General features: G+C 33.7%; 2 protein-coding genes across 2 annotated transcripts in view; one reads left to right on the top strand and one right to left on the bottom strand.

Moving 5' to 3' along the window:
- Positions 1 to 12,123, top strand: part of LOC142236765 (uncharacterized) — a 25,263-nt gene extending 13,140 nt beyond the window's left edge. The window contains exon 7 of the mRNA XM_075308050.1: positions 12,016 to 12,123. Within this exon, the coding sequence (XP_075164165.1) occupies positions 12,016 to 12,123 (108 nt within the window). The remainder of the gene's footprint in view (positions 1 to 12,015) is intronic.
- Positions 12,124 to 22,590: 10,467 nt separating this feature from the next.
- Positions 22,591 to 69,287, bottom strand: C15 (homeobox protein C15). Its single transcript, XM_075297510.1, has 4 exons — positions 68,606 to 69,287; positions 58,040 to 58,434; positions 43,523 to 43,751; positions 22,591 to 23,778 (listed from the first exon to the last, which is right to left on the bottom strand). Exons 1-4 carry the CDS (start codon positions 68,755 to 68,757, stop codon positions 23,577 to 23,579), a joined length of 978 nt encoding a protein of 325 aa, XP_075153625.1. The 5' UTR covers positions 68,758 to 69,287; the 3' UTR covers positions 22,591 to 23,576.
- Positions 69,288 to 72,089: the final 2,802 nt, after the last annotated feature.

Here is a 72,089-nt window from a genome sequence, read left to right as displayed (position 1 = left end):
GTTGCTCGTGTACCAGTGTTGCAAGGTTAGGGGTTTTCCCCCCAAATGTAGGGGGATTTTTAGGGGTAACATTTATTTGGGGGGATTTTTGGGGGTTAAAAAATATCTTAGGCCTCATAAAGTGAAGCAATTTTCAACCAAATTTGGAACAATTCTGACATGAAATTGGAGGAGAAAGATGCAGGAAATAAACCAAAGTTCCCAAATATAAGCAAGTAAGCAATGGTAATGGTAATACAATGGTAAAATGGTAATTTTCATTATCCTTTTCAATTGCTTCTTTTGAAAGGGCATTTTTAATATTTGACACAGTTAAAAACCAAAATTAGTAAACATTTTTAGAGTTACATTTTCATTTAGTTATAGATTGCCCGCCTTGCATACACAAGGTGGCGAGCTCGATTCCTGCTTCGACCGAACACCAAAAAGTTTTTCAGCACTGGATTATCCCACCTCAGTAATGCTGGCGACATTTATGAGTGTTTCAAAACTTCTCTAAGTGGTTTCACTACAATGTGGAATGCCGTTCGGACTCGGCTATAAAAAGGAGGTCCCTTGTCATTGAGCTTAACATGGATTCGGACAACACTCAGTGATAAGAGAGGTATCACAATGGACTGAATAGTCTAAGTGAGCCTCATACATCCGACTGCCACCTAACCTAACCTATGGTTAGGTTACAATTTGTAGACTACAACGGCAGACGATTTAACATTTTAATAATGTATATATTTACTGAATTTCGTTTATTTTGTAAACCGATTTTTTAAATTAATTTGATTTAAAAGATTTATACATTAAATTATTTTGTTTTGCCTGCTCTTTAAATTCAAAATGTATCACTACAGTTTTTTTCCCGAAATTTGGGAACCCATTTTGTACATTTTGCATCCTTAAATTTTTGGGGGGTTTTTTTAAAAAAACTCTAGGTTTTTTTAAGATTTGGGAGGAAGATTCAAAAATCACCAGGCAACACTGCGTACAAAGCACTTATAAGCAAATGATCCCTATTTTTTCGGAAAAAGTGGACATGTTGCAATCTTACCACTAGAATAAAACGCGTTCCCACACATCGGCTCAAACCTCAAATTTATTCACTTCCCGATATCACTTCTTGGAGGATAGAATACGCATTGGTCATCCTTATTGCTTTAAATTAAAAGTAAAACACCAGTGTTTACTTCTCGATCTTATTAGCATAATAGTGGTAAGAAGCAAACATATTGCTCTTAAAATAGGTTTGGGGTGATCATATTCCTTCTTTTCGTGTGGTGGTGGGTATTTAAGGCTCGGCCCGGTCGAAATTTTAATGGTGTATATGTATATTTGTTTATTTATGCCTTTGTCTAAAGCTCTTTTTTTGCGCAGTTTAAAACTTTTAACACTCCCATAAAATCATTAGAAATTTTATTTTCATGTCTCTTTATAATAATTTTATGGCCATAATGACTCAATAATTTCTGGGTGGCCATTCGGTCGTCATCTGCCTGCTGAACGAATTTCTATGTAATTGAGTAAACCAAGATGAGTTAACGAGGTCATAGCCACCTGAAGCAACCACCATTACCACCTTCATCAGATGCCATAACTCTAATGGAATATCCTATAAATTATTACAGGTATTCAATAATTTATAGAAATGGAACAATCCAATCCAATGGAAAACGACAATAGCAGTAAGAACGGCAGTATTTGGTCACATTAAATTTTGAAAACAGAACCGTAAAATCCAATCGTAAATGAAACATGGATGAAACCGTGGTGGTGGAAGACAATTGATGGGGTCCCATTCCCAGCCTATGGGCTGTGAAGAGTGCTAAGTAAGTGTGAATTGTGTGAATGGATGGATCAATGAATGAATGGATGTATGAATGAAGAAGGGCAGTGAGAATGAATGAATTTTTTAAAATCAATTTTCAACATTTATTGTCATGTGTTAAATTTATATTGGCAATAAATTGAAAGTCCAAACTTACCGACAGTCATTCCATTGGCATTCGGATGTACATGTGTCCACACATGCTATTGGCATAGAAGAAAGGAAAGGAAAGGCAAAGTTAAGCCACTGGCGATAGGACGGACGTGGGGCTAAATTGAAATGCTTTTAAGTGTGGATGTCCATTCAGGCATTTTGTATGACCGACCACTTAGGAGTATGAATGGGATTCTTGTCTATCGAAGAATGACGTGATTGAGGGATGGCCAACCATTAAATTGTTATGGAGTGTAAAATCTCAGCTCTATGACGATGTGTTTTCATTGGCAATTTTATGGGAGCCATTTATATTTGTGTGTATTGATGATGGGCTTTGATTTCAAGCTGATTTGTCGAGTCCCTTGATGTGATTAAAATTTAAAGGAGAAATTTTTACGACAGTGTTCAATAGATTTAGGACTCTCTATCGAATATATTGGCGAAATCAAAAATGTCTTTAGTTAGGTTAATTTTTCATTCACAATTACTATGTATAGGAAAATAGTTTTTTCTGCTTACTTCATTTTATAATTAAAGTTGGTGCTAAGGTCTTTGGCAGCAAACAAAAAGTACATGTATATTATTATTGCAGCAAAAAGTAGAGTGAACCGATTTGTTTGATTTAGCATTAATGTGGTGGCCAAATAGTCCTCCATTGATTGTACAGAGGTGTTCTGATAAGTACTTAGCTTTACGGTTCTGTTTAATTTTTTGTTTTTCTTCTCAGAGAAAATGGAAGTGACCACGAGTTTTGGAGAAATGGAAAAAGAGTGACTTCGGTCGGTGATTCCATGTTTGTAGGTAAACCGTGCCGCTAACTCAAAGAGTGCTGCGAATGATGACTCTTCATCTTCGACGTCTACCTCGACAAATTCGTTTAGGTTCAATGTAGCTGATTGCCAACCAACTTTTTTTTTACTTTTAAATAAATTTAAAAGCAAATGCTTTGATTCCGAGCTAAACTGATTTCAAGAAATGGGAGCATAAATATTACTTAATTCATTCACAGTTTTCGATTTCGAATATATTTATTTACCGATTGTGGTTTCTAAGAGCAATGTTTCAGTGGCTTATAAATAGTAAAGAGTGATTTTATAGCTATTATGGCAATACTAGTTTAACCCTTCTGTACGGGATGAGGTCCCGGTGTACCTTTTTGATTTTTAATTTTTATGTGATTGAGCCATTAAATCGCATGCAGAGAAGAAACATGATTGTCACAATCATATTCGAAGAGCAAAATAATATGATAGGAGCCATTTTTGCGTTTTTCTTTCAGTTAAAAGAACATGGTCACAACTTAAAATGTTTTGATCTTTATGAAAAAAAAATTTTCTTGGTCGAAAAAAGGACGCCACTTGAGAAAAGAAAACACAAAATTAACTTTATTTATTTGTTTTTATTTATTTATAAATTAGTTCATTGTTTATTTGTATTTAAAATGTCGTGCAAGCAAACTTCACATAATTTTACACACTCTATTTTGGTTCAATTTAGGCTGTCCATTACATCTCTTTTAAAGAGAACATGTTCTCTTTTTGTGTTCGTATCTTTTTGTTCACTCTTTTTTTGGTGCCGTAGTTTTATGTCCAACAGTGCTCTTTATGTACTCTATTTCAAAAAAAAAAATCCTAGATTGATGGAATTTTATTTATTTAGTAGGAATTCGCCACAATTGTTCTCCACTAATTGTTTACTGGGTTAAATCTGTTGACAAATTAAAGGCCGGAACACAATTGCGACGTTTCGAAGTACCGCGTAAAAATTAGAAATAGATGTAATTGAATGTACGACGTAAATACGCCAATACGTTGTCGTCGTCAATTTATTTTGTTTATTTTTTAAGAAAATGTGATTCTTTTTGTTTCTTATTGTTTTATTATATATTTATTTCGTTGTTTCTATCATTAGTACTATTATTATTTTAATTTTAATATCAATAAAATTATTAATTATTTAATAAAAATTTTTATTATTGTAAACTCTTTTTTAGTTAAAATGTTCTCTTTTTTAAAGCGAAAGTTCTCTTTTGAAAATTATCCATATGGAAACCCTAGTTCAATTTCAGCAATATGTAATCATTCCATATTTACGTCGTGCCCATCAAATGTACAAACGCAGGCATCATGTAACTGCAAATAAAAATAAATTATACCACAAAGGCCGGTATGCACCTCTAGCGAAAAATTTCATTCCCATAAGAAATACATTGCTATTTATGCTAACGAAATTTTCGGTAGCGTTCAATTTCGTAAGCTGGTACGCACCTCTAATGAAAATAACAGGGTTGTCAAAAGCACATTTTGGCAGCAAACATTTAATTTTTTACAATCATTGTGTGCGTAAAAGTTTTAAAAGGTCTGTAAATAATAAACAATTTATTTGAGGAATATTTGGAACATATATTAACAATTTTTAAAAGCGGTTAGCTGGTTTAAAATTTGTGTACACAGCCCTGTTTTTTTTGTTGTAGACTTAAATAAATTTTTGCTACCGAAAATTTCGCTAGAGGTGCATACCGGCCTTAAGCAAAATGCATAACAAAAATCAGGTAAATTTTTTTTCAATTACACTTTCCTTTTTTGTGTTCACATAAAACCACGTGCCACTTCTGAATAAATAAATTAACACATAACACAATAATTCCGTATTCTCCGTCCATTCCAAGAAACAATCAACACACGACTGACGCGTAAAGGTGAGTACTATGTTCGGTTTTTTCACCAAAATACTAAATTAAAAGTACTAATATATTTAGGAAGACGATTCAATTTTTATCAATTCTTACCAAATAATGGATGGAAAAGATCCAAAGAATTGATTGCATATAATTTTATATATCTAAATTAATTAATTAAAAAAAGTCACCGTGAAAGCAAGCTGGTTTTCAGCTTGAAAACTGAAGATATAAAATGAAAATCGTGTGTACCTGCTCAATGTTTTTATAAAATTATTTTCGCTGCAAACAAGTTAAAAAATCCAATTGGTCACGAAAACAATGTACATGGTCTTTATGGTCATGTAATGGTTCTAAACATGTCTATATGTAACCTATAAAAAAGTAAAAAAATTGAATGGTCAGGTACATGATTTTCCCGACCATGTAATGGTCTCAAATTCTATCATTTAAATAATAGAACATGTTTGCGGCATTTGAGAACCATTTAAATGCTTATTGCCAACATATAATTTTCTCCGCTCGAAAATTATTTTTACAAAGACCAAATACATGGTTTTCGCGACAATTACATACTCTAGATAAGCATTAAATGGATGCGGCAGCCATGCCCAAACATGTTTTTTCTGTGCGTGCGGTTTTTATAGGTGTTTGAAGTTTATTTATTTGTTTTAATTTATTTTAATGCAATTATGTGTGATGAGGTCCAACAGTTTCAAAAGCACCTATCGTACGTTTAAACAGCTAACGCACGTTTCACTGTCAAACATTTTCCATTTGGCCTACAATGTAACCGTGAATCGTCTAAGAAACAAACAACGCTTGAAATCTTTCAATTTTGTTATCAAAATGTGCCCAGTTAAACAAAATCGCGCGAAAAATTGTGTTCAGTGACGAAGCTTATTTTTGGCACAATTCAGCTTGAATTGTCGATATGGGCTGGTGGTATCATTGAACTATACTTTTTCAAAGATAATGGGAATCGTATCGCAACTGTGAATGGTAAGCGATACCGAGAGATGATATCCAACCGTGTTCGCCCCAAATGCAAGAATTTAACTTTCATGGCATGTGTTTTCAGCAAAACGGTGCCACGCGTAGCGTAACATTCGAGTTATTGAGAGGCCACTTTGGTGAACATTTTATTCCACGTTCGGGACCGGTCAATTGCCCGCCTAGATTGTGCTGTTTAACACCTTTAGTCTTTTTTGTGGGACTATGTTAAAGCTCTTGTCTCTACAGACAAATCCGTTTCAATTGACACATTTATTCAATGCGTCATATTCTTACTAATATGGTCAAAATATTGCAAAGAGTAGACCAAAATTTGATTAAAATTGGATGGCCCATTTAAGGCACAGTCTCGATCAACATTTGAATGAAATCATCAAAAATTCGGGAATTTTTTATCTTTATATCCCAGCAGAAAAAAGTCGCCAAAAAAGTAGCGAAAATGTTCTTTTTGGACCCGGAAGTGGTGCAAAATTGGTGCAGAGGCGATGAATTTGACAAGGGCTTGTCATAGGACGGATGTTCATCATTTCAATTGAATTTGCATCAGTTGAAAATTGTCGTGACTCACGAAAATTTTCGTCACGTCATGAGTCACGCTCACGGCAACGGCGTGAGTGTGCGTGATTACCAATCCAAAATGTCGTGCATGATCGTGAGTCACGAAAATAATAAATAATATCTTGCGTGAGTAACGAACTACGCTCACGAAAATAATCCCGCTCATCAACATAAAACGCTTAAGAGTTCAATTCATTTACAATTTTAGTGACTCCTACGATGTTAACAGGTTGGCTGATAAGTCAGTGATCTGACACATAGATGGCGTCGCTGGTATTTGTGATGATTTGTGTCAAAATTTGACGTCTATAAGTCAATTAGTTTGTGAGATAGAGCGTGAAGCAACTTTTGTTATTGTGAAAAAAATGGAAAAAAAGGAATTTCGTGTTTTGATAAAATACTGTTTTCTGAAGGGAAAAGATACGGTGGAAGCAAAAACTTGGCTTGATAATGAGTTTGCGGGCTCTGCCCCATGGAAATCAACAATAATTGATTGGTATGCAAAATTCAAGCGTGGTGAAATGAGCACGGAGGACGGTGAACGCAGTGGACGGCCGAAAGAGGTGGTTACCGAGGAAATCATCAAAAAATCCACAAAGTGATTTTGAATGACCGTAAAATGAAGTTGATCGAGATAGCAGAGGCCTTAAAGATATCAAAGGAACATGTTGGTCAGATCATTCATTAATATTTGCATATGCGGGAGCTCTGTGCAAAATGGGTGCCGCGCGAGCTCACATTCGACCAAAAACAACAACGTGTTGATGATTCTGAGCGGTGTTTGCAGCTGTTAACTCGTAATACACCCGAGTTTCCGTCGATATGTGACAATGGATGACTCCATCACTACACTCCTGAGTCCAATCGACAGTCGGCTGAGTGGACAGCGACCGGTGAACCGTCTCCGAAGCGTGGAAAGTCTCAAAAGTCCGCTGGCAAAGTAATGGCCTCTGTTTTTTGAGATGCGCATGGAATAATGTTTATCGTTTATCTTCAGAAGGGAAAAACCATTAACAGTGACTATTATATGGCGTTATTGCAGCGTTTGAAGGTCGAAATCGCGGCAAAACGGCCACATATGAAGAAGAAAAAAGTGTTGTTCCACCAAGACAACGCACCGTGCCACAAGTCATTGAGAACGATGGCAAAAATTCATGAATTGGGCTTCGAATTGCTTCCCCACCAACCGTATTCTCCGGATCTGGCCCCCAGCGACTTTTTCTTGTTGTCAGACCTCAAAAGGATGCTCGCAGGGAAAAATTTGGCTGCAATGAAGAGGTGATCGCCGAAACTGAGACCTATTTTGAGGCAAAACCGAAGGAGTCTACCAAAATGGTATCAAAAAATTGGAAGGTCGTTATAATCGTTGTATCGCTCTTGAAGGGAACTATGTTGAATAATAACATCGAATTTTGACAAAAAAAATGAGTTTTTCTTTGTTAGACCGGGGACTTATCAGCCAACCTGTTAAGAGTTTAATAACGCTCTCGATTTTAATCGTGCTCATGATTTCAGACACGTACCTCTGGCAAATTACTCATAAAATTGTTCGTGAGTCATGATATTTTTCGTGAGTCACGACATTTTCGTGCGAGAGTACAAATTTTCTTTTCGTGAGTGTGCGTGAGACCTACAAAAAAATCGTGCGTGAGTGTGCGTGGGTAAGATTTTTCCGTCGTGAGTGTGCGTGAGCGTGAGTAAAAAATTACTGACGTGCACATCTCTACTTCCTACATTTGACATCAAATATTTTTTTTTTTTTGAAAAACTAGCAATGTTTGTAGAAAGGATTTAGTATATTTTCGACAAAATTTGAATAACTTGTACCATTTTATTAATTCTTATTTTGTTTCTAACCGATTTGAAAAAGAAAAAGTTGAAATTTCCCATTAAAAATATGAAGAGAGAGAGTTATAAAAAATCAAATTCAAAGAACTTCCTGTGTAGTTAAAATAAAGAACATCTTTGGGAGGACATTTTTGGAAGTGCCTTTGGAAGAACTTCCAATTTTTTTTTTGCTGGTGTGGTAAACGCTTATTATAATGTTCAATGGTATTGTAAACTTGTAAAGGGTGATTTGTTAAGAGCTTGATAACTTTTTTTTAAAAAAAACGCATAAAATTTGCAAAATCTCATCGGTTCTTTATTTGAAACGTTAGATTGGTCCATGACATTTACTTTTTGAAGATAATTTCATTTAAATGTTGACCGCGGCTGCGTCTTAGGTGGTCCATTCGGAAAGTCCAATTTTGGGCAACTTTTTCGAGCATTTCGGCCGGAATAGCCCGAATTTCTTCGGAAATGTTGTCTTCCAAAGCTGGAATAGTTGCTGGCTTATTTCTGTAGACTTTAGACTTGACGTAGCCCCACAAAAAATAGTCTAAAGGCGTCAAATCGCATGATCTTGGTGGCCAACTTACCGGTCCATTTCTTGAGATGAATTGTTCTCCGAAGTTTTCCCTCAAAATGGCCATAGAATCGCGAGCTGTGTGGCATGTAGCGCCATCTTGTTGAAACCACATGTCAACCAAGTTCAGTTCTTCCATTTTTGGCAACAAAAAGTTTGTTAGCATCGAACGATAGCGATCGCCATTCACCGTAACGTTGCGTCCAACAGCATCTTTGAAAAAATACGGTCCAATGATTCCACCAGCGTACAAACCACACCAAACAGTGCATTTTTCGGGATGCATGGGCAGTTCTTGAACGGCTTCTGGTTGCTCTTCACTCCAAATGCGGCAATTTTGCTTATTTACGTAGCCATTCAACCAGAAATGAGCCTCATCGCTGAACAAAATTTGTCGATAAAAAAGCGGATTTTCTGCCAACTTTTCTAGGGCCCATTCACTGAAAATTCGACGTTGTGGCTCGTTAGTAAGTCTATTCATGATGAAATGTCAAAGCATACTGAGCATCTTTCTCTTTGACACCATGTCTGAAATCCCACGTGATCTGTCAAATACTAATGCATGAAAATCCTAACCTCAAAAGAATCACCCTTTACTTGAATATCTCTTTATACCTTATACAGCAAACTATAACAATTAGGTTTTTAGATCTCGAAACCTATCCAATGTGCAGTACCACGCCATCTTTAGAGAATTTCAATGCTTCATATAAACTTACCATCCCCTTCCAAAATTGAAGTCATTAAATATAATTGGCCATAAGAAATTAAAATTTCCCCATGTTGACAGCATAATGAGCCTGTGTGTGACATTTATTAATGGACAAGAGCTCATATTTTTTATTTGTCCCCTATCCCGCCATCAAGCATTACACCACGAATCCATTTTATATAACCCCTGAATGTATGAAAAGAAGTAAGGAACAATGGATCCTCAATGCTCATAACTAAATTACTGTGAACAAAGGGAGGGATATGGAAGTATTTACTTTGCAAATACACAATGTTTGGGGAAATATAACCACTGGACGCTATATTAAGTGGAACGATGTGAGCAAGCATCTAAATTCTGGCAGAAAAGATAGCAAACCTGAGTTGTAGACATTATGAGTTGGTCTGGCTTTGACGAGGTTCAGATCATCAAGAGTTCGTTGATACTCCCAGAGCTTGGTTGGTTGGATGACGGCTGACAATGGTAAATGGAGTGAGTGGGATTTTTTCATTTTGTAATTTTTTGTCAATTTGTTTTTAGAGCATATGACACATAGTAGAACGGACAGACAGACAAATCAACGAATGGATGAATGAATGGCTGACATGCCATTAGAGTTGACAAACAAAAAATTAAAATACAGCTATAACCCTGCCAACTAAGTACATAGTTTTAGGGTAGGCAATGATAAATTGTGTTACATAAATATACACTGGGGACTCGTTCTACGGTAGTTTGCACTTTCGCCTTACATGGCCGTGGGTTAAAACCCAGTTTATACCAAACACCAACAAGTTTTTCAGCTGTGGATTATCCCCTCCCAGTAATGCTACTGACATTTCTGAGTGTTTCAATGCTTCTATAAGTGCACTGAAAAAAAAAAACATGCCCGGTTCCAAAGAGCCAAAGAAGCGGAGAGTACAAGTAAGGATGCTTTTAAGACACAATTCTCTTTTAAATGTAGGTTTTGTGTTCTTGCTTTTAGGAAGCAAATTTAAAATTTTCGCTTTTTCAGCTTTTTTTCTTCATATGCTATCAAAGTCCTTTAAAAATGAGTTAACGACAACTTTATTTTCCAAATTCAGACTCGACCTCCAGTAGAAATTATACTATGTTTCAAGTAAAAAACGTCTTTAAAATAAAGTGTTGAATATCATGTCCTAATTTTGAACGATTTTTTGCTTTGTAGTCAAGATGCAAAAAGACAACAAATTTAAAGACAATTTCATTAATTTTAAAGAATTTTTCTGAATTATTAAAGTCTAGTTGACCTTAGCCCAAAAATAATTTCTTTCATGTTATGATACCCATTTTCACTTAATTATAAGGACAATACGACTTCATTGAAAAGTTTATAGACTTTTTGACAATGAAAAAAACTGTATATTAGAGAAATGCGTCCTTTATGCTAAGCAAAATTTGCATTCGTAGTTGAAGGACATGAAATCTTTGGCCTCACGACAATATTTTTTTCAGTGTGGCATCACCGAAGTTCCTTGTTATTGATCTAAATTATGCAACTTACATTTTAGGACTCGAAATTTACGCAATGCTAAGGACAAAATTCTTTAAAATAATGACATTTTCATTAAAAGAAAGTTTATAATCCTTGTTTCAAAAATTTTTTTCATTAATTTTAGGACACAAATCTTGAAATTTTGCGTCCCTCTGATGAAGTTGTAAATCTTTGAAGTAAGACAAATGTTCCTTAAAATAAAGAAAGCCATTTTTAATTTAAAGAAATCGTTTTTAAATCAACTGACAAATTGAATTTTTAAATTTAAGATAAAAATGCTTCAGATATAGGCTAAGACTTATTTTAAGGATTTGCATCGTTGGTTTAAAGTTTTTTTAGCATTAAGAAAACAGTGTTTACTTTGAAATACTTGGCATAATTCGGATTTTGAAACTGGAATTTGTTTGTACATGAATACCTTTATTAATATATCGCAAACAGAGAAATGAATGAGATCTGTATCCAATTTTAATTTTATCGATCCTAGATTTAAAGCCAGGGAGGTCCCTAAAAAATGTCTTTATTTTAAAGAAGCCGCATCTTTGGCTCGGGATCAATACCAAAATCCTTAAAGGAAGGTCAAAATCTTTGGATCCAAGTAAACTTTTTTTGAGTGTAGTATCGGGAAGAACTCAGTAATAAGAAGGAAGTTCACCACTCACAATGGCCTGAAATATTGGGCTGCCACTATACCTAACCTATACCGGGAATGGAAAATGAAATTTTTTAGAAAGTACAAAAAACGTATTTTTTAAGTGTAAAAGTACTTTTCACAATTTTTTCAAAATTTTTTTCTAGAAATAATTTAGTATTTTTTCGACAAAATTTAAATTATTTGTACCATTTTATTAATTCTTGCTCCGTTATCAACCAATTTGAAACAAAGTTAAAATTACCCATTCAAAATATGAAAAAACGAGTTATAAAAAATTTTAGTAAACTTCTTATGTATTTAAAATAAAGAAAACATTTTTGGAAGTGCTTTTAGAGTTGTGCCTTTAGAAGAATTTCCAAATTAAAACAAAATAATTTTGTCTAATACATTTTCTTGGATTTTGTTGAAAATTATTTACTTATAGTTGTGAAACCGCCATGACATTTGTGTTTGTAATGTTGTTAGTTTAGTTTCTTTTTACCCCAAAAATATTCTTCATAGCTCGTCAACAGTGGTATAGGTGTAACGTATCATTATTTGCCTAACGTCACTTTAGTTGAAATTGTTTGTGATGATGTTTTGGATGGTTTGTTACGGAAACAGATATAATGGCTCAAATTGTTTCTTTATTAGTGAAAAATGGCTGACAATTTGTTTAATGTTTTGTTGCTTTCTTCCAGGCAACAATGGCCAATCATTGTTATTTAATTGGAGCTGTCACTCATTAAGGCATACAGCATCTAAATTCAACTCATTCGCATGACATTTGTGTGACTGTGTTTGAAATGAAAATTATGACTGAAAATGGAAAGGTCACATCCAAATGCATGGCTACGAAATTTAGAATACCGTAACGGAAAAAAATTGCAAAGTTTAAACTTGTTTAAACTGTAGCTATTTCGAATTTCGAAAGAAAATTCGAAATAGCTACAGTACGTAAATTTTTGACCAGCGAAGTTACCTTTTGAATCAAAAAATCCTTTCAAGGCAAATAAAAAAATATTATATACAATCGTAATAAATTCGGGTTTATTTGCTCTTAACCATAATATTTTATAAGAAATGGAAATTTTATTTATCTAAAATTTTGTTCGGTAGGAAAATATTTTTCATTTGGATGTATCGAGTGGTTTTTCAGTTCAAAAAGAACAAAACCCATTAAATGAGAAGAACGCAGTGGATGGGTCAGCAATTCGTAGACCAACTCGCCAATTTGCTAATTGACGAGACAGGAAGTTTGGACCGATGTTTTATCGGTGGTAACGACCGCCAATTGGGAACTTTTTGTCTTCAGATCAGAGTTGAATCGGCACAATAATTCTCATTAGTACATTAGACATCATCTTGCGATTTATCATTCCAGCCGATGGGGCAGTCCGGGTGGTGCCAGTGGTATGTTTGGAAGAAACGTATAGGATTTTTGTTAATCGTTGTCTTTTTTACAGAATGTGAACACAATTTAAAAAAGTCAATCTAAAAAAAATAACTTTTTTATGGCAAATTACACATCGCTCATTTTCACTTGCATGTGGCCAGCACTTTTTTCTGTAATACAAACAATGAAGAAGAAAGTATTAGATTTTATAAATTTTACCTTTCGTCCGGAAGCAGAATCGAAGCATAGAACACACAACGATGTACTTTTGGAAACGGAAATAATGTAATTTTACATATATTCCAAAAATTTTCTCAAGATTTCTATAGGATATAATTGCAAAAATAAAAAGTTTGTAACAAAAATTTTGTTTGGTAATAGAGATTTACACTTTTGGAAGAAATTGAAAAATCTGTTACAAAACGTTTGCCGATACCCGTTTTTTCAAATGTATGTTTCTTCGCGTATACTACTTTGCACATCTTCGGCTTTTCAATTTTTTTCTTAAACACACTAAAAACGGCACATCCTCCCACTGAAACCAATAACTGCTTCTTCGATAGCAACAATATATGTTGAAAAATGCAAAAAAAAAAGTAATTTTTCATATTAAATCCTTTAACATGCAGGGCTCATCTTCTCCTTGGAAGGCAAGTCAAAATGACCATGTCCAGAACATTATCATTGTTAGCATCTTTATCCTGGTCTGAAATTGTGAATATAATCATTTTGGCCAGAACACTTCTTTGTATGGGGGTCGAGCACATGTCCATCAAACTTCAAGTTGGACACACGTGCATTCGTCCCTGCGATGTGTGGCCGAGGCATGTCCTTTGTATGCGCAGGGAGTATGATAATCTCATTCAACTTTGATGTTACCTTGCCATATTCCCACTTCTTGGTCATTTGTTCTTCTTTGGATGACTTTCTGTGTTAGCTGATGGTGAATCCAATGCGGGGTTCTTCATTCCTTTATTTATTTATTTATCTCTTTTTTGGGGAGTCAAATATTCACTTTTAATTTATTTTCTCGTCTGTGAGAAGTCCAAATCGAGACACGATAAAGCCGGACCAAGGCAAGGAAAAGGATGCTTCACTTCACTGGCTAGTTGGATGGCTGTAACACATGTTCTGGAGCATTTATCCACTTTGAGCATACATAAAAGTTAATTTATCCTTGATTGAAATGTTGTTGCTTTTTTTGCCGATTCTAGCGATTGCCCTTCCTTTTGTGGCATTACATTAAAAGGACATCGTCTGAACATAAACAGATTAGTTTAACATGAAACTGTCCGCAACTTTGGTCAATAATCAATCAAATGTCTGAATGTTTTATGTCCTTTTAGTTGCTGCTTTTACTTTTCCGAAGAGGGGGCAACTTTCACAAGTGAAGACAATGGGTTAGAATGGAGTAGATAGAATCGATGTTAGCCATACAACTCATGTTAGCCATTTTCAAAACCATAAGCGATCAAATGATTTTAATTGAGAAAAGATGCCACAGTGTGACAATATGTAAAATATATTTATGGAATAGTGTTAACATATGGCTTTCGATTAATTGATAGATTGAATAATAACCATAACCTGTGAGACTAAAACAAATACAATGACAATGAAACCTCGGAAAGGTGGACACCCACGGTCACCTAAATTTTGTCCACCTTTTGAGAGGCGTCCAGGCATGAGAGGTTAATTTTAATGTGTTAATATAGCAAACGTCCCCAGACAACTGTCCATGTTTGGGAGGTGTCCGGTTTTCAGAGAGTCCACGACTGAGAGGTTTCACTGCATATAACAGATTTATACACAGAAAAAAAATATAACCAACATTAGCCAATTAAAATTTGAGTTGAGTTTTAAAAAATGCTCAATTAACAATTTAATTGTTGTAAATAATTTCTTAATTAAAATAAAAATTAACCACAAAAATTAATTTGATAAAATAAATGTTTAATTGACGTTGGAAATTTACACTGATCTGTGATTGGAGAAATTTCAATTAAAAATTAATTGTATCAATTAATCTCGTGATTAAAAACAAAAATACTTTTTTCTGTGTACAGAAATATTCAACGCTGGCGTCAACTTCTATCATTTAAATAGAAAGCACTTGAAATATTCCATAGGGCACCACGTGATTTTTATCCTCACAGCAAGTTGTATATACATCAGCTTCCGCTGCTCCTACACTCAAAAAAAGTTTACTTGGATCCAAAGATTTTGACCTTCCTTTAAGGATTTTGGTATTGATTCCGAGCCAAAGATGCGGCTTCTTTAAAATAAAGACATTTTTTCGGGACCTCCCTGGCTTTAAATCTAGGATCGATAAAATTAAAATTGGATACAGATCTCATTCATCGAATTTTTATTCTCTGTTTGCGATATATTAATAAAGGTATTCATGTACAAACAAATTCCAAATTATGTCAAGTATTACAAAGTAAAAACTGTTTTCTAGTTGCTAAAAAAAAACTTTAAACCAAAGATGCAAATCCTTAAAATAAGTCTTAGCCTATATTTGAAGCATTTTTATCTTAAATTTAAAAATTCAATATGTCAATTGAGTTAAAGACGATTTATTTAAATTAAAAATGTTTTTCTTTATTTTAGGAACATTTGCCTTACTTCAAAGATCTACAACTTCAACAGAGGGATGCAAAATTTGTGTCCTAAATTTAATGAAAAAATTTTTTAAAGCAAGGATTATAAACTTTCTTTTAATAAAATTTCATAATTTTAAAGAATTTTGTCCTTAGCATTGCGTAAATTTCGAGTCCTAAAATTTAAGTTGCACAATCTTCCATATCAGGTCAATATTTTTTCAGTGTATACGATACAGCTGACATATCCCTAAGCCACTACGAACCCAGCAAAAAAATTTGGAAGTTCTTCCAAAGGCACAATTTTAAAAGCACGTCCAGAAGATGTACTCCCAATGATGTTCTTTATTTTAACTGCACAGGAAGTTCTTTTCATTGAATTTTTTATAACATGCTTTTTTCATATTTTTAATGGGCAATTTTAACTTTTTTTTCAAATTGGTTAAAAAAAAATTTTAAGAATTCATAAAATGGTACAAATTATTAAAATTTTGTCGAAAAAAATGCTAATACTAATTTGAAAAAATTGTGAATTTTTGAAAATATTTGATGTCAAACGTTTCAGACAAGCGTTAGAATCCATTAAAAATGATAAAAAATTATACAAATTATTTATTTGAGAAAATATCACAGAATTGTTTAATTTACATCCAAAACATTGAATTCGGATTACACCTAAAGAAGTGATGCAAATTTAGTGCATTGGATGTTGAAATGGAGGACTTCCGTCTTATGACAAGCTCATGTTTAATTCATAGCTTCTACGTGAATTTTGCACCACTTCCGGATCCAAAAAGAACACTTTCATTACTTTTTTGGCGCCGCTTTTTATTGCTGAGAAACCACACTTCCTCGGTTATGTCCGATGGATCCTTTGCAAAATTCATGTATTCCACACATCGATATTCACCAGACTAGAGGTGGGCACCTGAATAATGTTGTACTCACTGACGATGAAAAGTGAGTGCAAATTTCTGGGTCTATTTATTGTATCATTTGGTTTCTTACGCCCATTCACCAAAAATATTTTATTAAAATTGAACCAACTAACATGTTTCATTGATAGAACGAAACACTTTTACCAAGACCATGAAAATAGTCGTTAACAGTACGAAACGTTTCGTTTATGATCAGAAATTTCATTAAAATAGCAAAAAATTGCTTTCATTGGCTCAATTTTAATGTGTGGGTGTCACTAAAAAATTGTAAACAACGCATATGAGTCACATCAATTTCGTGTCACGTGCAGTTTAGTATTCTAAAATACTAAACGATGTTCGTTTAGTATTAATATCATAGTTAGCCATATTACAATTTGTGTTTGTCCCCAAATTTTTTAATTGTCCTAGTATTTTTTAATAAATTTTTTATATATTTATTTTTCGAATATATTCAGATCATATCTCAAATTAAAGAGAGTTGAGCCCTTGAGGATTATCGATATAACAAACGGTTAAAGCGTTATTTCGTTGTACTACCTACAGTGCAGTTTTACTCGATCTAATATCCTTTGCCAATGGAACAAAACACCCCATTCGTCATAAAATTGCTGGACAAATGAATATGCGAGTCTTTGTCATTGCTTGCGGCGTCCAAAGGAACACACACGATCGCTATCATTAGGATGATTCAGGTGCGGCTTCTGAATGCCATGAAATGGCTTCTTAAATTGCAACCCATCCCATATCTCGAAGGCAGCGCGGAAGAGTGTCGGCCAAGAAGATGATTAAAGGCCAATATGAATTAGAGGCTCAAAACAAACAGTTAAAATTTGTCTTCCCCATTCAACTAAATGATGGCGCTAACACTCTTCCAAAGAAACAATTGACATATGGTCATAGGTTAGAGATGAATGGAGAAATGGAACGTGCAACGGATGGGTGATCCCAATGATATCTGAATGTGATGAGTGAGCTAACCTGTAATTATAAAGGGTCTTTGTTTAACTATTTCCTGTCCATCACATAATTTGTTAACTTTAACAATGAAGATTTTTTTTACGGAGAAATGAAAAGTAAGGCTACACTCGACAAACTAACAATGTATTTGGTGAGGTGGTGTATTTGTAAAAATCGATCGACATATTTTTCTGTGTATGAGATATAGATGGACGGGCTAGATCTATATTTCTGATGGGCACAATTTCTGACAGATCAAAGTTTATACAAAGGACTCAAAAAAAAAAGTGAACTCAAGTTATGTTTAGAAATTTTTAACTTAACTATATGACAAACGCCAATATCACAAAAATAAATATGTATTTTTCCACAAATTCAAGAAAATGAAGTAGACATACTTTCACAGAAAAATGTAAACTGTTTCATAGCAAGAATGAACAACGTCGTGCGAAAATTGAATTGACTATTACTCCACATTTTGAGATTTCCACAAAGCGTTGCTAAAATCAGGAAAATGTAATGCCCAAGTGTAATTTTTAACTACAACTCACGAAATTGCACCCTCCCATTGAACTAATAGTAAAGAAAAAAATCATTGTCGCCAAATCATGATCATTTAAACCATATTGTGGTTCATACTTACTATTTTTGGGAATAATGAAAATTTTCTTTTGTTTTAGTTCATGTTGAACTTTACACCCACGTTTAGTTCATAAAATGTTTGAGACAGGCTTAAAAATTACGATTTTTTTTCGGTGTAATTGATGTCATGAGTATGGTTGATGAGCATTGATCCTAAAGACAGTAAATTGTAAATTGAGAAAGGTCTGCTCCTCACTCGGCTGGACTGGATACTGAGTTAGGCTGTATATATATAGTCGTTCCTTGTGCATCCAAGTTCCAATCCTAGAATGCTTTGTAGTGGTAATTCCTAGCAGTGAATATGTCCAGCAGTGAATATGTCCAGTAATTTTATTGAAGAGTTTGAGTATCCAACTATTTGTAAGATTTATTTTCACCAGAATGCGTCAACGCCAAACTCGAGCTGACCAGAGGCTTCAATGGCGATGTCTCACAAGACATACCGTTGGCATCCAGCCACAGTCACCCTCCGTCACAAACATATTATTCATCTCGATGATCTTGTGGAGCTAGGATATTTGGTCATTGAACAAAGGCACCCATATTGATACTACCAGTCGCTTTTCAATTATTGTTGCCTTAGCCTTAGCAGTTTGTAGATGCTGCGGAGTTGATTCTCTGCTGTTCCAGACAGCTTTAAATGCTCCGGGATGTGTAATCAACGAGGGATTCAACTTCCCATGATTTATATCAATCAACAACGCCAACATCTGTAATTGAATTTTCACCTTTTCCTCAAGAATGATCTGGAGTCTTATAAAGTTATACTTATAAAGGTTGTATTAATTTCGTAAGTTATTCGGAGCAGAATGTTTGATGTAGATTCTACTACAGACGCTTGCTGCTTAAACATGTACTTCAGATTATATTGGTTGTCCAAGAGATTCTTCATATTGTCTTCCAGTTCTATCACGCCATCGGCCTTGATTGTACCGAACAGGATATGACCTAATGAGCTGTAAAGGGGCCCGTTTCGATCTCTTACACACAGAGAAAATCGAAAATTTAAAATCGATTGTTGTAATGAAAATTCAGCATTTAGAATGAAATCACAGTTGTGTCAATCTATTTACTTTATTCAAATACAACCATTATTTGGTTCCTTTTACCTTTTGGAGCTTATTATTATAGATTGATGTTTGAAATACAAGTCAAATGGTTGTCTGAACTAATTGCCTCTTTCTTGAAAATTTTAAAACCTTCATAACCGTCATTTAGTATTCAGCACTTACAATTGATAGTCACATCCGAATTCCGTTGGAAATATTTTTAAATGTCAATATTGTTATTATCAATTATTCAATGTGGAAGGAAAACGTGTTTTATTTTTAATTTAATATGAAAACCTCTGAAAACTGAATATTTTTCAGCCGTTTCTAAGTTTATTTAAATCCTCGGTGGACTGTCTGCCAAATATTTTCACGAACTACCAGCGCAATCGTCAGGATACTCAATGCTACGAGTCAGATAATCAGTGCGCATCTTCAATTGTTTGGGATCAAATGGAGATCGAGTTATATAAAGTAGCCACCGTGGTGCAATGGTTAGCATGCCCGCCTTGCATACACAAGGTCGTGGGTTCGATTCCTGCTTCGACCGAACACCAAAAAGTTTTTCAGCGGTGGATTATCCCACCTCAGTAATGCTGGTGACATTTCTGAGGGTTTCAAAGCTTCTCTAAGTGGTTTCACTGCAATGTGGAACGCCGTTCGGACTCGGCTAATAAAAAGGAGGTCCCTTGTCATTGAGCTTAACATGGAATCGGGCAGCACTCAGTGATAAGAGAGAAGTTCACCAATGTGGTATCACAATGGACTGAATAGTCTAAGTGAGCCTGATACATCGGGCTGCCACCTAACCTAACCTAACCTAACCTATATAAAGTATTAGATGTGGAACAATTTTCTTGTGTTAAAGGGCAAAAGTATAAATCATGCAACGACTTTAAAGAGCCTCTAATGGAAAAATCCATCTCCACGTCTTTATTTTATTTATGAAACCCCAAAGGAAGTGACCATGTAGAGTAGATTCTTATTAAATTTTTAAAACTCCACACTAATTTTCTAATTTAATTTGTTGTGTTTTTAGGCATGCTATGTTGGCCCATTTTTATGCTATGTGCTCAGTTTGGACTCCATTTATAAGTACTAATGTACTAAGACTCCCTGTCAATCAAACAATCCAAGCTGGCGGGTACTTTTAAATTTGACAATTTTTGTTAAATTTAATGATTTTATGTACCTTTCTATCATTTAAAAATGTAAAATACAATATTTTGGGGAAAAATTTATTTTCAATTCGGTTAAGGTGCTAATAAAGATGGGTAATACAACCAAATAAGTAGGGGGTAACGACCAATTGCATCGTCTAGTACAACCAACTCCATATATGGTATTGGTTGGATTTCCCATAGTTCGATTGAGTCGACCGAATTTATCGGGTATCACAACTGCCAGCAGTAAGTTGCTGCAACTACCAAAAGGAGGTTGAAAATGAATTCGGTCATCACAACCAATATGTATTCTCTGTGTACTATTGTGAGGGAAATTGTATAAATTTTTTTATTACTTATTTTGCAACTGACGTTCTATTGTGTCCAATATATAATTAGATTGAGTATTGACCGTCAGCAGTTTCGTACACGTTTGGCGCATATCTTTTGGAATGAGATCCGCCTCTTCCAGCACTCCAAAAAAAAAAAAAAAATGGTTCTATGTCAAAATACACTATCAAGTTCAAGGCCGTATTCAGGGGGGGGGGTGAGGGGGATCAAACCCCCCCCCCCCCCCGAAATGAATGAATATTTTTATATAAATAAATATATATTTTTAGCTGCATAGAAAAATCTTATCGAAGATGTTGAAGAAAAGCTGGAGGTTTTATTTTGAAAAACGCTTACCTATAAAACTTGCACAAATCATAGAATACTAGTTGAAAAGTCCGTCAAACGACGGCCGAAAAAACAAATTGTTTTTGTTCTCGCACCACAAATTTCATTTTTGGAAAATGTCTTTCTGCTTTTTATTTGTGTTTGTTGTTCTTTTTGTGAACATGACTCGCTTTGTTTAGCCATAGCAACAACAACGAAATAGCCTGCCTAATTCAGCGATGGAAGCACTTGGAGAGTGCAATAAAGAGATATTTCCAAACGTGCATATTCTTTTAAAAATTTTGGTCAATTTGCCAGTTACTCAGGGATGGAAAATACAATTTTTAAGAAAGTACAAAAAAGGTATTTTTTGAGCGGAAAGGTACTTTTTACAAAAATTTCACTGGAAAATTATTGTCAAGAGACTAAATTTTAAAGAAAATAAAATTTTGACAACATTTTCTATATAAATAAAATTTTGACAAAATTTTCTATATAAATAAAATTTTGCAAAAATTTTCTATAGAAATAAATTTTTTACAAAATTTTCAATTGAAATAAAATTTTGACAAAATTTTCTACCGAAATAAAAAATCGATAATATAGAATCGCATTCTTTTTTCGACTAAAAAATTCTTGAAGATCAATAAAATCCTGTTTTTGACTATGTCTTTTACAAAATCGAGATTTTCTTCCCACATGAACATGTCTGTTTTGCCATATTTGTAAAAGACTATTAGCAAATAAGGTTGATAAAGACTTTCTCAAAATATTAAAATATTTTGTCAAAGCTATTGTACCATAAATCTGATATCGACTCAAAAATGTCTACACAAAAGGTACTAAATCATTCGCGGGGGTACTACGGTACTGACCGGGGTGAAAAAGTATTGAAAAAAAGTACTATAGTACTGAATTTTCTATCCCTGCAGTTACTACGTACTCATCCGAACTTTCATTTTCAACAATGAAGAGATTAAAGACGTATCTTAGAAATTCGACTAGCGAGAGTAGGCTCAATGGATTGGCATTAATGTCGGTTCATCGCCGACTGAAGAAGTCATTGATTTATTTGCTGCCCAAAAAGCCCGTCGGCTCAATTTAATATTGTAAAAATATTGTATACATACCTATGCATAAATAAAATTTTCTACACATGAGATTATATGAATATTTTTTTTTAAGTTGACCCCCCCCCCCCGAATTAAAATCCTGGCTACGGCCTTGATCAAGTTCCACGAAACTAACGATGCTCCAATAAACATCGTAAGCCTTTCGTCAAAACCCTTCTTTGGCATATTTCGCTGAAATTCTTTATATTCGATTTCAATGCTGAGACCTAAGTTCAAACACTTTGTTCTTTAAATTATCTTTTTGTTTCTTTAATTTATCTTTCATGTTCATTCAGCAAATATGTAAAGTGTCTTTTACTTTACCACAAATAATCCAACATTATACAAGCGAACTTGGAACAATCAAAGACATGATATTAACTTCCTGCAAATTTTGTAAAACTCGTGGGAAATATTTGGAAATATTTGCCCGGTTAGACATAGTTGCGTGCTGAGAAGTGCCCATTTTTCTCGACAAGAAAATAGTTCAAGTCTAATATGACAAAATTGTTTAATAGCCATGGGAAAATAATACCCAAATCCCAGTACCTAAAATAAAACAAACTGAATATTTTTTTTTAATTTTCTATTGTATATTTTGTTTTTGTTTCTTTTTTCCATGTTGAAATTTTTAAGCAAGTTTTTTTTTTCGTTTGTTTTTACATTACAAGCAAATTATAAAGAATTTGTTTTTGTAGCTAACATCATCGCGATCGTGATAATGACTTAATTCTAATTAACGGGTTTTTGTTAATTAATTCTGTTAATTTTCCACACAATCGTTTTTCATTTGCAGATTTTCTTTTTCCGGTCTTATATATTTTTATTTAGATTTTACGCAAAGAATTGAGATAAAGTGCAATGCTATTTTGGGTGGGAGCGTATACAATGTTTCGGTTTTATTCAAATTTTGGAAAATTTACATTTGTTAATAGCCAATTATGGCCAGCTATGGTGTTGAGGCAGGGTTTACTTAATATTTCGTTTTACTACAACTGTACGAATACGATGGTGTTTCGAAGAAAAGCCATTTTAACTTAGTAGTGTTTAAAATTAATATTTACAAATTTGCACTTAACATTCACTACGAAAAGTGACACCTAATCAATGCACATGTATATCTAAATAATTATTATGGTATTTTTGTTATTAATATCAGTAAGCATTATAATATATAATTAACTTTATTTTTTATTTGTTGTTTATCTTTTATTTTGTACAGAACTAAGCTAGAATAAAAATCTACAAGACTTCATTGATATCATTCATATTCCATGCTTACGAACACAAAGAAAACGACCTTAAAATTGAGTCGACGAAACTTTAAATTGATGTACATAAACATACAAAAAAAAAATGACATTATGTTACATTGATTAAAATTTGTTCGTAGATCGTTAATACAACGACTTGTTCGTTTTTCTATCAGTGTATAAAGAAACCCATTTTGTAGGTGTACACCTCCATCGAGCTTCTTTAGATTATTTACATGGGATTGGTATTTGTTTGTTTATTTATCACAACGTAGTTTAACATGGGCCTGACATTGGGTGATGTGGGGATTTAACACCCGGCTGCATGCGGCGCTTCAGCCCACGGTTGAAGACCATGCAATGCTGCCAGTGGAGCTCCATTAACTGGCTGCGAGGATAAGGGCGCCGATGGTGGGGGTGCAAAGCCTTTACTAATGGCCTCTGCTTGCAGGGATAACATTAGGCGATTTGCTGCTTGTCGTTCAGCTTCACGTTCTTCGGCAGTTTGGCGTCTGAAATTAACATAAACGATGGGATATGGATTAGTTTGGTTTCCGATAAAGTAAACAATGCATAAATATTATTTGTAACCCTAAATAATCGTACGATTGTTATAATACAACACTCATAAGAAGTAAATGGGTTTCCACATTATAATTCGTTTGTACTATATCCGAAATTTCAATAAAGTAGATGACTTGGACTATGTACGTATTCCGCAGAGTGTATAATCAATGTTTGGAACTACTTCGTATGTTCCGGGAGAACTAAAGTCCGCCGATATACCTTGACTAATGGAGGTCGAGTACCGGCTGTGAACAAACCTTAAGAGGGCGTTTTAAATATAACGCTAATGTTATTACGCCATTCGGACTCGGCTATTGAGCTAAACATAGAATCGAGCGGCACACATTGATAAGAGAGAAGTTCACCATTTGTGGTACAACATTGGACTGAGTAATCTAAGTGGGTTTGCTATAACGGGCTGTCTTACCAAACCTAATGCTATTACGATAGCTGTTCTTGACCACCCTTTAAAAAAAAATATCTCACTATGGTGCTGTTCAACTATAATACATTTATGTTTCTAAATAAATAATAATAATCTTAATTTTCTGGAATGGAATAACGAATATAATTTTAATGCATTTTGACCATGTAATTATTTTCTTTTGCTATTCTTCTTATTTTCTGTTTAATTGGGAAACTTTTATGGAATGTACTCAAGATGAACTGTTCAACAAAATTCACTTTATCATCATAGACATTAAAATTGTAATTGTTCTAATGGTTATTAGCCTCTGCTAAAATGGTCATCTATCAAACAAGTGGATGGAGTTAAGTGTCCTGTTATAAACGATGATTATCTTTTAAATATTACCTAATAATACCCTAAGACAAATAGAAGCAAAAAAAAAAAAAATACATCAACCCAGAGATAATGGCAAAGTGAAATGGCTTCTCCTTGTGTGGCTTCGACTGGGACAGAAGTGATTTTAATTATCATCTTAGTCCAAAGTCCCACAAGGGAGGCTTTTGAGATCAACAACCACTTCACTTGCATCTTTTTACCAATGAGGCAAGTTTTCGCAGTTAATCTCCAAGGTGTAAGATGGAACAGAATAGGAGTAGCATCTGGTTTGTAAACACTTTATGAAATTTATTATTAAAATGGTTTTCTTCTTAGATTGCCTGGCAGAAATTGTGTTTCCATAATAACCTTTTTAAGTTAAGCTATTAACACTCCTGATTGAAATTTATGATCATATAAATTTTAAAAAGGCCACAATTTATAGAATATTGTAAGTCACTTAAGCAATTGCAAATACTTTATCTAAATCACTTTTCCTCGGTTGTTGGAGGAAATTTTGGGCAAATATAGAATATTTTTACGTACAATATATAAATAAAGCAATTAATAGAAATGTGAGTTGCAAAATAAAGAATGTAATTTAGGATACAAAAGTCCAGTGTTGCAGATTGAATATTCATCTTCAACATCTTGAAGACTTCAACAAGGATTTGTTTTAATGTGGTATATATAAGTTAGCATATTTATATGATGTGAAAATCATGTACAAATATGAAAGGGAAAACTTGTTTTGAACTTATACCCCATTAAGCGAATATCCAGTTGAACGAATATCCAAAACAAATTTACGTTCGATTTTACGAAAAGTCTTTAAAACATGAGAAGATAAAGAAAAAATATACTATATATATAAAAACAAATTTCATTAATAAAAATTGAGCAATATATGGTAATTGTAAAAATGGTTTATGGGGTTTACAAATTTCTAAAAAACGGATATTTACATTTGAAACGCAACATTGAACCAGAAAATGAAGGCGACCAATTTTTGTCGGCGGAGGCTGACACACAAATCTTTCCAATGGCGGCTTGACAGCTGAGTCGATGCAAATATGTTTACTAGGCGTCGGTGAATTATCCATTAAAATATCACGTTTAGTGTACCCGAACCGCTATGAGATAAATCGTAGTACTATCAATCTTAAAATAAAATTTACGTATGAAATCTGGTGAGCATAATTTTTTGATAATTTACTTGTAACCGTAGCACATTGGGGCAAAATCGCAAAAAATGGTGTTTAATTAAACTACTTATCCGATTTTAAAAATTCTTTCACTATTACAATGCTACGTTATCACTGAGTGACATAGGCTACTCATCTTTCGGAAAAGTGGGCGGTGCCACTTCCACTATTAAAAATAGCTTTAGCGGCCATAGTAATGGACCGATTGTCATGACTGTCATGTTGTATTTTTGATCTGGTAATAGTCCTTGGCTATACTTGGTTATGATTGGGCGTGGTACCGCCCATTCAAACTTAGAATGGATATATCTCATGAACTATCAGAGGTATGAATGTGAAATATATACCAATATGTTGATCGTACAGTACGAATTACATCCAAGGTGGAATAGGGCCCCAGCAAAAAAAAAAATTGGAAGTTCTTCCAAAGGCACAACTTTAAAAGCACTTCCAGAAGATGCACTCCCATTGATGTTCTTTATTTTAACTACCCAGGAAGTTCTTTTAATTCAATTTTTTTATAATTTGATTTGTACGTACTTTTAATGGGTAATTTGAATTTTTTGTGTTTCAAATAGGTTAAAAACAGACTAAGAATTCATAAAATGGTACAAATCATTTAAATTTTGTCGAAAAAAATGCTAAATTCAATCTGAAAAAAATGTGAATTTTTGAAAATATTTGAGGTCAAACTTTTCAGACAAGCGTTAGAATCCATTAAAAATTATAAAAAAAATATAAAAATTATTTATTTGACAAAATATCAAAGTTTTTTTAATTTACATCCAAAACACTGAATTTGGATTACACCTAAAGAAGTGATGCAAATTCAGTGCAACGGCTGTTGAAATGGAGGACTTCCGTCCTATGACAAGTCCATGTTAAAATCATCGCTTCTGCGTCAATTATGCACCACTTCCGGATCCAAAAAGAATATTTTTATTGCTTTTTTGGCTACGCTTTTTTTGCTGGGGCGGTGCCACGTCCCCTTTTCTGGCTCAGTCTGATTTTTTTTTGGAAAAATTAATAAAATTTCACATAGCAATCAATTTATTTTTATTATAATAACGTTGACGAAAGGGGGATTGTTGCATCATATATGTAACTACACTCGGGACCCGATGCAGATATTAACATTGTTATAAAAATAGCTTGTTTCATCATATCTACAAAGTATGAAAAAAGTTTATACATAATTTTTTATATATATCGTTTTATATTATAAGACATATATTTCTGACCTGCTATTTTAAAATATATGCGTAAAGTTATCAAACTCCAATGCATTGCCCTCCATATAATCATCGTCGTCATCTGTTTCATGATTTGTGCCTTCTGGTGCCACGTTCGTCAAAACTGAAGGCGAAACAATTAGATCTACCACTGAATTTGGATGTTGGTGGAATTTTTTTGGCACTTTGATTTACCAAATAGGATTGGATCTTAACGAAATAGGAACCTATTTAATATGTCTCGATGGCAATCCTATCGACTACATTTGCGAGAAAAATGTTTTCTGTAGTTCTTAAAATCTTTGCTTCGGGCAACCCAGGAACCAAATTACAAGTTTTACATCTTTTCCAACACGTTTGACGTTTTCACATTTCAATACACAACACATAACGCACAATAACAAATACTCTTATGATTGTAACATACAGTTGCTAACGATATATAAAAACAACAATTATAACAAAGAAAACGAAGATAAAGCTAACAAAAGACAATAACAAGTGTTTTTTGCTTGAGTGACTATTTTCACAGTTAATTTAGTAAAAAAAAAATCGCGCAAAAACGCGCAACATTTTATTACTTAATATGAAAGCCTATGAATTATAGTTTATTAAAACATCAATATTCTAATGCCAAGTGACCCCATTCATATTTAGATATCCAAGAATATTTTGAAAATAGCCAAAATTTTGACACATTTTAAAATATTTTTTCAAAATATTTATACGCATTTTTTGTTTACAAAATGTTTGTAGGGCAATGCAAAAATACCTGAGGTTGAAGATTCCATAGTGAAAATATTACTTTTGGATTGCGAAATACTATGTATTAAGCTCCGAAATACACCGAATTTCAAAAAAACACTACTTTGCACCAATAGCTCAAAAATTACTTAATTTTAACACAATGCAGCTTGACAAGTAAACAACATATGACATTGAAATTTTCAGTAGTGATGTAGAATTTTATATACTTTAATTGGATACTAAGTATTTTTCAAAAAAAAAAAAAATATTTTTCAATTAATCTCCATTTTTTGCGATTTTGCCTCTCTGCGCGTAGTACAGAATTACTTTGGGATAAAGATAGATTTTTTTTCGCAGGAAATGGGAAAAATGTGTAGCCTTTTTCAGCTTTTAAGGAATGTATATTGATTACGAGTAATCGGCGGCTTATTCTTAGTCAACACACCCGATTTAATCGGAGGCGACTAAAATCGGTGGCGCGACTTGGCGGCTTTATTATCTACATATAACATAGAGGAACATTTGAAACCAGCTACTGGTACAATAACAATGTCCAAATATATTAGGATTGCTTCACAAAGGCGAGAAGATGTTTATAAATCCTTTGTTTACTTGAAATTATTTGTATACGCAAGGGCAAGAGATAAGTTTTGGTAAAATTCTTATTTCAGATCTATGGGATTCGATTTTGAGTTCGGGACATTATCAACTAATTTCACGTGGAGCGAATAAAATCAATCACTTAGAATGTCTTTTCCAAATTGTCTAAAATGAAATATTGTATCTTTGAAATATCGAAATCAACTTAGACTCTTTGTTTATTTTAATTAATTTTATGCAAACTCAATCTGAAGCCATACATAGTTTATGGGTTTTATGGGTGAAATAAACTTTTTCAGTTTATTTATATATTTATAGACTGAACTTTTGTTTTTTTTTTTATTTTATATCAATTTGAGCTTGGGTAAAACCCAGAAACAATCACCAAAAAAGGAAAATCTCTCTCACATTGGTGGTTTATCTTTCTTTTTTGGGTAAATGGTCGTAAAGTTATTGAATATGGACTGAGTTTATGTCCGTTTGCCTCAAGTAAACGTTCGCTGATATAAACTTAAGCACGCATACACAAGGATTTCAATGTTTGTTTTTCCAACATATGAGAGTGTGTGAGTGGCCACGCACACACACATTCCGACATGGACGCATTTAAGCCATATGCATATGAATTTAATTCATTTGTTTTGAGAGTTGTTATCCACATGCAATAATTCATGTCGAACCAAGCGTGATTAAATAATAAACTAAAAAGAAAAAAAACAACAGCAACAACAACCAATTTTCCAAATAAATTTAAAAAGAAAATCTGTACTGTATTTGTATCGACGGTGACCAGCATATATAGAACGGCAGCCAGAAGAAGTAATAAAATTGTGTGGTGTGCTGTGGTAGGGTTGAGGTAAATTTGTAAATTGAATTGCTCTTTTACCTGGGACATCCAACATTGTATGAAATTACAAAGTTTTATGGTACTTATAAATCACTGAACTTTTAATTGGCAAGAGTGAATATATATTTCAGCGCTTTGTTTATTGTTAACTTATAGGATTTCTACAAAATCCTATATCTATAGTACAATAGAATTGGAGATCAATACCACTTAGTTATGCACGCAAAAATATAATTCTTTCCTCCCAACTGAAATTTTAGACAAACAAAGTTCGTTTCTCATTTGCTTTTCACTGTAAGGAAGTGTATTTAGAAGAAAAGTATATACTTTTTGTGATAAATGTTTATTCTTTTCCAGGATGTAAAAACAATTTCATAAAGACAAACTCAAAAAAAAAAAACATTGTTTTCTTGCTAATTGCATTTTCCCTCACATCTTCCTCACATCCACGAGATTTTTAAGTTCTTAACACCTTTTCCTGTTATACTAACAATGTAGAAGAAATTATACGATTTTATAAATTTTTAAAATTTTTTTACCTTTCGCCTGGACGGAGAATCGAACCGCGGACCATGCACTTTGTAAGCCAACACACTAACCACTGAGCTATGTACCTGTTATGGTCATCAATAGATAAATATCCATATAAGTTATATTTATATAACATAGCTTGCGGCGCCCACGAACCGAATAAACAAAGTTTATTTAACAGAAACAAACATTTAGTTTGGAACCGTGGAGCAGTGGTTGCTACGTCCGACTTGCATGCCAAGGATCGTGGGTTCGATCCCTGCTTCGACCAAAGTTTTTTTTTGTTTACATATATTCCAGATATATTCGGAAGATTCCGAAAAAATGTTCAACATTGCATTGAAATATATTAAATTTTGAACTGTAAAATGTGGCTTATTGAAGACCTAAAGTCAGAAAAGAACAGTGTTTGATATAAACGAAATGGACTGTGTTGTTGTATCAAAAATAACTTTTTTTATTGAAAAAAAAATAAAAATTTTGTAACAAACGAATTTTTTTGGTGATAAAATTTAAAATTTTCGAAGCAATTCAAAAAACTCTAACAAAAGAAAAACGTTTTCGGTACACGTTTTCCAAACGTTTTTTTTTCTTTGCGTGTGCTCGTATTTCACCAATACATTTAAAACTAATAGCTAAATTAAAAAAAAAGACGAATGAACATTATTCGTTATGTTAAAAAATGAATTGATTTCTATTACAGAAAAGTTTGTTCTTTCTTAATTCGATTTGATTTTTACAGTAAACCTACAAAAAAAAAAACAAATTGTGCGTCATGACACATATATATATTCATCAAATCCCACCAAAAATTGTATGGAATAGATCCAACGCCAGGTTGACCTTAGTCAAACAAAATTTTCATGGAAAGATACACATTTGTAAGTCGAATGACATAACCAGAAGGACAAAACGACTTCATTGAAAAGTTTATCGACTTTTGGACAAGGAAAATTTTTAAATCAGAAAAATGCTTCTTCTATGCTAATCAAAATTTGCATTTGGATTTTAAGGCAAGAAATCATGACAATATTTTTATCAGTCTATATATGGGTGTTTTATTTTATGGCTCCAAAATAAACCTAGGATCCAAATTTTAGTCAAATTAAGGACCGGTTTATGCAAGGCTACATCAAAGTCTGGAACGACAGGAGCCTTATTTGGAAATATTTATTTCGGGATCCCAAGTTCTGTCAAATCGCATGAAACTGTCAGGCTGGAAAAATACTGATGCTAAATGAACTGATATTTATTGCAAAAATTTTATTTTGTTTTTTTTTTTGGTTTATTTTTAAAATTTTGTAAGTAAGAAATTTTCCCCAGCGCAACGATTTGTTCTTTATTCCAAGTATACCTGAAAAATTTTATGAACTAAATGGCAGCAAAATTTCAATTACCTACAAGTTAGTTCAATTCTAACTAAAACAGATGAAGTTTTTCGTACACTCCTCAAAAATAGTAAGAATGAACTACAGCGTGGTTAAAATGGGAATGATTTGGCGCCTAAGATTTTTTCTTTATTTTTAGTTTATTTTTTCTTTTCGATAAATATACATTTCGTAAATGGTATTTAAAAATCCAAAAAATGTCGGAAATGTTTCGTTAATTTAACGAATCTCAAAATTTGGAATAAAATTTAGTTCAATTTTGGCACGAGTTTATTTTTAAAGTAGTTTACTTTTTTCTGTGTATATTAATCTCCCTCGTTGGAAGTTGCAGCGAAATTACGGTCATTGATCGATTAAATAACTTAATGGAATCTAATTTGCATAAATATTTGTTTGGTTACAAAAATATTAAGTGTTTTTAAAATTTTTGTTTTGCCATAGTCGGAGTTGAGCACAATTCTTTACGACTTCGACTCCAGCAGGCTCCGGCTCCACAGCCCTGTCTGCGCCAAATATGTTATACGGTTCCCGTGAAAAGGTATAACATATGATCTCGAAACATTTTTGGAGTGATCATATGTTCACTTGATTTATTAATAGACTTTTTAAAGTCGACTTTGACAAAACATAGTCCCACAAATAAAAATATGAAGTAAATATGCACAGGGCAAATTTGACTATACATTGTTATTGAAAATAGAATAGAATCTAACCTAACAAATGCTCAAGTAATCGTGAATCGACCACACGCACACGCAGAGAAGGAATATGATCACCTCAAACATGTTTTAAGAGCAAAATGGTATTTTTGGGTGGTAACCATGTAACATGGTTTTCGCAACCATGTTATTTTCTCGCAAATCATGTATCTGATTACGGCAAGCAGGTTATATTTGACGAGAAAATAACATTTTAGTGACAAACATGTTACATGGTCACCATACAAAAATAACATTTTGCTCTTGAAATATGCTTGAGGTGATCATAATCCTTCTCTGCGTGTGCGTGTGGTCGATTCACGATTACTTGAGCAGTTGTTAGGTTAGATTCTATTCTATTTTCAATAACAAGGTATAGTCAAATTTTCTCTGTGCATATTTACTTTATATTTATTTTTGGGACTATTTTTTGTCAAAGTCGACTTTAAAAAGTCTGTTAATAAGTCAAGTGAACATTGTTTTGCTCATGTACTTCCTATGTAAATAAAGAAAATTGCGTGTTTTTAGCGATTTAGTATTTAAAAACTAAAATTTCTCTTAAATAGGCTTGTGTTTCGAAATAGAATGCTGCATAAATGTCATTTATATAGCTGTCACTATCTAATCCTACATCAGTGATGATACCACCATCACCATTATAGTCAGAGATGAACTTAATGAAAACCAAAATTAAATCAATTTCAGGAAATTTGATATTCATTTTCATATTCCCACATTCACATCTACAAACTCATCGCATTTATCATCGCACACATAAATGAATGCATGCATAATTAACCCAGGGTACACACACATTGCTACAAATATTCCATATATCCCACATATGTATGTACGAATAGGTCACATACATACAATTTATGTAAATGTGGCATGTATGAGAAATCTCAATGACAACATTATGAAAACTAATTTCACTAAATACTTTTGTAGCAGCAGAAACTTTTACATCATCTCTTCCCAACCCCCAGAGCGCGGAGCCATTACTGTAATCGTACTAAAAATTATGTTTAAGATAAATGGAAAACTTTTGGGGCAACAATATAACCTCCTCCACCCTCACATTGTTCTCTAGCAAGGGTAGAAATATCTATCGTCGCAGACTTGCAGACGGCTAAGCGAGATTTTCAATATGGCCTGATTCACCACCAACCACCGCCACCACCCTCCGTGATAATTGTTATGGCTCTTTTCGTTATGCTTTATGTCTCGAATGCTTTTATAGTTTTACTCTTTCTGCGCAAACTCATCTTTGGTTCATAGAGCAAAGAATGCAACGAAACGAGACCGATGTACAAGCGAGAGTGTGAGAATAAGCAACGATATAGCTGGTTGTGTGGGTTGGATGGGGAGAAGGAGGCAGTATAAATATTTAATATACTTTTCATGAGTACTTAAGACATTATGATTAACTTAAAGCTACTCTCGTTTATTTTTCCTAGGCTGTATTGGCATAGCTGTGTAGTTGAGATTATGGTGAAGAATCATAAAAATAAATAAAATATCACTGTAAATGATTTCATGTCAAATAAGGGTTGCTCTATGTTTGATTTAAATTTAAAATATAAATACATTTCCAATTAAGTGGGTTGCCAGCTATGGTGATTTGTTGTAATAACTGGATGTGAAACTGTGAATTTAGCATAAGTAAATGATCTATTTAATGTTGCCAGGTATGTGTTTGAGTCACTATGTTTTAGACACCGCAACATTGTAAAATTAGGTTTATAGTTTAATTTAGTTTTTTTTCTTTCAATGTGGGGATAATAAATAGGATTATATATTAGTCTATGATTATTTTTTTTAATGATATACCAACAATATAATTGTATTGTATACTGGCCAGAATGAATTCTAAATTGTCTCTATTGGGCAAACCTTTGATTCCAATAACTACACTTGGCAAAGTCGATCCTTGATCGACCGAAACAAGAAGAAAAACGTTTAAAAATAAAAAATGCAGTGATTAATAAATATAAAGCTTTCGAGTGTTTTACGTGATATATGTAAATAAATAATATATCGCGAAACGCATTAAAAAATAAAAGAAATATTTTTTTTGTGAATGCTTTCTACTTGGTTTACATTTTATTTGTAATAAGAAATACAATACAATTCGTTCTTTTCTGAGGAACAAACAAATTTTTCTTTCACTTAAAAAAAAATCTTTACAAACAAATAATAATATCAAAGACATTCGTTGAATAGTTTGCCATATATTCTAGTCTATTTTCTCTTACAGAAAATACTTTACATTAAATAGGAATTTCGTTTGTCTAAAATTTCGTTCCGAAGAAAAGTATTTTTTCTTTGGGTGTACACCCAAACAACATTGAACCCACCAGGAAGGAAATTTAAAATGTAATTTTAGAAAATTTTGGTTAATTTTGTAGCTCTTTCACATTGCACTTCCAAAATCCTCTTTAATTTTCAATTGTCAGAATTTCTTAAAATTGGTAAAATGTACTAATAATGCGTCCATCGTATTGCACATTTTTGCAATTTTGAGCTCCTTCAAACTATGAAGTTTCCTTTGATAAGTTGAAAAAAACAATTTTGTCTAATACATTTTCTTGGAGTTGTCGAAAATTATTAATTATTTTTTTTTTTTGAATCGGCGTGACATCTGCGTTTCTAATACAGTTTAGTTAAAATTTTCTAAAATTAATTTATTTTTTTAATTAACTAAAAATTTCTTTCCTGATTAACTAAAAATTTCTTTCCTGTTTTTGCAGTGCATATTTCGAGCCTAATTAGTATATTACGATCGCCGCTATTACAAAAATAAGTAAATATTTTTCGACAAATATTTTTTTCACTTATTAAAAAAAACTCTCGTAGCTTCAACGAAGAAATTGTCATTATAATTCCGTGAACTAAAAATAGAGTTAATTTGGCTTTAGGCATAACTTTGGTAATAAGCGCAAATCACTCAAATCCACTTTTAACCTGTGCTTTAAATTGTTAAAACTGATTAGTAGAGAATCTGATTACACTGAAAGAACAATTTCTTTTCTGAGGAACGAACATTTTTTTTGACGCCAAAAACTTTCCTTTAAAATCAATAAAAAAAGCACACAAGATATTCCCTTTTCTTATATAGTATTATCTTAGCGAACAATTCAACACGTATTTGGGACAAACGATTCAACGATTGTGCTGAACTTTATTAGTTTTTGAAGAACATTTTTAACACCAAAAGAAAGAATCCCCTGATTAAAAATCCATAAAATTATGTATTTAAAATTGTTTATTAGCTCCGAAAAACATGAGTGCATTTTGTAAGCGAAATAATCTTTTTAAAATAACTTCCAATATTGTGCATATTTGGCTCAAAACATGTATGTCGTTATCTTATTTATCCGTATTTTTCTATTAGATATTACAACTTTTCGTTGATAATTGTTTCCCCTATTTAAATGTCCTTATATTTATATCCTTATATTTTCTAAAAATTTTATGATTTACCAAGAAACCCTTTGTGGTTGAAAAAGTTATCCTTAAGATTTATAAAGGTTTTACGTATTATTATTTTTCACTTAGAAAAACAGAAGGAGGAGTGAAAAGTTTATCATATATAAAAGCCAACAAGTTAAATAAATTTTTAATTAAGCTGCTCATAGCAAATAGTGTGAGTGTATTGTGAACATAAGAGTTTCAGCACTTCCGTATGTCCTGGTCGTATCGGAAGATAAATTACCTAACACATATGGCAATTAATATGAAACTTCCTCTGAAACCGGATTTGGTAGCCAAGCAGACATAGACAAATAGATGTTTTAGTTAATTAAATTGTTAAGTATATATTGAGCATTTGCTCTTTAATTACGACTAACCAAACGACCCAAGGAAATTGGAAGTTGTGGAAAAGATTTATATTCGTGTTGTGGTATGAAGCCGACCGGAGAAGACAAATTTGTTTTTCATGGGAAATTGTTCAAATAAGAGACATTTATAACAAATAAAATAAATAAGATATATTTTGTGTTTTTTTGATTATTTTCTGCAAGTCCTGCTCCCTTTCTATTTTAAATACTAATTTTCAATGGAAGTTCAATTCAATTTATCACTGTTTGTACTTTCAATGGAAAATCAGCCATAAAGTTTAAATATTATTGTAAAAATTATTTTCATTATTTAATTCCATTTTCCATTTCAGAGTCAATTTTATTCCACTAGAACTTCATATATTTATAGGTTTTTGATTGTAAAATATTACAAATAAATGGCATGTAAGCGCTGTCTTATTTTGATAGTAATTTAATGGTTACACTTGATCATTAAAAATTAATGTTGCTGTATATTTGTGAGCTTTGTTGGTGATTAATTAAAGTTTATCATCATTATTTGGTGCTCTTGGTTGTAGTGGTTGTTAATGCTCTTGGCTTTTATAATTTTATCTTTATTGTTGTTATGAAAATGACTACATGCTATTTAATTTAATTATTGTAATGGCCTCCATATAAATCTGCAATATCTTTGTGTTTTATTACCACCGATAATTTGGTTTTTATTCAATCACTATGCTTGTGTAGAGGGGTCCGTTTTATTATTGTTTAATGTTTCTCGCTACATGTTCCTCCATTTTGTTGTTTTATTCTAACACGCAATTAATGAATATTGAGCAGAAAAAAAAATAAACGCCATGAATATTTATGAACAAATTCTTCCTAAGTAGATGAACGTATGTTTCCTTGTATTCGATAAGACAAGAAACATATGAACAAGTTCGCTTTTAATTTATACGAGCAATTTGTCGAGGTGCTTTAAGTTTTCGTCTTTGTTCTTCGGTCCAAATAAGTTCAGGGAAAGGGATGTAAAGTGTTTAGGTATTTGTCTTCATTTCTTTATTTAGAGCATTTGAAAAAATTGTAACAATAAGAGCCATCAATCATTTGCCAGGCTTGCTTAACAGACATGGACATTTAGTATTCAATTCCAACTTGTAAGACAGTCAGTGACACTTTGGAATAGCAGGGGAATAAGTATAAAATGTAGAATCCCATAAAGACTCATTACGCTAACATTTAATCCAACTTCTTATACACTACGTTCAGTATTATCTTTCCAGAAGTTGAGCAATTGAATTAACCAAGAAATAAAAAAACCTTCCTTCGATGTTTACAGAATAAATGGCAGTTACTTGTAACAGATGAAGTGTTAATTCAACCAGCCTGGTACATAGATTAAATTAGACCCATATGAATTTTATTAGCCTCAAACTTCAACCGCACGACGAGGAGATACAATTTTAATTCACCCAGACGAAATTGTTGACAAAGGAAATTTCTTATAAAGTATTTTCTTTTAGACCAAACAAACTCAAATTTATGATATGCGATTCAACGATTGTCTCTAATTCTTTTTATTTACCTTTAAAGAAAATTCTTTAGCGTCAAAAGAAAACTTTGCTTGTCTAAAACTTCGTTCTTCAGAAAAGAAAATTTTTCTTCAATGTAGGATATGAAGATTATGTTATAATTAATTTAATAATTTTAATAGTGGTCAATCTTATTAAAATATTTACCCGGAATCAAATTTTGTTTAACCAACAAAAACCAAACCAACATTTTCATGAAGATCCGTCAGAGTTAAGATAGCTAACAACTTTTAAACAGAATAAAGGACGGGTATATAATCTAGACTTTATACTGACATGTCAGTTAGGAACTTAATTGTAAGATTTTTTTTCAGTTAAAATTAAGCAAGAAAAAACATATATTAAATGTACTTTTTGTTAACTCACAGTTAAAGCCTAAAAGAGCTACATAAAATTTATTGTAAGTTCCGTAGGTTTCTACACGCAAAAAAATAATTCTTTCCTCCCAAACGAAATTTTAGACAAACAAAGTTCGTTTCTCATTTGCTTTTCGTTGAAAGGAAGTGTATTTGGAAGAAAAGTATATACTTTTTGTGATAAACGGTTATCCTTTTCCAGGATGTAAAAACAATTTCATAAAGACTAACTCAAAAAAATATTTTATACTGGCTAATTGCACTTTCCCTCACATCTTTCTCACTTCCACGATGTTTTTTAGTTCTTAGCACATTTTTCTGTAATACAAACAATGTAGAAGAAATTATACGATTTTATAAATTTTTCGCCTGGACGGAGAATCGAACTGCGGACCATGCAATTTGTAAGCCAACACACTATCCACTGAGCTATGTAGCCGTTATTGTCATCAATAGACAAATACCCATATAAGTTATATTTATATAGCATAGCTTGCGGCGCCCACGAGCAGATTAAACAAAGTTTATTTAAGAGAAAAATACATTTAGTTGGGCACCGTGGAGCAGTGGTTGCTACGTCCGACTTGCATGCCAAGGGTCGTGGGTTCGATCAATTTTTTTTACATATATTTCAGATATGGTCGGAAGATTCCGAAAAAATGTTCAACATTACATTCTACTATATTAAATGTTTACTATGAACTGTAAAATGTGTCTTATTAAGGACCAAAAGTCAGAAAAAAACAGTGTTTGATATAAACAAAATGGACTGTGTTGTTGGTTCAACAAAAAAAATTTTGTTGAAAAAATAAAAATGTTGTAACAAACGAAGTTTGTTGGTGATAAAAGTGTACACTTTTCGAAGCAATTCAAAAAACTCTAACAAAAGAAAAACATTTTCGGTACACGTTTTCCAAACGTTTTTTTTTCTTTGCGTGTACCTGCATGAAATACTGCAAAACTCAGCTCATTTCAATAGTTACAACAATTATCACAGTATAAATTCTTCATTGGGGCGAAACCATTTCACATGCAAATCAACCCCCAAAGTATTGGGACCATTTAAACAAAAGGGGATGAAATGGATGTTTTTTTCTTAATCGAATTCCATATGCAGAAAGCAATGGTTGAGTAAATAAAATAAAACGAAAAAAGAAATGGCTACACCATCATGACCATGGCTGCAATTGAGACTAGCTTAATGAGAACTATTTCGATAAGACGACAACCACATCACATTGCCATTTAGAAAAGGCCTCGCCGTTAAAGGAAATTTAGAGCCTTAATGACTCCTCGTCACTATATTTGTCCATTTGCCAAGAGAAACATTTAATCACACATCGCCATGCTATTATGGCTCAGTCGCCAAATGGCCACGACCACTAACTAAATTATGAATTCCATTTTAATTGGCCCACATTAATTTGTGTATTTTAGTGGATGATTATTTCCACAATATTTTTCATTTGGACGGTTGCCATTTGCTTCTCCATTATTTTTTGAATGAAGTTGATTTTGTCACCATGATAAGGAGGCAAATAGGAGCTACCCTCCATTTAATGATTGAGGACATGGTATATTGTTATTTAGCCGGACTCTGATGACAATGTTAACAATGGTAATTGAATTTGAATAATAATTGGTTATTGCGATTTCAATGAGCCCTTTCGAATTACTTGCATGCATACTCATACTAAAATGTTGGCAAATAACGAACATGTAAATTTAAATATTTTCATAGCAGCGAAAAGTTACAGTGAATTTCATGAAAATTTCATACACAAATGGTTTATTTTATTTCAGAGCATTTTGATTTGTAGATGCTCATAAGTTCTGCATTGGATTTTCATTTTTATATTACAATAAATACTGGGAAGATTAATACTGGGAAGCATATACCTCTTGCGAGCTTATGACATTAGTTGTCATACACTCTAAATGAGTTAATTTGGATCCAAAGATGTTGACCTTCTCTTAAAGATTGTGGTATTGATTCTGAGCCAAAATGTGGCTTCTTTGAAATAAAGGCATTTATAGGAACCTATCTAGTTTTAAATCTAAGATAAATGAAATTAGAGTAGGATACAGATTATAACAGATACTGCAAAATACAAAATATTGTCTTAATTCCAAAAAAAAAGTTCATTAAAGTACAAAAGTATCAATATAAGTCGTAGCCTATATTTGAATTGCTTTTATCTTAAATCTAGTAAATTTAAAGACGACTTCTTTAAATCAAGAATGCTTTTCTTAATGTTAATTTCCTTAGTTCAAAGACCTGCGACTTTAACGGAGAGACGCGAAATTCCAAGATTCGTGTCCTAAACTTAATGAAAAAATTTTTCTTACAAAGAATATAAACTTTCTTTTAATAAAAACTTCATTATTTTAAAGAAAATTGTCCTTAACATAAATTTAGGTTGCACAATCTTTCATATTAGGTCAATATTTTTTCAGTGTAGCTGTCTATATTTTAAGTTAAAATGTTAATTGTAACTTAATAATGAATCAATGAATAAATATACAAGTATATACGGCCGTAAGTTCGGCCAAGCCGTGCCCTCCACCATGGATTGCGTAGAAACTTCTACGAAAGACTGTCATCCATAATCGAATTACTTGGGTTGTGGTATCTTAAAACTTCTTAACATCGTTTTCTAAATTGTGAGTTAGTCCATACGTGGTATATATTAAACAAAAAAGTTATGTATAGGTAAGTCTACAAATAATTACGAATCGACGTGGAAATTGAAATATGCGGGTCGCTTATATGGGGGCTATACAGAATTATGAACTTGATATGGACCAATTTTTGTGTGATTCGGGATCGATTTATCTGAGGGTTATATATAACTATAGATCGATATGGACCTAGTTAGGCATGGTTGTTAACGGCCATATACTAGCACAACCAAATCTCGGAATCGGTTTATATGGGGGCTATATATGATTATGGACTGATATGGACCACTTTTGGCATGGCTGTTAAATATCATATACTACCATCACGTACCAAATTTAATTTCATTTCATTTCATTCCAGATCGGATGAATTTTGCTTCTCCAAAAGGAACAGGAGGTCAAATTTGGGGTTTATATGGGGGCTATATATAATTATGGACTGATATGAACCAATTCCTGCATGGTTGGTGGATACCATATACTAACATCCCGTACCTAATTTCAACCGTATCGGATGAATTGGTGCTTCCAAGGGGCTCCGGATTCTGTATCTGGGGATCGGTATATATGGGGCCTATATATAATTATTGACCGATTTAGGCCAATTTTTGCATGGGTGTTTGGGGCCATATATTAACACCACGTACCAAATATCAACTGAATCAGATGAATTTTGGTCTTCCAAGAGGATCCGGAGGTCAAATCTGCTGATCGGTTTATATGGGGGCTATATAAGATTATGGACCGATGTGGACCAATTTGTGATTGATCATTAGAGACCATTTACTGACACCATATACCAAATTTCAGCCGGATCGGATGAAATTTGCTTCTCTTAGAGGCTCCGCAAGCCAAATCGGGGGATCGTTTCATATGGGGGCTATGGTCATTAGAGACCATATACTAACACCATGTACCAAATTTCAGCCGGATCGGATGAAATTGGCTTCTCTTAGAGCAATCGCAAGCCAAATTTGGGGGTCCGTTTATATGGGGGCTATACGTAAAAGTGGACCGATATGGTCCATTTCAATACCACTCGACCTACATCAATAACAACTACTTGTGTTTCAAGTCGATAGCTTGTTTCGTTCGGAAGTTAGCGTGATTTCAACAGACGGACGGACATGCTCAGATCGACTCAGAATTTCACCACGACCCAGAATATATATACTTAGAGCAATATTTCGATGTGTTACAAACGGAATGACAAAGTTAATATACCCCCTTCCTATGGTGGAGGGTATAAAAAGGAATCAATAAAAAATATCTTTGTCCACGAATTTATTAAGGTTAAGTATTCTTTCACGCAAAACTGGATCTTACGCACGATATATCTTCAATATCTTTAAAGTATAGAACATATCATAGAAATAATAGCTTTCCTCCTGACCGAAATTCCCCTTTGTTGTAAAGCATTTTCTTTAAGAGCAAATAAACCCGAATTAAGGATACCACGGGAGCCACCATGGTGCAATGGTTAGCATGCCCGCTTTGCATACACAGGGTCATGGATTGCTTTTTCCCACAAGTTTCAGCGGTGTATTATCCCACCTCTGTAATGCTGGTGACATTTTTGAGTGTTTCAAAGCTTTTCTAAGTGGTTTCACTGGAATGTTGAACGCCGTACGGACTCGGCTATAAAAAGAAGGTCCCTTGACATTGAGCTTAATATAGAATCGGGTAGCACACAGTGATAAAAGAGAAGTTCACCACTGTGGTATCACAATGCACTGAATAGTCTAAGTGAGCCTGAAATATCGGGCTGCACCTATACTTAACCTAACCTTACCTAAGGACAAGTGTTGCAACGATTGTCTCTAATATTTGTTATTTGGTTTTAAAGAAATTGTTTGCCTCAAAAGAAAACGTTGTTTCTTTAAAATTTGATTCCCCAGAAAAGAAAACTGTTGTTGTTGTCTCCAAGAAACAGGAACATTTGTTCGACAGAATTAATAAGACCATTTTATCATTTTTCATAGGCTAATTCATTCATGTCAAGTGGCTTAATTTAATTTCAGGATATGTGGCTTTATTTCACATATCCTGAAATAAAATTTCGCTTCAAAGTAAAATACCTTTATTTTTATTTTTAGCGGGGAATCGGGAATGAATGAAATAATCCCGTTTATCAAAAAAACTTGCAAATGAAGTTTGCTTCGCTAATTAAGAAATTCTATATTGAGAAATATATATATATTTTTTTAAATATTTTATTTTTCAATGATATATAAAATATCATCAGCTATGCAAAGTTCACATTTTCATTTGCATAGCTCATTTAGTATGAACTACTAAATTACCTAGTCTATTGAAATGTAGTTGCATGTGGCACTCTCGACATTTTCATTTTTTAGGGGGGATCTAATGATTATCATTTCTGTTGACATCGATTATCGGGTCAGTCATGTATAGCTAAATGGCCTGAAATAAATTTTGATACGATTTTAATTGACTATTACCAAACATTAGAATTCCAATGTCAAATAGTGATGAACAAAATCCAAAATGTCGGTATTATTCGCGCTTTTATTTCACGTGTCATTAGTATCGAATTGCCATAAAAATATTAGTAAATCAACTATCGACAATTAATGGCTCATTAGAGATGGAAGATAAAAATATTTATTTGTGTTTCATAAGCCTGTTGGGGTTTGTCCTAAATAGCCTATCAATCGTCTGACTTTCATTATGAATTAATTAATGATGTTCCAATAATGACATAATCGCTGCTAATATATTTCATATGTTTTAGTATAGCAACACTATGGAAATTAATTCGAATGTAACATATGTATGTATCTCTTATGATATATAATTATTTTTGTCATGTTGAGTATTTTTATTAATATTGGAGACAAATTATTTTATATCTGGGCTTATAGTTGATTCCATTGCATGTAAATAAAATAAAGGATATTTTATATAACATTTCAGGAGTTTCGATAAAATGAATGAAATTTTGAATTTAAAAACAAAGCTAAATTTTCTAATTGTTGTATTGGTTCAACGAGGTGTAAATTAAATAATGTCTCCCACAGTAACTGCAAGATCACTTTCTTTAGGAAAATCATGTAATTTCATTCACTTAATTGATAATAAAAAAATATATGAGAAATAGGAACTTATCTCCACAATTAGCAGAAGCATATTTTCACGTTGCTTTAATCATTTCCATTTATATTCTTAGATCAATACTGATGATGAATTATTTGACTTACCTCCATTTCGTTCGTCGATTCTGGAACCATGTCTTCACTTGGGCATCAGTCATTTTTAAACCTCGCGCCAGAGCCGCTCTTTCCGCAGATGCCAAATATTTTTGCTTGTGAAACCGCTTTTCTAACTCGGCCACCTGGATGCGAGTGAATGAGGTGCGTGGCTTTTTTCGCTTGGGAGGTGTACGATTCTGATAGGGATGGCCAATACGTCGGGCAATAGGGAAAGCAGCTGTAATGGGAGAAGATGTTGGATAGACCATCAGAAAATGTTGCTCAACAACGAGCTTATTAACTCATTAAGAAAACAAAATGAATGTCCTAATAGCATTATCCTTTAATTGTTTGTCAAATGTTCGGGGGCGGTCCCATCGATTAAGTGAAACTATAAATTGTCCCATTTGCCCTTTTTCCTGTCTATGATAACCAGTAATTTCCGATCTGTACTTCCGGAAACGCACATTCACTCACACACACACTCGCTCGTGCACAAATTACCTGTCAATGATTACGGGGATGTAGACAAGTGTTTGAAGCAGATATGAATGAAAGTAAACGACCACAGGAAGTTTCTAAATGGCAAAGGCATTAAGGTAACCAGGACTTCGAGGATAAACGTACACAGCCCTAATTGCTGGCCACTTTAATCGATGTCGGCATTAGTTTTGAGTGTTGGTGTACCTGCTGCTGTGAAATCAATTAGACAGTTTTCCTATTGCCTTAGGTCGGTCCAAGTTTCTAATTGAAACCCTGGCCGAAGCCATAGACTCACAGTCGTTTTCGTTTCATTGTCCTTTAGGAATTCAAGCAAGTCAGCTATACTCTTATTTGGTACCAATAAGAAAACACGCGACAATTTATTTTTCATTACGATAATGTGGCTGTTGTTGTTGCTATTGCAGTGGCTATTTGCTAGGCCGTAGCGGCCACATTTACTCTGACTATCAATCCCTCCATGGTGTTGACTCATATTATTGGTGACAAAAAGAAGTTATATCGCGTTAAGTGAAATGAATGACAGGCTGCTCAATTGCTGGATAGCTGGATGGCTGGCTGGCTGTCTGAATGACCCAGTCTGATGTTGGACATGCTAATGTGGCAGCAGAGCAGAGCACAGCCACCAACAACATCAGCATATCCCTTACATATTGAACCATTGAAGTTGGCCAACAGCGTTTGTTGCAGCGACGGTTGTTGGCTTTATTGATTGACTGACTGACTGACTGGCTTGGTTGACTCTTCTTCTGATTTCTGGCTTTGTGATTGTGAGACTGTAGACTGTAGGGACAGCAAAGACGACGAACCTTTTAAAATTCTTTTAGGTCGTCGTCGTTCAAATTGGACGTCTGTCTCTCTGTTTGAGCAATGTCATTATAAATATTTTTGGTTGGCCTTTATTAGGTGCGATAAGAAATGCAAGTCAATGACGTTCTTCTCTTTATTGCCCCTTAATGTTCCTTATAGGGGAGTTGTAACAATTGAAGTTATAACCGTATCACAATCTACAACCTTAAAAAAAATCGCTTCTGTAACATATACCCCAAACACATTTTGTTTCAAATATATATAGGTTTGATCCAAACAAAATATTTTTTGTATTATTCAAACATATTATGTTTCACCTTACACGGGTAGAAAAAAAAATTTAAAAAAAAATGTAAGGCGCCAATTGATTACTTTCATTCTTTTACTTGCAGCATACTCTCTAGTTCTCTCTTTCTAAACACATACTATATGTTTATAGGCTATTTCTAAATTAATACATGTTTGCATCCAAGCATATTATATTTACAAACATTTTATGTCCCAAACATAATATGTTGTAACATATTAACATGTTATGCTAGTTTATGAACATTGTATGCTTGCACTTATAAATAATGCGTTAAAAAATTTGAGTCCCAAACATATAATTTTTACATCCACACATATGAAAAACAATCTTTTTCGTCTGTGTACAAACCAAGCTAAGTCGAGCAGAGAATTTCGGTATATGACATTTGTATCAGAAACCATAAAAAAATTGATCCATACTAAAATTGTGCACTGGTAATTCTCATTACACCATCACACATATTGCACCTTTATATGAAACAAAGGTGATATTCATATATGAAAATCGAAAACTTTTGCATTTTTATGCATTCGTATTTTAAGGTCAAACCAAATATTTGCTTATCACAATATTTTTTTCAGTCTACTATCTTGTTATTGTTATATACTAGATTGGCCATGTATTTGACAAAAGCCAAAACAAAAAAAAAAAAAGAATTAGTCCACAAGTCGACTTAATAGTTGGATAATTTTCCGACAACGGTTCCTCCTCCAACGAATGATTTTTATGACAACACAAACTTCGTTTGCCACAATTTTTGAGAGATAAGAATAGAGTACCAATTTCAAAAACTCCAATGATCCATTAGCAGTAGCTCTTCACAAACAGTCTTCTTCCATTCGTTTTCAAAAATATTCCATAATTAATAAAATTTTAAAATTTTCATATGTAGCTGCTCCGAGTATCCAGCACACGTTCAATGCTTGGGTACCTTAGGGCCCAGACTTCTTTGCCGTTTTTTGTTTTTCAATGCTGGTGGGGTAGTGTTTTGTCGCCAGCTTATCTTAATAGCTTCGCCGAAGTACAATAATTGGCGCCTCCGCGGAAATGTTCATTATATGACCAACAATACGCTCTTTGGCATATTAGGTGCTGCTGTCCAGCTAAGGTGTCCATATTGTCATCGATGCCTTTTTGTCGTCGCTGTTGCTGCCAAGTTAGCTTGGCCCATTGAGGGTTTTAGTGGAGGCGAGTCAATTTCATTTTTGAGTCTGGACGAGTCATGCGACTGTAAAGTGGCTGTTTAAACGATACATTGACATGGAGCAATTAATTATGAAAGCGTTGTAGGGACACAAAGTGAATGCAGTCGCCGATAGTGATAATGAAACATTTCAGTTTTGTTTTACTTTAAGAAAGGAAACCCATTTAAAATTCATTTGAACGATGGCTTTACCATAGAATCTAACTCACTGCAAGGAATGAGAGGTCAAGAAAAATGAATCAGAATTTAAAGAGAATAAAATTTGTCTTAATGTGGAAGGATTTCAAAAATGAGCATCATCCAATTGCAGAAGATTCAATTGACACCCTTGTTGGAATGAAATTAAAAGAAGGTTTTTGCTAAGACAATTTTTTGACATTGCCACGCTTTGTAAAAAAAAAACAAATAATACCCGGATATAAGGCATTTTCACCATTTTAAGGAGGTTTCCCTTAACTTTTTTGTATTTCCATTAAATTGGATGGGCAAAATAGACCACAATAACTTTACTCATTCAAATTTCGAAGAACATCATGTACACTTCCTTACATCATCATTCAATGTTTAGTCATAGCCAAGCTCCATCATTTCCTTCTAAAGAATCCAGAAATTTTCTAAAAATAAAAACTTCATTTACATGGTCCCCGTTTAGTCTCGTAAATACCTGGGCACGAATATTTTGGCATAAATATTTCATATTTATTATTCATGTTAAAAGCTTTTTCCATTACTTGGCTTATGGTTTATAACCTCAGTCGGCAGCAGCAATAACAAGGATGCACACCTTTGGGGGGCCACGGCACGTTTTATCCCTCACAAACCCCGCACATAGAAAGTTTTTCTTTGAAAGTCGTAAAACATCCCTTTGGTATATTTTACAAGAAATTATGCCCACCATCCTTCCAAAAAAAAAAAGGAAGAAAGCACAGCTTTAGAGAGGATTTTTAGGATAAGTGGCTGAGCATGTGAAATGCTTTGCCAATGAATTCTCTAAAACCTTGGCGAACATTATCATCATGTGTGTGGTTTCTGGAGAAACCCCAACGATATTCATACACTGCTAAAGCTTAAAACATTCCTGTCGTATGTCTTCCGACAAAGGACGAGACAGAGGGGGAGCATTCAAAGGACTAGCAATATGAACCCTTTCTGGATTCTATTCATGATTTGATCTGTGTGTTCCCGTATGTACCCTAAAAGGATAAATGGTGGCTCTAAATTGGTTTTCACATTGAAACTGATATTTTACATATGCAGCCCCCACTCGTTTTCACCCACCCCTCCAATTTGCGGCCAAGGGGGCTGGGGGTATTTGAAAGTGTGTCAATGATATTGATTTTCAGGTTTCCATTTCGCTGTATCATGCATTATTGATATCGGTATTGGGCCATTTCTCGTATTGGTAGATGTTGGAATCCCTTAATAAACCAACATGATTTGCCAGTTTAACACTTTTTTACGATCTAAGTTTTGGAAGGATGCCATTAAATATTCAAATGCCAATTACGCACGTGGGTAAGTAAGGGATGCTATTTGTGTAACAGGCTCATAAAATGAAATATCCATTTTGGAAAAGGTTAACTATTGACGTACGAATCACAAACGAAAACATATCGCTTTCTAAATGGATTTCACTCTGGAAAATAGTAATAGTGGTGAAATTCGTGGAAAAATTAAAAACTACACTGAAAACAAAAAATTGACCTAATATGGAAGATTATGCAACTTAATTTTTAGGACTCGAAATTTACGCAATGTTAAGGACAAAATTCTTTAAAATAATGAGATTTTAATTAAAAGAAAGTTTATAATCCTTGCTTCAAAAATAGTTTTCATTACATTTAGGACACAAATCTTGAAATGTTGCGTCCCTCGGTTGATGTTGTAGATCTTTGAAGTAAGGCAAACGTTCCTTAAAATAGAGAAAAACATTTTAATTTAAAGAAATCGTCTTTAACTCAACTGACATATTGAATTTTTAAATTTAAGATAAAAATGCTTCAAATTAGGCTAAGAATTATTTTAAGGATTTGCAACTTTGGTTTAAAGTTTTTTTTTTTAGCATTAAGAAAACAGTTTTTACTTTGAAGTACTTGGCATAATTTGGATTTTGAAACTGGGATTTGTTTGTACATGAATACCTTTATTAATATATAGCAAACAGAGAATAAAAATGCGATGAATGAGATCTGTATTCAATTTTAATTTTATCGATCCTAGATTTAAAGCCAGGGAGCTCCCTAAAAAATGTCTTTATCTTAAAAAAGCCGCATCTTTGGATCGGGATCAATACGAAAATCCTTAAAGGAAGGTCAAAATCTTTGGATCCAAGTAAACTTTTTTTTGAGTGTACGTAGAAAAAAATATTAATGACGTTTTTAATTTTTCGTTTTGTTTTGGGAGCTATAGTGGTATAATGGTTAGTATGTCCGCCTTGTCACACTCAAAAGTTTTACAGCGGTGGATTATCCGCTCTAACGTCAGTCTTGGTGACATTTCCGAGTGCTACATAGATTATTTAAGTGGTTTCACTACAATGGTGAAGGACGTTCGGGCTCGGCTATTAAAAGGAATTTTCTTGTCATTGAGCTAAACATACACTGAAAAAAAGCATGCCCGGTTCCAAAGATTTTGTCTTTACTTTAAAAATTTTGGTATTGATTCCGAGCCAAAGAAGCGGAGAATACAAGTAAGGATACTTTTAAAACAAATTTCTCTTTTAAATTTGGGTTTTGTGTACTTGCTTCTGGGAGCAAATTTTAAATTTTTCGCTTTTTCAGTTTTGTTTCTTCATACGCCATCAAAGTCCTTTAAAAACGAGTTAACGACAACTTTATTTTCAAAATTAAGACTCGACTTCCAGTAGAAATTATGCTTTGTTTCAAATAAAAAACGTCTTTAAAATGAAGTGTTAGGTTAGGTTAGGTTAGGTTATGTGGCAGCCCGATGTATCAGGCTCACTTAGACTATTCAGTCCATTGTGATACCACAGTGGTGAACTTCTCTCTTATCACTGAGTGCTGCCCGATTCCATGTTAAGCTCAATGACAAGGGACCTCCTTTTTATAGCCGAGTCCGAACGGCGTTCCACATTCCAGTGAAACCACTTAGAGAAGCTTTGAAACCCTCAGAAATGTCACCTGCATTACTGAGGTGGGATAATCCACCGCTGAAAAACTTTTTGGTGTTAGGTCGTAGCAGGAATCGAACCCACGACCTTGTGTATGCAAGGCGGGCATGCTAACCATTGCACCACGGTGGCTGAAGTGTTGAAAAACATGTCCTATATTTGAACGATTTTTTGCTTTGTAGTCAAGATGCAAAAAGACAACAAATTTAAAGACAATTTCATTAAATTTAAAGAATTTTTCTAAATTATTAAAGTCAAGTTGACCTTAGCCCAAACATTTTTTCTTTAATGTTATGGTACCCATTTTTAAGTGAAATCACTTAATTATAACGACAATATGACTTCATTGAAAAGTTTATCGACTTTTGGACAAGGAAAATAACTTTATTTTAGAGAAATGCGTATTCTTTGCTAAGCAAAATTTGCATTCGTATTTTAAAGAAATGAAATCTTTGACCTCACGACAATATTTTTTTCGGTGTAGTTAGAATCGGACAACATTCACTGTGGTATCAAAATGGACTGAATAGTCGGGCTGCCACTATACCTAACCTAACATAGTTTTTCTTTACAATTTTTGTAAAATTATATAAAAATGTTTTTACAAATCTATAAAATCCCTTTTCGACTAGAAAAGACGTGGTGCATACCGACTCCGATGAAAAAAGTTATATAGATTTATATACTTTTGGATCCAAATTGGATAGGCAAATGGGTTTTGGGTTATATGCAAAAGACAATGGAACTTTACCTATGTTGAAAATAAAATTTAAATTGAAGAATGAACAAATTATAATTTTGAAAATTGATGCCCAAAATGAACTAGTCTAATGATAAAATTTACTTGTTTTGGAGCTCAAAATTGCACAATTTTTTAGGTCCATACAAAATCAAGATGGACGCATTTGTGGTAAAATCTAAAAATTTTAATAAATTATGAACTATTTTGTGGGTAACACAAAATCAAAAACAAGTTTACATGCATCCAAAGATTTTTACCTTCCCTTAAGGATTTTGGTATTGATGCTGTCATAGGGTCATTTTTTTGAGACCGATGTAGCTTGAAATATAGGATCAAGAAAATTAAAATTAGGATGCAGGTCTCAAATTTTCATTCTCTTTTCAATTTACGCACAAACAAATGTCATTTTAAAAAATCTAAAATATAAGAGATACTTCAAAACAAAAAATGTTTTCTTATTTCCAAAAATACTTTGAACCAAAGATACAAAATCCTAAAAACAAGTCTTAGCCTATATTTGAAGCGTTTTTATCTTAAATCGAAAGATTCGGTACTTCAGTTGATTTAAGGACAATTTCATTAAATCAAAAAGATTGCCCTTTACTTTAAGTAAAAAATTGCCTTAGTCCAAAGACATACGACTTTAACGAAAGGACCCAAATTTGCAAAATTTGTGTTCTAAATTTAATAAATACAAATTTTTGAAACATGAACTAAAAATAGTTCAATTAACTTTAGTGCCCTGAATGCTTCTCTGTTTTTTTATTATAAGTACTTTATTTGAAATTTAATTCTTTTGGTAAATTTTGGTATATTATGTGAAAACTCCCTAAACATCATCATTGTACTCGTACCACCTACGTGTAAAAATATTCTCATCTGTGAATTAGCTCATAAATCATTTGCTATAAAATATGTTTTATGTCAAAACCTAAATAAAATACGCAGGCATAGTTAAAAATCGTCAAGGCGCCACCTTATCATACAATTGAGCACAAAAAAACCTATCGTTAGTTTTAAAGACGTTATTATTGACACAACCAATACAAAGTCCACAATATTGGTGGCAGTTGCATATGACCAACACGACGAAAAAGCATAAACAAAAATTGAAAAATATAGAATGATAAGGCGAAAAACGAAAAATCATAGCCCTTAAAGAGTAGACGTCGGCGACAACAGTGATGCAAACCACACACCGCTCCAAAGCTACTCTTCAGTACACCCAGAGAAGGAATATGATCACCTCAACCATGTTTCTAGAGCAAAATGTTATTTTTGGACGGAGAACATGTAACATGTTTGCGGCAACCATGTTATTTTCTCAAAAAGCATATGTCTGACTTCGGCAACCATGTATATGTTTGCCGAGAAAACACAATTTTTGCGGCAAAAATGTTCCATGGTCACCGTCCAAAAATAACATTTTGCTCTCGAAACATGGTTGAGGTGATCATATTCCTTCTCTGCGTGTACCATCCATTTGTATTGTAATCATCGATGCAGCTTTGGATGGCTATTCTTTCTGTTTCTTTATTGGGTAAACACACATTTTACACCGTTTCAAAATACTTCTAAAAATATAAAATATTTCATTTATTTTTATTAAAATGTCTTTATTATTAAAGGAATGTTTTCTTAATATGGAATACTAAAATCTTTCTGGTGTAATAACATTTCTCATTAAATTAATAGTTTTTTTCGAGTGTACAAGAGATTAATGTAATATATTGTGCTGAGAAAAAAAAATCGCTTGCTTTAGTTGTAAAAAAAAATCAAAATATTTCAATTTCCTTTTTTGTTTATGTGGATTGAAATGGTGTAGCACAATCACTCTCACAAACTGTGGAATTTCATTTGAATAAGAAGCTCTTGGTGTTGATTTCAAAGACATGTTTAATAAAACGAAATTAAAAGCTTCCAAACATAAGCATTAACTCAACATTGACATATATGTCCGTCTGTCCAACGGTTGACGTTCTCATTGAAAGTAGGACTGAAAATGTTGGCTAAATGATAAATTTGCCACAGTCACGGCATCAATGCGTCCGTATCAAAAGGTAGGCAAATGTCATCTTCTGGGGATGGAGAGGACCGCCCGGATGGTAATTAATTCGGTATACAGGTTGAAAATTAAAAAGTCATGTTAATCACATCATTAAAATAGTCGAGCGAAACCAAAACAAAAACACAAAGATGCTACATCCAAGGCTTGCTGTGTGTTGTACCCTTGCCCCATATGTAAATTCTGGTTTATTTCTTCAATTTCCAATTGACTTCAATCGAATCCGCAGCGCAGCAAGTGTGAGTCTAAATGTGTGTGGTGTGCCCTGCCAACACTCGAATGTTCCTACTACAGTGTTTGAGGAACTTCAGGACAGGTTGCCACCTAAACTTTCGTCGTTGCGGTAAAAACGTTTGATGGCTGGACGTTTTTTTAATCCTATTGCCTCTCAATGATCGATTTTTGTTTTCATCTTCCTTTAATGGTATTAATATGTGCCTCTTTTTACAATGAATGATACGGAGTTGGTAGTGGTTATGTCGATATGTTCAATAAATCCCTCATTTTATCATCACCATCGTGGGGGTCATAAATTGACATGTGTGAGTTTTTGTGCAATGTGATCTGCCGAATGTCAATGTGTTTCTCTACCATTTTAGCTTACGTGAAAATAAATCATTATAAAGTAAGGAATACAGCGGAAGTCAGCATTGCCGATTTTTTATTTATTCGGTTGCTTCATACATAGTCATATAATAAAAAAGGGTTCTTTACAAATATAGGGTGGTTGACATGTAATGCAACAAAGTAAAACGTTATATCTTTCAATTTTTTTAATGTTATTCAAAAGTAAAAAATATCGGAAATAACATCAAACTTTAGAATCAGTTTAGATGTGTTACGATTGACTACATTTGACACAAATTATGACCTTCAAACGGTCTTGTCTGCCATTACACTCTACATGAAATTGGACTTTCGGCCATTCCCGGTGAAGCGCCGTCTTGAAATAATCGACACTTTGGTATTTTTAGTGCTAATCTTACTGTCCAAAATAATCCACACCCAGAAAAAAGGGGCTCTAATGTCAACTGAACTTTATTTTAGTTCATAAAGATTACTTGATTTTAGTCAAATTTTGCACAATATAACATTTACTCATATTTGAATAATTTTTTGCTAACTTTAATGATGTGAACTGAAAATCAGAAAAAAGTTGTATACAAATATAGTGCACAATTTTACTAAAAAATAAAATAGTTCACATTTTCCTAAAATGGCAGAAGTTTGCTTAAATTGAGTTCATAAGTCTCTGAAATGAGTAAATTTTACTAAAATTGTACCTGTCTCGAACTTCGTACAGCGCTAAAGACATTTTAACAATTTTTAAAACCAATTTTTTCTTCCAACATATGAAATTTTCTTAAACAACAGAAAAAAATTAATTATTTTTAAAAAATTTTCTTCAATTTGACAAAAAGTATTAACTTATTTGTAACATGTTGCACTTAGAAAACTATTTTAGTTAAGATTTTCTAAAATAAACCTATATTTTCTTCCAGGGTGGGGTCACTTTTTTTTGGGTGCAGGCGTGAAAGATGTTGGTGGCCATTTTACGGTAGAAATAAAGCGGCGATCCTCTTTTTTAAGTCATTCTTGGTTGATGCGTGTTGAGGGCTGAGTCCTGTTAGAATGTCCATGGTTTTCGCCCGAGAGTTTTCTCTGTCCAAGTTTTCAATCTGTCTTTGGAATATTTTTCCGACAATATTCGGTATTTAGTTTGGCCCTACAGTCGATGAAAACGAGCGGCGAGCAACAATTGGCCCACACCATTATCATCGGCGGCGCTTGAGGCCAATCGAATGCCCGCCTTGCATACATAGGGTCGTGAGTTCGAACTCAGCTTGGACCAAACACCAAAAAGTTTTTCAGCGGTGGATTATCTCACCTCTACAAAACTGTATTTCTAAGTATTTCAAGCTTCTCTAAGTTGGTTTCAATGCAATGTGGAACTGCGTTCGGACTCGCCTATAAAAAGGAGGTCCCTTGTCATTGACCTTAACATAGAATCGGGCAGCACTCATTGATAAGAGAGAAGTTCACCACTGTGGTATCACAATGGACTGAATAGTCTGAGTGAGCCTGATACATCGGGCTGCCACCTAACCTAACCTATACTTGAACTGTCACTGGAATAACATAGATATGTCATTTGTCGTACGAGCAGTTTAGAAATGATAGAATGACTCTTTGGGATTTTTGTCACAATTATTTTTGTAATAAACGACCTAATAAGGTTCTGATTTCGGTCGGTCAGTACCAGCAACCGATTAGTCCATCGATCTTTGCATTAGGTCTTTGAAGAGAATAATTCCCCTTCAAATGTTATGCAAATTTTCACTTGCCTACTGGCATGCATTGTCATTGGGAGTCATCCTTTGGATTGAAGCCTTGGAGTGAATGAGAAGGAATAACTGCAAGGAAGGATACAATTTGCATCTCTTCATATGGTAGCCAGAATGGGCATGTAACACTTCTGGGCGGTTTTAGTATCACCATTGTGGGCTTTAAAATTAAGCCGAGATTGTGCTCTGAAAGCGAACATGTTTTCGTACTTTAGTTGAACATTGTGGACCACATCGTCATTGACATCAGCCGGAATGGCAAAGGATTACCACCATACCCCCCAAAAACATTGAGAGATCCTTTTGAGTGGTTTAGCCACCAGCAATTGGGGATTTGTATGATGCCAATGTCTGCTGTTGTTGCTGTTGGTGGTGGTGTTTTGTTTTTACGCTTGCGCATGACATGCCGATAGGCTTGTTAGCTTAAAAGACTTCTGTGATCAGACTTATTAGCCAACAAGTCATCTGGGGCATGTGTGTGTGTGTGTGTTTTCGGCATGCATCATTTCGCTCGGGTATTAAGAAGCAGTTTCGGGCAGGCAATTGCAATCATTTTTGTAGCACAACTTTTGTGTTTTTGTTTTTATTGTATTTCATTCTTGTGGGGATGCTTCAAAATTTACTTTGTAATGATTTTCAAGACAGGAGGTAGGAGTAGTAAGTTCTTATATGTTTTTTTAAAAGAAAAGTTCCATATAAGTTTATCAGTAAAAGGGGGGCTTATGGAGAGTTAGCAGTTTAATGTTTTCATAAAAAACATCATCATCATCATCATCTCATTGAGAAGGAACATCCTTTATGGTGAATATCTTCGCAATAGAAGTCTTAAAATAGTCAAAATTTAGCTTATACGAATTGAGTGGCTTAAACAGCACTAAAAACAAAAACACCTTTCATTATTACACCGTCCTCTTACTTTTGAGGAAATTTTTCTTGAGGACTTCAACACATTGCAAGCCAATGATGTTTGTTCTGGTGAAGAACAAATTCTGGCTTTTCAATTTTATTGGGTGCGTGTTTTGTGGCAATCATGTGGATGCTTTTGTAAGGAACTTTAAAGAGCGGCACTCAATGTGGAGCTGGCTACTGTAACACATCACTATATTCTTCTAGGTACAATGGTCCACACTTATCCTGTACTCGAAGCAACTACGTATCCATGGCAAGTAAATTGCGAGTATCAGGCCGCCCTTGGCAATTGGCTAGCAGTATTATTGACGAACCATACCATGATGGCAAACAGTAGCCAGTTTGGGCACACTTTCAGACTTCTTGCATGTATGGTATGTTCCACACTTAGGTAAGTTCCATACTCCATTCCATTCACTGGAAACCATTGATGATGTTCATGTTGTTTGTGGCACACGTTGCACGTGATTTCTTTGAAAGCAACTCTCGCTCTTTGCGAGCTATGGAAGTTTCCATCTAATTTATCTCATTTTGGTGGCCGGGTAACACAGATGCTGTATGGTGGTGGAGATGGTGTTGGGGTACTTGACGTTTGTTTTTTTTTAATGTCTCTGTCACATTAGCGTAATTAAATGGGAGAGGAAGTTTTAAATTGCAGCTTCCATGTTACTTTTGGCGAGATTAGTAATTTGTGCAAAAATTGCATTGTATCCCCCATTCGCTCGAGAAGATTATTTATGTATTGGTTCTTTTGTAATTGGAGCATCAAAGTGTCCATGACCAAGTGACATTTGGAAATGACAACGTATCCACGTTGTGCACTCGTTGTCATTCATATGAATAAACTTCCGATGACTGCATGGTATTGCAGGAATGTATCAATAGATAATTGAAATTTTGTCTTTAGTTTTGTTGGATGCACTACACAGAAAAACATCCATTGCATTAGCTATTATATAAGTCCTGACTTTCATATTTGGCAAATTCATATTTTATATATTCTTTTTTTTCAAAATTGGAAAATGTCGACCCATTTTCGCTATTATAAAATTTTGAAAAACTAGATTGTTATATTTTTTTTAATTTTAAATATTCGACATTCGGTGGAATTCTACCAAAGTTGGGAGCCACCGTGGTGCAACGGTTAGCATGCCCGCCTTGCATACACAAGGTCGTGGGTTCGATTCCTGCTTCGACCGATCACCAAAAGTTTTTCAGCGGTGGATTATCCCACCTCAGTAATGCTGGTGACATTTCTGAGCGTTACTAAGCTTCTCTAAGTGGTTTCACTGCAATGTGGACTCGGACTCGACTATAAAAAGGAGGTCCCTTGTCATTGAGCTTAACATAGAATCGGGCAGCACTCAGTGATAAGAGACAAGTTCACCAATGTGGTATAACAATGGACTGAATAGTCTAAGTGAGCCTGATACATCGGGCTGCCACCTAACCTAACCTAACCAAAGTTGTTGGATGTTATAACAGATGGGAACTTTCGACATCAGTGACATCTTTCAGTTCCTGAAATAATGTTAACAATGATAAAAAGAGTTTTAATGAGTTCTCAATGTAAATCCAAATCCGATTAGGTATAAAAAAACATGTTAGCTAAAGTCTATTACGACTTTTTTTAACTAAAATTTGATCGGTAGAAAAAACGATTTACGTATTTACTCCCCAAGGACAAACCGTATTGAATTGAAAACAAAAAATCGCTCCAGCTATAGTTTCCTATAAATATCACATACCTCAGATTTTCCATACGAACGAACCGCTGTTTCCTGGGATTCATATGATGTCATGTACATTGACATGTAGAAGCGTAAAACCAAAGGCTATAGAGAAGATGTGAAATTGGATTGTGTGTCATACCAAATGTTGCAGCAATAGCTTCCCAAATGTAGTGTTCATATAGCGATATTCGCCAACATTATATCTCAAGTTTATTCATTTTCAATTCAGACTAAAGATTCTCCTTTGAAAACAGCTACAAATTTTAATCAATTAGTTTAATTGAATTTTAAATTAAAGAAAAAATGAGCATAAATCGCTTTATGGGCATACAATTTTCTTATGGCCCTTATACTTCCTTGCTAATTCGACTATCAAAACAAAAGACCAAAGCAAAAATCCACGGAAGCTAAATTGTTTTAATTTTATGTTAAAACTACCAGAAAATAATTAAATTTAATAAGAAACCGTCTACCGAGCCAATGGTGGCATCATGTTTTGGGCTACTAAATTTCACTTTTTATGTCCGATTTTATAGCCAACATAAGAGAGTTATGGTTTTCGTCATAGTTAACATACACAAATTAACCTTCAGCGGCTACCAATGAATTTCCCCACCCATGGCGAGGACTGTCTGTTGGCCAAACATTAGGACACATTAGTACCTCGTTAAATTATGATAATCTTGGCTAAACGTAAATGATGAACGACGACAAATAAATAAATCGGTCGTCAAATACGGTGGCCAGTTCGTTAAGATTTGGGTTGCATTCACTCACCTGCCAGTCTGTCCTTGACTGCTTGATGGGCCAACGCCGCATGATGCAGTGGCGGTAGGGCCCACGTTAATGGTGTACGTTGAGGTGGTACTCTTAGAACATGACCTGCAGCTGCCGCCGCTGCTGAGGAATGATACAGATGGGGATATGTGTAAAGTGCAGTAGCTCCCCCATATGTTGATGAAGCCAAACTCGTGGCTAATTTATAGGCCGCCAGATCATGTTCATTCTGTAGATCCTGTTCACTGCTACTGGATTTGTTACTGCTATTGTTGTTGTGGTTATTATGCTGGTTGTTGTTGTTATTATGTTCAAAGGGTTTCGAAAGCAGGCGTGATATACTGAAGGGTAGATTCTCACTGGATGATGATCTTGTTTGTTCCGACTGAGATTCACTGAAATCATAATAAAAAAACGAAATTTTTAGTTTGGTTTTTGTTTTCTACCACACAAAACAATAAAATATTTATCTCTCTATATATATTTCGCTGAGTGGATAATCAACGTTAAATATACCGACACGGATCCATATGTAACCACTTACTTCATTACTTGCATATTTGCAGATATATTTCCATGGCAATTCGGAAACAGAAGTCACAACCGTATGTGCAATATGCTAGAGAATAAAAAGGGCTTCACGGATGAAAAAAGACTGTTTTTCATATGTTTGGGTGTAAAATTTATATGTTTACTACTTAAGTTTTTTAACACATTTTTTTAAGTGCAAGTAAAAGAATGGAAGTATATAATTGGCGCCTTAAAAATATATATACACAAGGAAAATTGTATTAGTTTGTTTTTTCTACCAGTGTTTGCCTAAGGTGAAACATAATATGTTTGAACAATTCAAACAATATTTTGTTTGGACCAATCCTGAAAATATATATGCTTGAAGCACAATGTGTTTGGGGTATATGTTACAGAAGCGATTTTTTGAGGGTGTACTTACGAGAGTGTATACGCCACTTATTACTTAACAGGTTGGCTGATAAGTCCCCGGTCTGACACATAGTTTTATATAGTACCAACCTTCAAATGATTCGTGTCAAAATTTGACGTCTGTAAGTCAATTCGTTTATGAGATAGAACGTCTTTTGTGAAGCAACTTTTGTTTTTGTGAAAAAAAAAATGGAAAAAAGGAATTTCGTGTTTTGATAAAATACTGTTTTCTGAAGGGAAAAAATACGATGGAAGCAAAAACTTGGCTTGATAATGAGTTTCCGGACTCTGCCCCAGGGAAATCAACAATAATTAATTGGTATGAAAAAATCAAGCGTGGTGAAATGAGCACGGAGGACTGTGAACGCAATGGACGCCCGAAAGAGGTGGCTACCGACGAAAACATCAAAAAAATCCACAAAATGATTTTGAATGACCGTAAAATGAAGTTGATCGAGATAGCAGAGTCCTTAAAGATATCAAAGGAACGTGTTGGTCATATCATTCATCAATATTTGGATATGCGGAAGCTCTGTGCAAAATGGGTGCCGCGCGAGCTCACATTTGACCAAAAACAACAACGTGTTGATGATTCTGAACGGTGTTTGCAGCTGTTAATTCGTAATACATCCGAGTTTTTCCGTCGATATGTGGCAATGGATGAAACATGGCTCCATCACTACACTCCTGAGTCCAATCGACAGTCGGCTGAGTGGACAGCGACCAGCGAACCGTCTCCGAAGCGTGGAAAGACTTAAAAGTCCGCTGGCAAAGTAATGGCCTCTGTTGTTTGGGATGCGATTATCTTGAGAAGGGAAAAACCACCAACAGTGACTATTATATGGCGTTATTGGAACATTTAAAGGTCGAAATCGCGGCAAACGGCCCCATGTGAAGAAGAAAAAAGTGTTGTTCCACCAAGACAACGCACCGTGCCACAAGTCATTGAGAACGATGGCAAAAATTCATGAATTGGGCTTCGAATTGCTTCCCCACCCACCGTATTCTCCAGATCTGGCCCCCAGCGACTTTTTCTTGTTGTCAGACCTCAAAGGGATGCTCGCAGGGAAAAAATTTGGCTGCAATGAAGACGTGATCGCCGAAACTGAGGCCTATTTTGAGGCAAAACCGAAGGAGTACCACCAAAATGGTATCAAAAAATTGGAAGGTCGTTATAATCATTGTATCGATCTTGAAGGGAATTATGTTGAATAATGAAACGAATTTTGAAAAAAAAATGTTGGCATATATGTACATTGAATTGAATCTTAGATTGAAATTGGTATCGAGAACTGACTCTTTAGGGAAAATAATAAAACGAATTGTCAAAAAAGTAATCTTTGGACAGAGAATTTTCGCTGAAGGGATCATCTATGTAGGCTACGGGACGAGATTTTTGAATATAGCATTTTTCTATTATTACGCGTAATAACTAAAAACACTGATTTTGATTTTCTTCGAGAGACAGCAACGTGGACCGGACCCAGCTAGTTTGTATAGCAAGGTGTACAATTTCATAATATTATATAGTCCCCACTAGCCTAGATATCTCTTATATTTGTTATAAATAAAGTTAAACACTTTTGTGTAGTGAATATAATAACAATTATTAATAGGTATCTTGATTAAGCAGTTTCTTCCCGCCAAATGCATTGGCTGCATTAACATTAATTGTGCATGTCCAAATTAGGGCTTATCAGAGCAGATACAATTATCTGTTTCTGTTAATAAAAAAAATGACAAGCAAATGCAAGATATTTATATGGAGATCAGTTCGAAACAAAATTACGAATGCAGTGTTAAATCGGATTTGTTTTACTTGCATTACCAGATGCCATGCATAATTTATCAGTTCTAGCAACAACATTCGATTGCAAAGCATTCAAACATTGTTGCATTGATAGACGACAGCCGGTTATGGGTTTTGGCCAATAATTTTATTTTATTAATTTTTAATGAGAGAATTTTCAAAATAAAATTATTACGCTGGTGACAAGTCATTAAACAACCTCTCCAAAATGCAGTTCCCTTTAACTTAAGTCACTTTAATCAAATTAATACCCATTCACACCTTTTTCACTCTCCAATACCAAGGGGTAGCTGATAATCAAATGACCATTATGGTCATCATCAATGGAAATTAATGTGTTTGTTTTCTATGTTCCATACATATTTACAAAATTAAATTTCGATTTGATGGAGTTAGGAGATGATTGGCAATAAAATCTATGAGTAATGATTATGGATCGCCTATGTCAATCACAAACAGTTTTAATGGCAAATTGATGTTCTTTGGAATCCCGCCTTGTGTATAATCAGACAGTTATGTCCAATCACTAAACGAGCCAAAATTAAAACAAATTTGATTTGCTTTAGGATGGGTACAAATCTACGTCTTCCAATGGTAAATTGAGACTGACTTAAAACATCATCCACAAAAGGGTCATAAAAATTGAAAATTATTTGTTAACATGTACACAAAAATATGTCCATCAATTTTGAATTGTGTCATAGCATTTAATTTATTGGTGAGCATCGTCCTCTCCAAGCGAAACAGACGATAAAAATGATAAAAATCTCTTTACAACGGCATGGTGTCAAACAATATGTTGTAGTTTATCAGACTACATCTTTTAAAGATGCTATCGAGCTTTAATCGAAATCATTTAAATTTAAAATGTAAATGTAAATGCGGAGTGTACACAGAAAAAAATTTCCGTAGTTAAACTAATGCTAAATTTAACATATTTTTAGTGGGAAAAAAATTATTTGTTTGTAGTTAAATTTTATTATTTTTTATCGAAAATTTTCCACAGCTTAATGAAATCTTACTTTTTGTATGTCTCAAAAATTTTATGAACTAAACGTGAGTATAAAGTTCAATGACCGCACACATAAGTTCAATATGAACTAAAACAAATGAAAATTTTCGTACGATTCCCAAAAGTAGTAAGAATGAACTACACACAAAGAAAATTTCATTAAAACTGGGCCAACGAAAAATTTTCATTGATATAACGAAAAATGTTCATTAATACGATGAAATAAATCGTTACTAGTACGAAACGTTACGTTGATCAACAAAAAATTCGTTATAATAACGAAAAATTTCATTGTATTAACGAATTTGTTTCATTGGCTCACTTTTAATGAAACATTTCGTTAATATAACGAAACTTTTTCTATCAGTGTACTGTATGGTTAAAATGGTCATGATTTGTCGCCAAAGATTTTTTCTTCTTTACTTTTAGTTAATTTTTATTTCTATGAGATGATGTAATTTCGTGAACTGCAGTTAAAAAGTACAATAGGGCATTCAAATTTCCTAGTTTTAACAACGCTTTGTGGAAATCTCAAAATGTAGAGTAAAATTTAATTCAATTTTCGTGCGTGGTAGTTCATTCTTCTTATAAAAGAGTTCACTTTTTTTCGGTGTACAATACGGTTAGCTATAGTTGAGTTTGTGACGATATGAAAACCAACTATAGGTGGATCATCCCATGAGAGATTTGTAGTAACTTCTCTCGATCAATATGTGCAGAAAGACTCTGAAGTCATATTTTTTGGATGAAATTCCTTCTAATTCATCCGTTTTGTTTTGTTATTGTTGGTTTTGTTCTTTAATCATTGTTGTTGTTTTTTTTGATTTCAGCTTAAAACCATGCATTGACTTAAAGAGGAAAAGAATGTTTGTCAAATTTATTTGGGCAAAGCCCTATAGACTGCAAGATGGTTGGATGGACGCACGTTTCGGAATTACCACATTCCTCATCAGCATCCTCTACTTGCAGCAAAACTATCAACCAATTATCAGAATAAATTCAGGCAGTTCATTAAACCCAACAATGAACCACACTTGAACCTTCCGAAAAAAGATTTTGCATGATAGCCGACTTATGCCGAAATAAATTCGTACAAACATATCTCTTTTCCTATGCCACTGTCAAATCATCGATTTGAGTGCAGTTGGCTGGGTTTATTTTGAGCGTACTTCCTCTTTTTTTCATCCGTGTTGTTTTGTTATTGTTGGTTTTGTTCTTTAAGCATTGTTGTTATTTTTTGATTTCAATTATAATGAGGTGTATAAAAGGAACAACTAAAAATTAGCATCTCCTCGTTTGAAGAGAAATTCTCTATCATCTGTGAAAATAACAAATTCTTTCGACCATTGGGTTTTTATATTCGACAGGTTTAAATTGTAATTTCCTTCGTATTTTGGGCGATGTTCTAATTAGTTCAGCAGTGGAATCACAGCTCTGTACAAGTGGTACCAAACAGTTTTTTTAATTTACTTTTTTTAAGCTTTAGATATTGGGCAATCGAAACAGTTCTTACTCGATAATGGCCCAGAATGCTGATATTGCTGATTAAATTATTACAATTTATGTAGATCTTATAAGAAAAATGCACAATATATTAATTATGGTAGCTTGACGACACGAGATTGGCATTGATAAGTTTGTACAATTTTCCTATAACTCAGCAAAATATGGCTCAACACCTCATTTCTTTTATGTGTACACTGATAGCAAAAGTTTTTTTATATCAATGAAACGTGTCATTAATCTAACGAAAATGTTCATTATTACTATGTATTTCCTGTTAAACAATGAAAGATTTCATACTATTAACGAAAGTGTTCATTGTTATAATGAAAATTTGTCATTGTATCAATGTAAATTTGTCGTCGGCTCAATTCTAATGAAAATGTCTTTGTGTGTAGTACTCAAATAATGTCAAACATTTTTATGGCAAAATTAACGTTTACTAATTTATTGGTTTTATCAATTCAACTGAGGTCTTATTGATTCAACAATAAGCTCACGAAATTCGAGGAGAAAATTATTTTTTGTATTTATAGAAAGAAATACAAAATGCATAGTTATAAGTAAATCAGATTTCTATTTTTTAGTTTTGCCATAAAACCATACAATAGAATGAAAGGCTAATAATAAACATATTTCAGAGCTCCTTTGTATAAATTTTGTGTAAAGGAACTATGAACACAATCGGAAAAGAAAGACGAAAAAAGAGAAAATCCCTGCTTTCTTCGAGGATTATCCATTTTGACGCATTGATTAGGTTAGGTATAGTTAGGCAGCCCGACTATACAATGGACCATACTTAGACCGTATAGTCCATTGTGATACCATTGGTGAACCTTCTCATTTTATAGCCGATTTCAATCGGCGTTCCACATTGCAGTGAAACCTCTTAGAGAAGCTTTGAAAATGTTACAAACATTACTGGGAGGGAATAATCCAACGCTGGAGGCTGGTCGAAATTGGGATTGAACCCATGACCCATGACTATGCAAGGCGCCCGTGCTAACCATAGGGAACCATTAAGACACAGTCTTTTCCATTATATTTCAATGAAATCTTATTTTGTATTTAATCATCATTAAATTGATGGAAAATCACATCCATTTAAATCTCTCTATTCACAAAAGTTCATCAATGAAATAAATACTTGTCTATTAGTTTTTTTTTATCCAATTCTACGTTTTGTATCCACACGAATTTTTCTTCTAAATCTCTAACCTTCAGGCAAAAATTCACTTCCAAACAAAAAAACTCGTAGTGGGCTAAGAAAGTCATTTTAGCGAACAGCAGCGATTTAATCCATCAATGGTCACGCAAATGTCTCCATTGGAACATAAATCTCTTTATGGCGCTTTTCCACTGTGGCTACCAGTGTTGAGCAATCGTGATCACTAACGGCTCTGTAGTTGTTAATGCTGAAGTGTTGGCTATTTGGAAAATCGCACAGCCAGTGAGTGGACCAACTTTGACAACGATATATTTCTGCAAACATACTCATGTTCATGTGAATGTACATTTGGCTATTTTTTCATTAACATTTTTATCAATATTGTCGTGAGTTGCGTGGGTTTATGTCATCCATAAACGTACGTTGTTTATTAGCAATGTGACAAAACAAACAAGCGATAGAACAAATGTACACCAGAGAAGATACTCCAATAGAGTGAAAGAAATTGTCCGAACTATCCTTGGCAAAGGCACATTTTAATAGTAGCTGATACGATTCCGTATTTCCAGTGGGCAGCACCTTCACGTAGATCACGGAGTTAAGTCTGGAGATTACTTTATATGGAGACTATATCTACATAGGGTGTGATAATGACCCTTTGCAATACCCGTGTGACGACTATAGATGCACGGATGGGTAATTATAAAAAAGAAATGGAACAAGAAAAGTTTTGAAGTTTTTCAAATACTTTATGCAATGATTCAAAATTTGTATGGCAATTGTTCATATAATTTATGAATTCAGTCATGTGAATACTATTCATAAAATACATGAATTATTCTTACATGAGTATGTATACGACTTTAATGTACGTGATTGAATTTTCATCATCCCAATTGGCTTCCCATTGGCTAATGCATTTTATTGGCTCAAATCAAAATGACATATGTTGCCCTGTTCATAATGGGGAATTATTAGGAGTTCTTATTTACCTACATGTATTGAACTTAATTAATAATTTTTTTTTTTTTTTTGTTTTCTTAACATGTTCATGTCAGACTCGCTCGTTTTCATAAAGAGACTAATGTCTGAAATGCAGCCAGTCGATATGCTGAGATAGATGGAAGCAATGAAATTGTTTGGATTTGCCATCGTCGTCGTCGTCGTCGTCATCATCATCATTGTGTCGCAAGTATTATCAATGACAGTTCTTGTAGAACTCATTAATTTTTAAATGAAAACATAAAAAACGTTCGCATTCATTTCATTCAAGTGAATTCATTTCGTTCACTCCGTCTGGTCCAACACATTTGGCCGCAACTGGCGATTACCTGAGATTTGTGTTCTGCTATCAATTTCAAGGGGAACCAACACGCAATCCAATACAGAGGAATACCTACTGGAACTGGAATCAACGTTGGAACTATTTTTGTTTGTTTTGATCTTAGTCACGTTTGGATTTAAAAGCTTTTTTGATTTATTGTTTTATGAATAATAAAAATGATTTGCTTAAAAACGGTTTTTAGTGTTTTTCTGCGACACGGGTTTTCTCCTTGTAAATATGTTGTGGAACATTTCTGTCGCTTTTTTTTTGCATGTTTACACAGTTTAAAAGGTGGCAAAAAACTTAATCAGTTAAATGCAATATACGCAATGCGTCTAAACAATGCAAGTGTATTTTGAAGTCATAGAATATCTCGTCTTGAGCAATTGTCGTATGGATTTTAAGCTGAAGTTATAATTCGCTGTATATATCTACACTGAAAAAAATATCACCCAAACAATTCCAATTAAAAAGTTGATTGAAGTTGAAAATGCTTTCAATTAAGGAATTAATTGATACAAATAACTTTTTAATCAAGATAGAAACATTAAGTTAATTAAGTCAATGATTGAAAATTTTAAAATGTTTAATTATAAAATTAATTGATACAATTAACTTTTTAATCAAATTCGGATAACTAAATCAATTAAAAAAAGTGATGGACTTTTTCTTTTATTTTTAAATAAAAATTTATATCAAACAATAAATTTGTCAATCAAACTAAAAACACTAAGTCTGTTAAGAAAGTAATTAGAGTAGGTTTTAATGAAAAAATTAATTGAGTTTTGCAATCAACATCAATTAAAATTTTAATTGAATCAATTAAAAAATTAATTGAAATTTCTAATGTTATCAATTATTTTTTTAATCAAGGATTTTGTCAATATAAGAGTGATAAGTGATAAGTGATAAGAGAGAAGTCCACCACTGTGGTATCACAATGGACTGAATAGTCTAAGTGAGCCTGATGCATCGGGCTGCCACATAACCTAACCCAACCTTGTCAATATCCAATTAAAAATGTGATTAATACTATCATTTTCGTGATTGAAGACATTTCAAATAAAAAAAAATAATTGAATCAATTAATTTCGTGATTGAATCTGAAAAAAATACGTGTACATAGTAACACGGTTCTCGTGATCAAAATTGCACACAAAGAAAAAAATACTCTTCTCTTTGTCATAAAGTATTTTCTTTAAGAGAAAATAACCCCGAATAGGCGATGTTACGATTGTCCTTAATATTTTAAATTTGCTTTTAAAGAAAATAATTTGGCGCGAAAATGAAACCCAGAAAAAAGCGTTAAAAAAACGTGAAAATTATATTTTTGGATTCGGATGTGGTGCAAAATTGGCGCTTGAATTTAACATGGGTTTGTCATTGGACGAATGTCCGCTATTTCAACAGCCGTTGCACTGAATTTGCATCCCTTACTAAGGTCCAAATTCAGTAATATATGAATTTAAAAATTTTGTGATATTTTGATAAATAAATAATTTTTACAATTTTTTATGATTTGCAATACATTCTCACGCTTCTCTGAATCGTTTTTTTTCGACAAAACTTAAATACCTTTTATGAATTCTGAAGGTAAAATTACCCATTGAAATATCCAAAAAAGCGAGTTAGAAGAAATTCCTGTGTTGTTAAAATAAAGAACATCTTTGGGAGGACATTTTTCGTAGTGCCTTTAATGTTGTGCGTTTAGAACACTTTCAAAATTTGTTTGCCGGGATACTTTGTTCTATGTGAATTTGTTTGTCCAATTTCATGATTTTTGCGAAAAAGTTGTTGCTTTTTCTGATTCAATCATAATTTTTAAATTGAAATTGCTTCAATCACGAAAATTATAGTATACAGAGTTTTCCATCTAGATATTATCAAAATTTAAAAAATTTAACAACATATATGGTTTATCTCTTTCACTAATACTGGTGATATTTCTGAGTGTATTTAAGCTTCTCTTAGTTCTTTCGCAGTGATGAAATGGCGTGCTCTCTATACCCGAATATGTTATTTTGATTTCGAGAAAAAAATCAAAGATGCAATGTCATATAAACCTAACATACTTCAACATATAATCTTACTCAGCTGATGCGTACGATATTTATATTTTTAATTGTTTTACGAAAAGTAGCCATGAAAATAAAGCGATTTCAAGCCGAAAAATGGTTTATTCTTTTTATTTATAATTATACAAATTAATAAAATTCTTTCAATTAAAATTTGATTTGATCTTCGCCGACAAAAAGATTTTATGTTGAAGTAATGCGACCATTGTAAAAAAAATAGTAATAGTAAATATACCGACGGCCTATTTTACATTTAGAAAAAGGTATCTTTATCTAATTTCAATGAGTCAAGCTCAACTTGCTGTTAATAATATATAGCTAAACATATTTAGAAATAATTGACACCATTGAAGACTTTTTTTAAAGATGCATTCTACACATGAACAAATTTCGATTTCAATTATCACAATATTGATGTATTGACTCAATGATGTCGAATAGGTGTACATACAGAGAAACCTCGCAAAAGTGGAGAGCCTCGGTCGCCGAAATGTTCCCCACATTTGAGAGGTGTCTCATTACGAGAGGTTAATTTGAATGTGTTAATATAGCAAAACGTGGACAACTGTCCACTTTGGGGAGGTGTCCGGTTTTCAGAGTGGCGAAGTTTGAGAGGTTTCACTGTATTAACAAATTTTGAACAAAGCCTAGCAGGTTTTCGAAACAATAACTTTGGTAAGCTTTTATTCAGCGTTATATCTGTGATAGTACCGCATGACGGATTCAACCTACCTTAGAGGTGCTTCTGATTCATCGTAACAACTTCCTCCATCCATATCAACTTCTGAACCTGTGCCGCAGGACAAACGCGAATCCGAGTCGACATCCACATGAATTTCCTGCTCATCGATATCATCACGATCATCTTCTTCATGTGAAGACATGGTGGAACAGTATGAGGGAGCCAATTTGAATGTTAAATCAACACAGAAAAGAATTCAAGCAACGAACAATGCTGAAAAGGTTTTTCTTTGAAGGCCCGAATCACAATTAGATACACTGTTAATATTCTTTGAGGTTAATTCACTTGCAAATGGCCTTTGGGCCTTTAATGTAATGTGGTATTCAGATTTCTCACACGTTCACACTCTTCTCATTTTTAATTAAAATCTTTGTTGTGTATTTCGTGTCTTATGGCTGATTTCGTTTAATCCGTTTTAATTGCCTCTTGGCTTTTTCCAATTCACAAGAAATGTTTTTTTTTGCTCTCTTGTTTTTATGCTTGTAGTGATTTTTGTTTTTTTGATCCGGAGATCCGTATTTGTCCGTCTTAAAATAAATGAAAAGCGCTTTAACGAACTCGTCAAATTGAGGTGTTAACGCTAACTGAAATGTAAACTTCCCCGTTGCAAAACATCAACCGGACCATACCATTCCACAAACACACGCACGCACACTCACGCCCCGTGCATGAAACACAAAGAGCACAGAGAAGAATCCGTTTAAGTCTTGTTAGCCTCTTTGGAAGCTAATCAATGAACAAGGAATGCTGAATGGTCTTTACCGAACTGTTGTTGCTCTGCAGGGGGAATTTGTTGTGCCCAACCACCAACCCACCATCAACATCCGCACAGTTGCATAGACACACACACACACAAACCCACTTTAGCCTGTACACGAAACACCGGCAGCTAAATGGCTTGTTAGACCTGTTTAACTGCTTCCTTCCTTTTAATGCGCGGAGTAAGCATTCATTGTTAACGTTTTTGTTATTGTATGGCCCTGTGTTTGTTGGAATAATGGTACACACATGTGTAAGAGTGCAGGCTGTCTGGCGTAAACCTAACCTACGATAATAATGGCACTTGCTATGGTTGACTTAAGTGTGTGCTCTCATAACTCCGCCCCGATTTGTTAACATGTGAGAGAGCAACTCTCTTTGTGTTTTTTGTTAAATTGCCCAATGTATCTAAAACTTGGCAGCACTTGATGTAATATTCGAAGAGGCGTAGCTTGCATACAATTGGCTCTGCGCAAGTGTTCATTTGTTTTATGGGATTGGAGTGCGTGCGTGTGTGTGTGTGTGCAAACCTTAGCTGTCCAACGAAGCGATGCATTTCATATGGCATTGTGGCTTCTTTTTGTTCACTTTTAATCTTGGCTTTTCTTTTTATACCTATCTGCACTTAAGTTTGCCCTGCGACGACATTTTAATTGGAAAACGTTTTGCTTTTGAGGCTTTCTCATTCCTAGTGGACTTTTTTTTTTGGTATGTATATTGAGTGGGCGGATTGGACATTGTATGGCTTTTGTTCACAGATTTCCTAATCATTTACCAAGTTTTATTTTTGATTTCCCCTTGCCGTTCGCAATAATGTGTGAGTGAGGACAGTACTATTGTGGCAGATTAATAGCTCCACACAACTCGTACGAGGGCCACACTTACGGTTAAAGAAAAAAAAAAGAAGAGTCAACCAAATTTTCGGAGTGGAAATCAATCCGGTAGCGTCCTATTCTATGGAGAAAATTTCATTTAACTTAATGGAGTTAAATTGAAACTTGTACACTCAGAGAAATAAAAAAATATTGCATGAAATTTTAAATTTCTTTTCTTTTTTAGCTAATATCTTTTTTGACAACTCAGATTTAAACAGCTGGCGCACGTTTCGTGTTTTATTTCACTGTCGAACATCTTCGATTTTGTCTTGCAAATTATTGTGATTTTGGAGTAAAGATCAGCCAGAAGCATGGCATAAGCTACACAGAGTGGTGTGGTTTATGGGCTTGTGGCATAATGGGACCGTACTTCTTGAAGAATTATGCAAATCGTAACGTAGCTGTGAATGGCGAGCGCATTTCTTCATTTAAAAAATTCACCTCCATTATCACAACGGAGTTGTTTTAATTTCTTTTTAGGAAAATTGTGGACATCAGCCAAAAATTCCTTTTTGTATAACTTAATTTTTCTTTGATAATACATAAACTTTAGTATATCGAGAAAAATCATCGATAAAAGTAAGAAAATACCTCTTCCCTGAGCGTGAACTTACTTGAAGGAGAGCACAAACATCAGTGTGTACTAAATCTCTGAAGACTTACTTTTACTCCCTTTTGGAAATGGAATTTTGGTCATTTTCGATTCAGCACACGTATCGCAAAATTTCTTATCTTGACAATCACTGATAGAAACACCTTCTACTAAATTTGTTAATTTCTTGACGTCAGATAAGTTTCTATGACCAAGACGACGATTCCAGACATGAATGCATTCCATTGAATGATGTTCGGTGACTTGTTCTTTTTCTTCATTTATATCAGATAGTATATAGAGGTTTTTGTATGCTACTCCTTCAGCTAATAACATCCCATATTTCTTTATGAAACATTTGCTATTAAATGTGATAATACATCATTTAGATGACATGGCTTTTACGGACAAAAGACTTCTATTGAGGTTCGGGACATATAATACGTTTTGGAGAACACTTTCGTAGTGACTACCATGAATGATTCCTTCTCCAATACCTTCAGCGTCCAAAGCTTTACCATCAGCTATATATATATATACACGACTTGTGTTTTTCTCAATTTTATTGAAAAAATCAAAATTGCTGTCATATGGATGGACGCTCCAGCATCGATCACCCATCCTATTTTTTATTATCGGACACATTTAAACACACCTGATCAAACACTAAATGTCCTTCTTCTTGTCTTTCTTTTTTCCACTTAAAACAATCTTTCTTCATGTGACCCATTTTGTTGCAATGAAAACATATTATTTGATTGCGCTTCTTGAAATTTTTATGTTTTGATTGTTGAGATTTCAATGCCTCATTTTTTTCAAATTTATTGGGCCTACCATTTTCACATCTTCTCTCCGACTCGCCCAAAAGCTTTTCTTGAATATATTCTAACGTTATTGAATTCTCTGGCTGCCCTTCTATTGATATTACGAGAGCTCAAAATGATTTGGATACACCCAGAGGAGGAATATGATCACCCCAACCATGTTCCAAGAGCAAAATGTTACTTTTTCACGGAAAACATGTTCTTTTTTCGGAGATTATGTATCTGATTTTGGAAAGCATGTTATGTTTGACGAGAAAAGAATATTTTTGCGACAAAAATGCTACATGGTCGCTGTGAAAAAGTAACATGGTGCTCTTGAAACATGTTTGAGGTGATCATATTCCTTCTCTGGGTGTAGGCTGTTCAACATTGAGTTTTCTTTTATTTCCTCACCCATGTCCAGCAATTGAGCTCTTAAAACATT

This window comes from Haematobia irritans, chromosome 1 (assembly GCF_050003625.1).
Source record: "Haematobia irritans isolate KBUSLIRL chromosome 1, ASM5000362v1, whole genome shotgun sequence".
Taxonomy (NCBI): Eukaryota; Metazoa; Arthropoda; class Insecta; order Diptera; family Muscidae; genus Haematobia; species Haematobia irritans.
This window is presented reverse-complemented; position numbering and strand designations above follow the sequence as displayed.

What these genes read in the sequence shown, in the direction of transcription:
- C15 (XM_075297510.1), bottom strand. Translation starts at nt 68,757, where the DNA reads ATGTCTTCACATGAAGAAGATGATCGTGATGATATCGATGAGCAGGAA. An exon ending in AGTCAAGGACAGACTGGCAG is followed by an intron (nt 43,752 to 58,039) that starts GTGAGTGAATGC and finishes CTCCCATTACAG; the next exon opens with CTGCTTTCCCTATTGCCCGA. An exon ending in AATCGACGAACGAAATGGAG is followed by an intron (nt 23,779 to 43,522) that starts GTAAGTCAAATA and finishes TGTTAATTTCAG; the next exon opens with ACGCCAAACTGCCGAAGAAC.